The sequence below is a fragment of the Thunnus thynnus genome, chromosome 2 (genome assembly GCF_963924715.1).
Source record: "Thunnus thynnus chromosome 2, fThuThy2.1, whole genome shotgun sequence".
Classification (NCBI taxonomy): Eukaryota; Metazoa; Chordata; class Actinopteri; order Scombriformes; family Scombridae; genus Thunnus; species Thunnus thynnus.
This window is the reverse complement of record NC_089518.1, coordinates 24,285,326-24,357,414: the sequence shown is the minus strand read 5'-3', so window position 1 is coordinate 24,357,414 and position 72,089 is coordinate 24,285,326.

Sequence of the window (72,089 nt, the reverse complement as noted above, 5' to 3'; positions counted from 1 at the left end):
AACTTTTTACCTTATGATTCCTTTTCTTTTTCTGTTCCCTATCTGAATAAAGTTTTAAGCTTGTAATGGCTGACATACATTTAAGTCCTTGTGTTGTTTTTCTGAATATGACAGCAGAAAAACAAGTTTTCTGTTTTAGTTGTAGACATCAAGGCGGGAAGCTCAAGTTAATAAGACAGTCCTTGTCCAAAACATCATGAGCGGAAGAAATGCTCCAAGCACAATAACATAAGCGTGAGCTTAGTTAGATTATGAGGCACCAACTAAATTATTACCCACTAAAGAGACTGACTCAGTGATTCAGTTTGGGCAGGTCGACAGTCGCCTGGGGGCTGGTGTGTGTTTGTGTGTTTGATAAAGTGTCTCAATGTTTATAACAAGGAAGGTGAAATCACGGGAAGTCCAAATGTCAATGACAGACAAGCCAAACAGCAGGCAGAGAGGGAGGGAAGTAACACCCAACACATACAAGGGAAAACAAAAACTTGGTTCAAACACTTCCAAAGCTAGAAAGGCTATTAATTTCCTAAAACTGTTGTCACAGTCAACCTGAACATCACCTGCAAACCCAAGTTCAATGTCTTGTTGTCACAACTGCATCATACTGGTGATACTTCGTTTCACCTGTCTATAATCCACAACCCTGCAACCTCAAAACCAACAGAACGATTCATGATGAAGAAAGACACCCAGGCACACAAAAAGAAGATGATAAGCATTTCCAAAACCTAATGCAGGAGACACATGCTTTGATTCATACTGTCACTAACCTGACATACGAATCAAAGAATCAGGGAGTCAAAACAAGCTTCCAAAAGTACAGTAAAGAAGTTGAAACAGGATAAATTTCCTGCAGACAAAACTCACAGGATGGTTTGTGAGGTTCATGGTGCACTCTCTAATGCAAACTCTTGGGGCAGGATACATGAAGGTACGCCGCACCACTCACATGCTTGCTTGCTGTCATTGCTGCTGCTGCCGTTCATATGGCGTTTCAAAAGGCCCACCTCCATCCCAGCACCCACCTGTAGGCTCTGAGTCTAGGGGGGGCGACGTTATTATCATTTCTCCCCACTCCCTGCTATGTAAGATCAATGTTCCCTTGTGCGGAGTGACAAGGTCAGAGCCTAGATGCCAAACACCAATTCTACATATACTACATTTAAATAATAATGTGAGCTGGCTGACTGAAATGCAATTTAACTGATAAATCAAATGAATGTACTGTGCAGTGTTGTTTATTTCATGTGTGTGCACATTTCTCCCTCCCTGAGACTAATCTGTAATCTTATCTGGTTCTGACTTTATCACAAACACCTTTTTCATCAACTCCTTTTTCCCCAGATGTCTTGTTCAGACATTCAAAGCTTTTTAGCCATGTCAGAAAGTAATGGTTTTCACTTGTTTTGTCTTGTTGTTTTTTGTTGTTTTTTTTTTCTTTAATTGCAGAAAGATTACTTTAGCTTTTAAGGGCTTACATAAAAATACTGCTTTGTGTCACAGTATGTTTGAGTCACAAACAAAGACAGTAAGCTCAGAGGAACAACCCTTGTCGAAAAACAAACATTAGGCAGACAGCCATTAGGGAAATAACTAACTAAATAAATGAATATATAAATAAAAATCACATGGATGATTTCCTATTTGAATGCTCAAAAGTGATGATACTGCACAGAGCTTGCCTTTCGGGTTCGTGTGCACCTCTGCAGCATGACTAATGTGTGGAAATGATATAAAGTCACATGACATGTCTTAGTATGAGTATGTGAAGAGAGAGATAGAGACAGAGCAAGTGTAAAAAAAAAAAAAAAAAAGAGTGAGAGCTCTGGGTTTCCATGGCAATGGCTTTTTGATTGTAGGGCCTACAACAATCACAGCTGGGAACAAAGAATGTGGAAGTGAACTTCGGAGGGAAAAAGTAAAAGGCAAGTGAATAGAGAAAGTAATCAATTTCATAAAGTTTCTTTTGGGTTTATTTGTTAATGGAATTTATGATTTTAGCCTTGGTGCTGTTGTGGCCTAAATTCAGCCACAGAGAATATTTGCATTTACAATTTACTACTTTAAGTGGAAAAGTGAACTCTTTTAAATGTAAAGAGACAGAAAAATTATGATTGGAAGCAGAAGGAGGCAATGAATTGAGAATTGATATGCAAAAGCATACATAATCACCCAGAACCTTCTTTGAGCTTATAACTGAACCAAATTAACCAAAAAAAACCAAGTTGTCAAAAGACCACTTTGACAAAAGTTCAGTTGGTGTACGGTCAGTCAGTACAACACTGACTCTGGCCCATAATAACAGACGAATCAAGTGAAGGCCAATTCTGCCAATTTTTGTCTTCACAAAGTGCACGGGCCACTGCTCATCATCAGTGCAACCCTTTTAGAGGGGAAATAATTTTAGCCACACAGGTTGGTTCTTGGAAAGAATGTTTAGTTCTGAAGACCTTGGTCTGGGGAGGTGATTAATGTTCCCTGGAGGAATATAACTCAAAGCATATCGCTAACTCCATGTTGGAAAGGCTTCAAAAAAACAATGAGATGGTCTAAATACAGTAGTGGCCCAGCCAAAGTCTTGTGCAGAAACCCAGCTTGAACGCAGAAGGAAAAATGGCACAGCAGAAATTCAAATAAGACACTTGCACCTTCAGAACATTTACAAGTTTTTGAAACCCTGAGACTCCCTGCGACTTTAGGAAGTTAGAACATAGAAAATATTTCTCTCCATAGAAAAAGTGCCAGACAAAAAGGAAATAGCTTTTAGAGTTGAAAATTATCCTGAAGTACCCAAAGCACCATGAGGCTGCAAGCCTATTCACACTGTAGCACCAATATCTATCCATCTTCTGCTCTATACTTAAATTCTCCTTCTCTCACTTGTCTGAGTTTGTCACTCTTTCTCTCAGGAATTTGAACTTGTCATCCAGGTTGATGAGTTGTATTCCCTTGTGTAGCTGAACACAAATAAGAACCATCATTACAGCCTTTCGTAATTGCTCTTTGCTAAACACATTTTCCCATTTGCTCTAATTGGGAGCGGTGTGTAATTGAATTAACTTTTTTTTTCGAGTAATCAATCAGCTTGTGTCAGTCAATGCGTCCAAGTTCATTGAATGTATTCGCCCATGTTTATGTTGGTGTATCAGTGTGTGACAGCGTTCATGGTGATGCTTTTACAGAGTGTGGTTTTGCTGTGTGTGTTAACCGGTGGTTCGGACACAAGCGCGTAACTTGAAGCCTGACGAGATGGATTTTCGTGTGATCTTGTAATCTCGCAAATCCAGCTGCCTAGCAAGGTAATGTGTGAGTGGGAGGCATCTGAAAATGCACAAGTGGATCCAGTTTTGTATCTGGGTTGAGCACAACGGGATTAATTCGTTGTTAGGACAATATCACACTGAAATCGTACCACAACAAAAAATGATCATTCACTGTTGCTTATCAGACTATCAGCAAAAGAAATGGCTCTTAACGCAGACTAAACCTTTATTCTGTAGCTGCTGTCCAGCTGAAAGCACTGTTCTATATTATGTGTGTCTAACATATTATGCATGTGTTTGAGTGTGTCCATGTCTCATGTGATGGTTGCCAGTGGCATACAGGAAGCACTCTTTCTCTGACAAAACACAAGCGTACATACTGTAAGAATTCTCCTTTTGTGTTATGATATTCGTTGTGTAATGTATGCTGTTACATGGCTGTGGTCCTTGATTTAGGCGCTGTCATGATTTTCTTTTTTAATATGTTTGTGTGTTTTGAAAATTAATAAAATATATTAAAAAGATAAATAAAAAAATAATTCACCTGTGAACATCATAAGAGGCAGAAGATGACAAGAAGAGATGTTTGTGCCCCTTGCTTCTGCTATTGAACTACAGAGAAGTCTCTGTATCTCCCTGTCTTTCCTTCTCAGTCATATTTGCCTTTTTCCTCAGCCTTTCAACCTTTTTTTAAAAAAAAGAAATATTCATTTCCTTTCTTCGCCTTTCTCTCTCACAAACTTATTTCCTCCTTTGTCTCTTTTCAGAATGCTGTAATATGATTTATGCTTCTTCCACTCAGAAACAGACATTTGGAAACCACACTCTGTGCTGTGCTTTTCTGCCTCTTCTGGTGGAACAAGCCACAGATAATCCAGACTCCTTTTTCATAGCCTGCTGTGAAGTGAAAAAAAAAGAACAGTAACTGAGCACAGAGGAGAGGAGAAAATAGGAGAGGAGAGGAGAGGAGAAAAGAGGAGAGGAGAGGAGAGGAGAAGTGAAAGAGTGAAAGAGAACATCTGGCAGCAAGAATATAAAGCACGGCTGGTGTAAATGGAGAGGTACAATCTTTCCTTTCTCCTCTCTAGAGATGAAAGGCTTCGGTATCAGTCGACTGCTAAACAGGTGTATGAGATGCTGTGTGTTTGTGAGCATGTGTACAACTGTTCATGTGTGTGTTTCCTTCTGACCTTTCCTTGTTCGCGTATAATAGGTCAATGAGACCTTTCAACCAACCGTATCTAAGACAGCGGTCTCTTTAGCAATCCGAGCATACACACACACACATACATGCACACCCAATAGAAACAAACTCACGCCACCCAAAGATGAACAGGGAAACACATACATCCTGAGTAGTTTCATTAACCAGATGCTGCAATAATGTTTTGAATCACACTCAATAATGGGTGAATGGGCTTGTGAAGGCCACCGCAATTCCTCTTATTTAGTCTTTAATATCAGAGAGATAGCTAATGGTCAACATTTAACTTCAGGACACACTGCAATTGCCATTTGCCTGATTAGACAAGATTAGGTACTAAAAGATAGACGGCTGCAGGAGGATCAGGAGAGAAGTGCTGTTGAAGGAAGAAGCTGACAACAAATTCATAGTGAGCAGAAAAAGCTCATATCTGTATCAACACATTATACATGGAAGCCAAATTCTGTAAATTGAGTTTTTTTTATGTTTGTCTTCTCCAGACCTTAACAAATTGTGTTTGTGTTGCTCCCAAATTGCGTGCTCCCAAATTATGAACTGCTCGGACATATCTCTAACAAAAATTTGACATGATGAACCAAAAAAAAAAAAATCTTGTACCATCCTTTCATCCTTTGAATTCCTAATGATTTTCTGGTGTTCCCTTCTCTCCTATTCTCTCGTGTCCACCGCCATCCGGCTCTCCTTCCACTCCATATGTTTCTACATCCGCTTTCTTCACTCTTTGCGCTGAGTACATGAGCTGAATCTCAACAATGTGGGAACTCTTCACTTGATTGGATGTCTTATCAGTGAAAACACAAGAGCTTTAATTTAAAAACAAAAACTTGCCACGCATGACTGCACAGAGATGGGCAGGATGATTGGATGTAACCATACGTATGCGCGCATGTGTGTGTTCATGTGTGTGCATATATTTTTATGTATATGAGCAAATATGAATACATTTACTTGTGCGTGCATGTGTGTGTGTGTGTGTTGTTTACTTGTGTTTGGATGAATCCATGCATCACTTTCATCAGTAGTGTTTTAATTATGATAACACATAATTATAATTACTTTTATATCGCTGTGAGCATCATTATAACTCTATAAGTTGTCATGCATGCATTCTTCACATCACAGCATCCAAGCACGCAATGTGTGTGTGTGTGTGTGTGTGTGTAGAAATGTGATTTTACACACATTAGACAACGATTCAATAATGATCTTACACCCTTTTCTTAAAACTCTCCATGGGAGTATTCTCAAGGTATGCTTAACATGATTAAGAGAATTTCATGTTTTTTGATGCATAATGGTTTTGATTTCTTCAGATCCAGACCAGTACAGATCACAGAGGAGAGGGGAGGAGATAGAGAGTAATTAAGAAGAAAAAGCAGAAAAGAATGAGAGAACGACGAGGCCATTAAGGAGCAGAATAAGAAGATAGTGCCCAATAGAGCTGTCTCCTTCTTAATGAATTTAGCTTCCCTCATAATCATCTGAACAAACAAAAAAACACTGTCTACATCTTATTTCTCCTAGTACCTTTCATTTTCTTTTACTCAGGATTATTTCCTTGGGTCTTATTAAATGTATCCATCCTGCTGTCTATCTTCATTGATGCTTCAAATGGTATAAAGGAAGTCTTTTTCTCTGCAAAAAGGAAGCCGAGCCAAGAAAACAGGTAATGAGTAGGCCTATCTACCATGAACAGCCGCAGGGAGTCATTCAACGGAGAGACATGAAAACAGAAATGTGTTCTCTTTTTCTCTAATTCAAGCCCTCACATTATGATTACATGTTTAGGAGAAACCAGGTTATCGGGAGACATCGGGTTAGGACAGAGAACGCATTTATTGTATGTGCACAGCAACAACCTTGTTGGTGTAAAAGCCCGCATTTATGTGCAGATGGTCAGTAATCTTGTTTTTTTTTTTCTTCTCAGATAATTAGGACTGAAAATGCACGGAGAGAACAATGGTGAGAGATCTCATGGTTCATGTTCAGGTGGAGTCAGGTGTGTTTTGTCTTTTTTAAAATATTCATAATATTCAAGCGCCCTGACACACGAGGGTAAGCAATTTTTGGTGAACTAATTTCTGAGATTGAATGGAACATTTGCAGTCTCCCCAGTGACATTCACAAACACATAGCCAGAGAAGAAAAGAAAAGAAACAGAGCAGGGATTTCTGGCACAACTTCACCTACTTCAAAAAGGTGCATGGAGAATTGAAAAAAGTCTGGTCGAAACTCCAGCAACACTTGTAGTACATAAAGAACAACTTTATTGTTAGACCAAAGTGCTTTGGCTTGCTGCCTCTCTTCAGGGTCGTAATACAACACATTATAAAGAACGTTTAAATAGGGAATTTTGACCTCTTCAGAGAGCAAAAGAACAGCCTCCTCAACTCAAAAATATGTCAAATAAAATACCTATACACGAAAAATACCTATAACTATACACAAACTGATCAAATTATAACTTTCAATATTTCAGGTCCACACAAAGCACAGATGTAGTATAATCTACGTTGTTTTTGTGCCTGTTTGTGTGCTAAATTGTAAGTGATAATTTGCTGTCATGCCCCATTGAAGGTACCTTAAATGAGTCCCCAACACACCTCTGTCTACCTTTACAGGCCTTACTCTTTTCTCACATACTGTATATTTGGTAGGCTGGTCAGTACAGTAGTCTGGAGTAGTCTACATGGTAAGAGAATTATCAAAGAAAAGCACATTAATATACCTTTCCTTACACGATTGTGCAATTAAACACAATAATGCTGACTAGTAGAAATTAGTGCATTTTGAACTGTGTTTGCATGCATGCTCGGCGTTTAAAGTAAAGCTTTCCCTAGTTTTTAGTAGTCATCAGAACATTTTGCTGGTTCAACTGGACTCCATTCACCAGGGACTCATATTAGAAAAAGTTCTACTGCATAATTTTTTGGTGATTAGTGATCATTCTGTGGTTTGGGTCTGGTAAACACTACTATAATAATGAACTCATTCGTACATGAAAATCCAGACAAACATTCCAAAACATTATCTTTCGTGCGGAACAGAGGCAGAGTACACATCAGTATGATATTAGCTTTGGGACAGAGTTTTTCATGTTAACAATACTGATGAGAATAACATCTTCATTTTTGAAATGGGTGGAGCTTTTATCTCTGGTGACCAAGTAGCCTCGTTTTATTGCATGTGTATGTATTGTCTACATGTCCTTGGGACAATTATTCAGCCTCATAGACAACAGAAAATAGTCAACACATTGTGTTAACATCTCAACAGTGTTAACATCTCAAGGACTGACAGGGTTTCACCAGAGACTTCAATGTCTACACATACACATCCACCCACATATGCACACACTGACATGCAAGCATATTTATGTACAGCACAACACACAGCACACAGCACAAAGATGAATATGTAAACAAATAAGCATTTCACATGTACTGCATGTCCGACAGACATTATAACCCCTTATTATGGCAGTTACACTGCATGAGTGCAGCATAAATTTGAGGAATATTTCTTTATTCATGGTGGACAAGGGGTGTCAGTGTTCATTATAATGGAGAGGAAAGCATTCTGTGCCCAAATCGGATCCTTCTCAAACAAAAAAAAGCATAATTTGTAGTGCTTGCCCTGGAGAGTGTTGATGCCATATGGTCTAAATGCTGTTTAAGATGCCTTACAACACTGCCAAGAAACATTTCTTGGGGAAAACAGAGGTGCACACACACACACAGTTTGACTTTGCCTCCTTTCCCTCCCACTTGTACCACACCGACTGCCGTGTTGTCTTTTCCTCTCACTCATACCGCACTTTGCCCCGTTTCCTTCTCTAGCTCACTGAACTCTGCTCCTTCCTCCACTTGTTCTGCATCCCCCTCTCCTGCCTGTCCTTACCTCTCTTTGGCTTCCCCTAACTCCCTCCAGGCATACACATACTGGCAGCTCTTCCTCCCTCTCTCTCACTCTGATCTCACAAGGGAGCACTCTTGTCCTGCTGCTATTCCTCCTCACGGCTTATTTTGCTTCAGGCCTTTCCCCCTCTCCAGCTCAGCTACCACACTTCTTCCCTCCCTTCTTTATTTCCTTCCCTCACCTCTCTTTCAGGAAATGCTCTCTCTCTTCCACGTCTTGTCTTTCTCCAATAATGTTCCTCTTCCTAAACTCTGCTTCCATAACAGTGGGAGTAACCTGATAGAGAAGCCTTCCTTCCTGAGATGTCCTCCTTACTGGGGTTGAAAGGTTTGAGTGCTCCAGTGACCCTGGGATCTGTGTTGTCTGGAGCATTAGCTCCTGGTAGGATCTCCTACTGGAAATTGCTCCCAGAAGAGCAGCCAGGCAAAGAAGGATTTTTTTTAAGCCTATAGAAAAGCCTAGTGGGAGATGGGCCATCTTGGCTGGAATAGGCACACTAGGGCCCCGACTCTGGGAGGTAGGCTCACAGCACCAAGCAGTCGGGCTCTGACGCATGGAGCTCAGGCATGCTCTCCTAGAAGCAGCAACATGCGATGGGAAAAAAAAGACATTGAGCTTTGCTGCTTATTTTCTGCCATTACAATCCCTTCCCTTTTCCTTCGATTTACTCTAATTCCTACTCTTCTTGCATCGACCTCTTTCATTGCTTTTACCTTTTTACCTTGTGTCTCTCTGAGTCCATTGTCTTCAACCACCATGTGAATTCAAGTCAGTCATTCACATCTAAGCACGAATGGAGTGGCATCTCCTCCCTTCCTCCGCCCTGTCCTTCTAAAACCAGATGTGGTTGATCAACTCGAGTTCTTTCTCCCTGGGTTTCATCCTGTCTTTCCCTTATTTTCATTGCCCCTACTTCCCTCCCTTTGTCATTTCAGATACAAAACTGTCATTTCTCTCATCATTTTCACACTGAACTATTCACGCTCCATACCCTCCCACCTCCCTCTAAAGACAACAAAAGAAAGGTTGTCTTTCTCTTAGCTCAACATGCATTTCTGCCCTGCCTACTACCTCTCCTTTCTTCTCCATCCTTCACTTGTCTCCACACTCATCTTAGCTCTCCTCTCCAGCAATTTTCTATATCCTCTCTTGCTTCGAAGCTCATTCACACTGGGTTTGAGTTCAGCTGACTTTCTGTCTGTGCTTAGCATGATCCACCGCTTTCTCTACCTCCCTCTCTTGTCCTTTGTTCATGTTCACACTCAGCTGGCCTCTTCTCCTCCACTAGTTCCCACTTGCTGTGTCCTCTTCTGCACCTCCTGGTTATCACTCCTCCTTTACCGCCTCACCCCCTTACTTCCCCCTTTGCCTTCTTGCACGCTTCTCTCGCCAACCCCCCCCTCTTCCTTCACCAGTGAGCCTAACACTTCACACTGAGCTGTTTTCTGCCCTCCTTCATACTTTCCATCCTTCATTTCCTCCTTCTGTCCCTCCCTCCTTCCCTCCTTCAGAGAGCAGAATTACACTTCAAACAGTGCATTATAGGGGGTCAGAAAAGTAGCTAAATGCACCAGTGTTCTGTTTCTGAAAAATACTTTCACTCACTCACATACACTTTGACTCCATCCCTCCATATTACACCCTACATGTCCCTCCTCTCTCTTTTAGCTACACAACACACAGAAACACACACACAGGCACATACACTAACAGCAGACTTCACACTCATATCTCGTATTCTCCATCTCTCTTTTACATTCTCTCCATCTCTCTCTCGCTCTCTCTTATTCCCATCTCAATAGCGTGGTCTGCATGAATCGCCTGCCCCATTACAGTCATTACAACAGAGCCGCCATTTCTCTCTTTCCTCCCTTGCTCCTTTTATGTCATTACACAACTTTTTGTTCCATTTTTAAGAAGCACGGGGTGCCCACCATCCTTCCTCAAAAGACTGCCAATATACCCTTGAGCAAAGTCATTTTCCACAAATTGCTCCGATTGTGCTGCTAATGGTTATACGGGGTAGCCTCCAGGTGAGTGCGCGTGTACGTGTGTCTGTAGGCTAGTCCTGATTTGTCCTGTAATAATTAGAGTCTGTGTGTGTTTCTGATCTTCTAGGAGCCCGTCCTGTCCATAATGTGCAACAAATCAAATTCCCAATATCTTGGGAAAAACTGGTCGTTAATATTACTGTGTAAATTGGCATGTCCATATATTAATTAGGGACCGAGCCCAAAAGGCAGAGGACTACTACTGACCAAACAAACACTATCTCCTCCAAGGGCGTTAATGGTATCGGCTTCAAACTTTAATAGATGACTTATGACACTTAAAAACTTTGTAATAATTCGAACGGTTTGGATTTTATAAGCCCTCAAAGTGCAGTGCCACATCACCCTTACAATGTAAAACAATGGGGAGGCATGAACTTTGTGTCCAACAGAGGCTTCTGACGTCTAAACTATAAGTCTGACCACTTTCAAACCTGTATCAATGGATTTGCCACGAAATTTCCAACTAAAATATGATTTTTAATGTAAGATTTGGCCAAACTCATGGGATTTATGAGGAGATTTCACAAAAAGCGTTCTCTAAAATCCTGCTCTCCATCTGCTCCTGGTGATGTCACTCCCTCAGTGCTGTGAAACATTCCGCAATACACACTCATTATAAAATCACAGGAGGAGCAAGAAAAGACTTTAAAACTCAGACTCTAACATCTCAAAAACAGTAAAAGATAGAAAAAACATGTAAATTCAAGATTTGTAGGTCAAAGTCTTGTGACTCATTTAAAGTTCAAATGAAGTTTGTATCTAAAACTATGTGGAAGCAGTAAATGTTCAAAAAGGTGTGGGTTCACTCACACTCTCCATTTAAATATGAGTATTTTTCTGTGTCCAGCTGCAGTTACTTATTGTCTCTACACACCTGACAGTACACATGTCAATCAAACTTTCAAAATAAAAGTACACCATACTTGTAAGAAATATCCCTCATTTTTAAAAAGCAAAATTATCTGATCCCGACGGGCCAGAGTGCGAGGTCCCGACCAATGTTGCTTGCAGCTTTAACTTTAGGTTGTATTTTAATTTCTTGTTTTTTGTATGTTGTTTTGTTCTTCTTTTAGGCTGAAAATTTTAGAAGCTGTAGCGGTAATTGGAATATAAACCTTGATAGCATTTTTGGTGCAAACTCAGGAAGCTCATCGTCATCGTCACCCATTCAGAAAATCTAATCAGTAACTCTGTAAATTTGGCTTAACTGCAGACATCTATTGGCTAATATACCACATGAAACCCAGATATTAAGCAAAATTCCTAAATTACATGAACCCCTGCAGGTAATTTTAGTCCAGCGCGAATATGACTAATGTCTGTAAAGCAACTGCTATGACAGGACATCTGTAATGTTAATGACCAGTTTTAATAGGATCAAAGTTCTCTGGAATCTGTCTCCCAGTTTACAGAGAAGGGATTGCCCCCTGCATTTATGAGCTGTTACAGGAAAAGGTTGCACATGTCGCATGTAGCATCCTTCCCATAACAAACAGTAATAGGAATAAAATATTGATGGGCTACACATGTATATGTGTGATGTACACAAACTATACTGGACCTAAACCTGACATAATTGCTGAGCCGCAATACATGACTGCTATGATTTGTTGGTATCTTCTTATGTCCACATGATGGTGAAGTAGGCCAACAGTAATAATATAATAGTATCAATTAACATATAATGCTTACAGTAGGTTACTCCACCTCCACCTCACCTTCTCCCATACAAATAGTGTATAAGCCATCTTGGTTTTGGTAAATACCTTTAACTAAATCATTTTTTGTAAGCCTTCAGCAGGCATACAAACAAATTATTGGCTAAATCATTCAGCACCAGCTGTTGCAGTGACCCAGTGCTCTTTTTTAAAGAGAACAAAAGTAAGTAAAGTTTATTTAGTATAGCACCTTTTACAGAGAAAGGTCACAAAGTGCTCCACAATTAAAATTGTTAAAAATAAAACAGGCCTTCAGGGCATGGAGAATTACATTTAAGAATTGAGACAAGACAAAAAATGATTCATACAAAGAGGGTTGTAGTTAATTTGCGTGTGCAGCTTTGTGTGCAGACATGAGAGAGAGTATGCATGCCTGCTTCTCTCTAAGTGTGACTGTCCTACAGAGACGTTTAGTTGGTACCCTTGGACATAAAGTGAGTTGTAGCAGAACATTCACCTCATTCATAATTCACCCAAATGGCAGAAGCCAGAAGGAAAACATGCTAACACAAGAAATATTCATTTGAACTGCACAATTGAACAAGTGACATTTAGGAGCATCTTTGTGTCCACATGTGTAAGGAGAATGCATATGTACAGTATGTGGCCCTGTCGCCTTCCGCTGGAGTCAGCCATTGTAACCGTATTAATGGTTGACTGAGACAGAAGTCAATTTTCTCTCTAAAGAACAAGTGAGAGGAAACAAGTTTGATGGCCTGTGCAGTATTTCTCTGCCCTCATCCTTGAGGGATCATCTCTCCCAATCCCTGCTTTGGCTCTCTGGGGTCTACTCTTGCAGATTATTATTGCGGATCCATCTCTTTTTCTCCTTCCCTCCTTCTCGCTGCTTCACTCCACTGGGAGCTCACACAGAAAATAATCCCTTCTCCCACAAGCAGCGACAAGAATAAAATAGTTTAACAAAGCTAATTAAAAAGTGAAGATTGATGTATATGTTCATAGACGGAGTAAAGGATTGAGGTAGCAGAAAAAGAAGAGGATGATTTGTGGGGTAAGGTTTGTCTGACTACAATCACTACTTCCCTGCTTCCACACACAAACACACAACTGCACATACATTAACAGTACAACAGGAAAACAGTGTAATATACTGTGCGTCAACACTGCTGTGTGCAGACACACACACACACACACACACACACACACACACACACACACACATAGCATAAATGATGATATATCATGTAATGAAAGGGAAAGCACATGAGAGGCAACAGTGCCATCACTGCAACCATGAATGCTTTATGGCTATTTAAACAAGTCAATTTCATGCTAATGTGACCACTGCTTACCATGCTAGAAAATTATAAACAACCTTCTGGTGTGGGAGGAGGATTGTGAGCAGTAGGGTTCAAGGGGAGGGAAAAAAAGCAGACGGTGATGCAAAACAAAAAGACAGAATGCTCTCATTGGCCATTAGGGTGTGTGTGTGTGTGTGTGTGTGTATATATATGTGTGTGTGCATGCTAGTTTGGCAGCTGAACAATGATAATCCTCATGAACCATACAAAATGACTGATTAGCTTCCCCAAACACTGTTTTCAAAACTGTCTCTCTCTTCATTTTTATTTCCACTCCAAATATGTGTTTATCATATATCTTTTAGAAACAGAGTACACCGCACACACCACAGATCTAGCCTATTCTGTTCTAGCGATTTTCACTTTCTTCTATCATTCTCTCTCTCTTTCTCTCATCCAAACACACTACACCAAAGCAATTCCTTGATTGCACATGTATACTCATGGAAGACTACACGCATACAAACACGTTACTTGGACTTTGCTTCATCACTGCAGGAAAATGAAAGGAGGCTCTTAAGAATCCTGAAGCAGAAAAATTCAGCCACTGAATCAGAGAAGTAAGTGTGTGACTGGGGGAGAGAGCGGGCCATGGAGCCCTAATATGAAACCGCCAAGCTTCCCTCAAACCATTACACAGAAAGCCATGGACATTTCATTAAGCACAGAGCTGGAAAAGAAGACACAGAAAAAGGGCAGAATTGAGAGAAGCATTACATATTCCCAAATACAGTTATGCAGATATAAGATGTGAAACAATCAGGGATCGTTCTATTCTAGAGTGAATATTAGCAAGACAAATCAACCATAATATGCCTATCAAATCCCATTTGCTGATATTGTACTGCGTAAAACAGCTCTGTGAGTAGAATACCATAAGGATTACAGGAGTTCTTCTTGTTCTTCCTCTTATTTCTCTCTCCACCTCTCCAGCTTTCAGTCTCTCTCAGTCCTCTGGAGCCCTAACATTATACAGCGTAATGGAATATCGACAGAGTCGCTCCATTGTGCTTTAGACACACACAATTCAGCCAACAGATGAGCCCATATTCTATTCTAAAATGGGAACCAATGTACTTATAATGTGAAGGGGCGCAAAGAGTATAGCATGGAGTGTACTGTATCTGACGGATCGAATATTGCAATCTAAACCTTATCATTGTGTGAGGTGCAGAGCTGAATCCTTGATGAGCGAAGCGCACTCACTAAACACTGATTTGCTTCATCTCTCTCGTTCAGTCTCTGTCTGTTACTGTCTCAATGCAGAGCTCCCTCACACACACATAGTCTCTGTTTTTCTATCCCACCTTTTCACTCTATTTATCCCATTTCAGTCTGTCAGTCTGTTTCTCTCTATGTGTGCATCTCTTTTTTTGTCACTCCTCTCTCTCTCTCTCCCTGCAGATTGCCATGGTAACAGGTGATGGAGGCTCAGGTTGAGCCCAAAGGTCCACTGCCACAACTAGGGTGCTTTTAATTGGTCATTTAGTCCAGATTCTGGCAATGTGATGCGTGAAAATACCAGATGTATCTGTCTTTTAACAGTTACTTCATTATCACCCTTTTAGAATTAACCTTTTCATTTTCACTGACTTTGAAATATTAACCTTAAATATCGCCGGTCATACTGTATTATAATTCAGTCATTCAGTCTTCAGTCTTCATGTGGGTACATTTCAATTACATAAAATGCAAAAAAATATGAAAATGAAGCAAAGAAAATGTTGCAAGTGCAAATGATACATGAAATGACCGTCCAAAGAATCCATAAAAATCATTTGGTACACCACGGTTAACGTTTAAATATGGTGCAAATACATCTATATGTACTACATACATTTTCCTGTTCTATGTCTACTATTGTATGTTTGTTTACACAGGGAAATCATTAGTATTGACAGAACTCATGCGTATAATTCATTCAATATGTTTCTACAAATTGTAATGGGATTTAGCCAGAAAAAGCCAGGATAGATCAATTGAAAGAAACATATGTCTGAAAAGATGGTTTAAGCATGGGAAGCAGTGAAATCAACCTATTATCACAATGACACGTGTCAAAGTGTGGGTAAGTTGATGTGACCCTTTACATACAGGATAACTGATCCGTTGTGTCTTGGCTCTTTTAGCAATTTCACAACTCACTCGGCAACAGTATGATGGGCAAATTTGTGGAAGCAAGGCGGTCGATTTATATAATTGTGCTAGCTAAGTAAAGAAAGGCTAATGATGATTGGGTCAAATGGAGCAGAATGGAGCGAAAAATGTCTGTAGGTTTCTATGGGTCAGTGTCTCTCTTACAGAGAAAAGAAATAAAGAGGATAAAGACCGTCGGTGGGTTACTCTATAGCAGCTAATATAGAGAAGAAATAAAACAAAAGATTAAAAGACACAGGGAATTAAAATTTCAAGAAAAAGCAAAAAGGTCCATAGTGGTGAAAAATGCATCATAGTGACCAGCTTTAAGTTAGAAATGGCTGGAGAGGGTTCTCAGTTATTGCAACAACCAAAATGCAGAAAAAGAGGGGAAAATTAGACCACAAGAAAAAAAATATAACAGCGGAAACACCAGCAGTCTCATTAAATTTAACCAAAATTCATACATGCATCCATCCCTTCATATACTCATCAATATATCACTGCATGCTGTGCATTCATTAAATTCCTCACTCCATCCCTCCTTTTCTCCATTACTCCTCCAGTCATTCCTCAAACTGTTTTTTCATTCCCTCTGAAGGTACAAGCAGCTGTAATGACTTGTGAATCCTAAATATCCAAACCATCCATCCATTTATCTCTTAACTTATCTATTCATCTCCTCGTCTGACTGTCTATCCACCCCTTTACACATTAATCTATCCATCCATCCATCTCTTTGCCACTTTTTTCATTTGCTTCTCTCCCCGAGTTGGCTGAAGGATGGACTGTAGGACTGAAGGATTCATTGTCAGCCACGTTTACGATTTCCCTTTAACGTCACGGCCCCACCCATCTCTCCATCTGTCTGTTCCCCTGCTCTCAGCTTCCTTCCGTCGTGTCGCTGCAACCTCTTCAATCATTCATTTTCATATCCCTCAGTATGTATGCATGCAAGTGTCATTATGTGTGTGGAAAAAGAAGTAGAGAGGACAGCGTTGTCATAGGGATAAGAGAAGGCACGAGGGGATGAGCTCAATGATTTGGCATAAGGTGGAATATGAAGAGGGTTTATGGGATTTTTTTTTTTTTTTTTTTTTTTTTTGTATGTGTTCCAATCTAATTTCCTGTTATAAAAGTAACATATCCAAAGAAATTTGACAAGGATATCATAAATAAGCCAGGAGGATGAAAAGACAATCAATGAGTAGAAGAGGAAGGTGGAGAGGGGAAAGTGGAAAGAGGTGTGTTTAGTTTAGTAGCTGCAGGTATGGTGTTAAAGATGCTTGCTCTTGTGACCAATAAACTAGTTTTTCTTGTCTTAGTTTTACTCTTCTTTCCTTTGGTTATTGGTGCATTTTCTTGTAGCTTCTCCGCTCCATTTTTTTGAATTTACTTGTCCTGAAATTCCCCTTGCTTTGTCCTTGCTTTTTTTTTTTTTTCAGATGTTAAGATTTTGTCAAAGCTTTTAACCCCCCCCCCCCCTCCCGCCACCCTACAAAGGCACACACATGAACACACACACACGTCTTTAAAACATATTGATGACCGGAGCACCACATGTCATTCTAACGGGTGTGTGTGAGCATCGGTATGTACTATAAAGAAAACAAGTTGTTATGTTCACTCAATTTAATGCTTGACTACTCCATAATCTTCAGTATGTCAGGGATAGTGAGCGCTAAGAAAGTGACAGTTATTATCTGTGTGAGAGAGGCCACAACAGAGGCCATTCAATACCAGCAGCCAGGAAGATTAGGACCAAACATCTGTTATATGTCCTTATTTCTTCCACAAGTGTTAGATGAACTGTCATCTGAGCCATACCAAAAATGCATGGTTATCGCTAGCAGTGACTTGCTGGCTTTTACATATTTTCAAAAATGGTTATATTTTGGAGATACTAGATTTTAGTTATGATTATATAAGATAGAGACATTAAATAAGGTCATATGATGGGTCAAAGAGTACAAATGTGTGTTTTGCTGGTGACATCATTTAATATTTCATGGCATATTTGATTGCGACACGATTCTAAGTAAGCATGTACTGTATATGCAATAAACATGGTTTCATTGGGTTAGCGTGTAACATTGTCTTTTTTATAGCCCCTTTTTTTTTCATTGTTGCTTACTATTCCTATAATATTTATTGTTTAGCTATAATGTATTCAGTGCAAGCAGAGAAGTTAACAGCTACGGTATTGAAAACTGCACACATTTCTCAAATAGCATGGTCCTATGATGAATGCCAAGTTCACAGTGGGTGGTATTACGTATGGATTTTTCTATGCACACTGTTTGTGTGTTCAAAAAATTGTGCATGTGCATTTATGATTGTTTTCTTTGATTCAGTGGATTAGTTTTATATGTTGGTATTGCTGGTCCATTCCTGTTGATCAATTTTCTTCTTTAACATTGTTTGTCATTTATGTTGTCACCGCCACTTTCTAGACTGTGTACAAACCTGATTTTCCATTATAAGTAAACACCTGCCGTCCTCAGTATAGCCTTGCTCGAACGCCCAAAAGAGAAACTGAAGACAGTTAAACCAAAACGACCAACAATAAAGAATAAGGGCCACGGACACTGCAGTGGGTTCACAAAGATTAAGTGGTTGATGGTGTTCTACTCTGGAGAGTGAGCTGCAACCATCAGTGAGTTTGCTGTTGTACTCACCTGTCCTGTCTGCACTGTGAAGTCCTCCACAAGATGCTCTAGGTTATACTTCCCTGCTCATTCATTCTTAATGCATAATTTAAGCATGCCACTCAATCTCTCTTGTCCCACTGTGCATTTTGAGCTGAATGAGCGTTTGGCAGTCACTGCTGCGACAGGGAGTGTCGAAATCAGTAGTCTGACCTTGCACACCTCCCTGAGGATAGAAGTTCTAAAGTCTAAGTTCCTGTTTTTGCCAAACCTAATATGCACCTGTATGGTTCACTTAGCAAGCTTGTTGGGTGGTTTGTTAAATCAGTAATTAATTAAGGTAGATGCAACCTACCTATGCCAAGGGACAATAATGTTAAACTTAACCATAACCCATAATGCCATTTTTGCACTGTTCACAAACTGCTAGCTCAGGGCCAGGTGTAGCTGCACCCCATGCATCTCCCCAGAACTTCACCATTGAACGTATACATTTAGAAAATGTGTCTTTTACAGAATGTCAGCTGACTGCCGAGTGGCTCCTTGATGCAGTAACACCAGCAGCTTCCTCTCTGGTAAAGCTGCTTATTTGGCACATTTCTTTTGTTCCATTTTCACATGTTTATCATGACTTTTTCATGTGACTTGCTCTTACAATTGAATACTTGGAAAAAAATCACTGATCTTTAAAAATGAAAAAGAGCACATAAAAGTAAGTATACAAAAAAACAATGTTGGTATAGTAACAAAAGTAAATGTAATTTGTTACATCCACCCCTGATTTTTGTTAATGCACATATTAAATTTTTGTTCTGTGATTTATGGTTGATTAACTCAAGGTAGGGTTTTCTTTCTGTATAAAGTTCTTTTGAGTCATACTTGTGATAAATTGGTTCAGTATATGAATTATGAAATCAAATTTGTCTATTACCTCCTCCCCGTGGCTTTGAGATATTACTATCTGTCAGAAATTCAATAATTTGTGAAATACTTTTTATCTAATTACCCATAAATTGCATTCTCATCCCAGCATATTGCCCCGTATGCGCCTGCCAAGTTTCACTTCTCTGCAGCTTCTTTGCTAGCACACAGTTTGAGAACCGTTATCTGAGATGGCAAGGACTCCTACGTAATCTTATCCTAGCCAAATGCTGACGCAAGCTTACCCATCCAATCAAAGCACACATTACAAGGCTAAATTCCTTGGACTGCTCACACCAAAACTACTTGTTAACACTAACTTGTGGTTGCTATGGCACCAGCCTATCAGAGAGCCCAGGGCTATACCACTGAGTTGTATATAATCTTTCCTATGCTCCCAGTCTGTTTCTCTGGGCAACGAGCCTCCTGAGATGATTTATGTATCTGTCTCTGCCAGAGTCTGCAGAATCTTGCTGGAGGTAGAGAATGAGAGAGCAGGAAAGATTGAGAAAAGAAATTTAGTTTAATCACAAAATGTATGTTTTTTTTCATTTCCTTAAATCTTAACTGTCAGCCTAGAGGAGAGGAGCAAATATGTGAGACAAAAGAGGATTAATCTTAAAAGTATGTTCTCCTCTTCCTTATATCTCTGTTAAACAACCCATTGAGAAATAAGAGCATTTTTCTCCAAAAAAATAACATTTATGAAACCATATAGCAACTTTAAAATGATGTGACTGTTGTCTGACTTTGCTTCATTCATCAGTATTACTGTCTAAGTTGTACTGTCAAGGGTTGTCTTTTCTATTGTTTGCAAAGCTACATAACTATCATAATCAGACCACTTCAAGGACAACTCACATGGAGACACATTGTCATGCACAAGGACAATATCCAAATCCCTTTGTGTTCCGCTTCTCAGAAACTTTGCTATCCCTTGCATAGGGACTCTAAATCGGCTCTAATAGTCTTATGTTTGCTCCCAAAGGACGCCGATGTGCTATTTGAGTATCTAAAGCACCCTGCCTGGTGCTATGTTAGTACCTAAGCTTTTGAAAAACCACGGGAAAAGCCTGGTGATAAACACTATGACCTAGCCCTGGCTTTCAGAGGCTTCTCCTGGCTCGCTTGTGGAAAGTAGCTGTTGATGCACCATTGAGACACCTCATATCCTTAGACACACACAACAACACATACACCAATTGACTCTGAAACACAGGAGTGGCTAGTACTAGACTTTTTTAAGCCCAGCATTTTTATTGGAGGTGATCCACATTTACTGCTCATATTGATAAAATGAGGAGACAGATGCTGCTTTCACAGCGTTGCGGGAGGTTTGTGTGTAAGACAGTGAGAGAGAGAGAGCCCGCAGACAACGCGGTAAAGACGAGGAGAGGAGAGGGAAAACAAGGACAATGAGGCCCACAAGCAACACGTGCAAATGGGCTCACACACATCCGCACAGCTTTGCACACATATGTGGATCCATGCCCACAAAGCTCAATCATATTCCCTGAAGTAACACTTACACTCTCTTTTCAACACCATACATAATATACTACAGTCTACTTAGCTGTATCTTGGAGCCAGTAAGCAGACAAATTAAAATAAATGACTATTTTAGTATTTACTCCCACTCTCCCTCTTTATTCCTCCTCCTCCTTCCCACTGCTCCAAACCTAACTGATAGTAGAACATCCTTTACTGTAGATTAAAACACTGAAGGGGCTGCCAGATTTATGATCACAGTTGCCAGGTGTTTGGATTACGTGTATTGTCTGCTGAGAAAAAGTGGATCAGTACAGGGGAAGAGACAAAAAGAATATAGCTCATTACAACAGAGTTTCTCTTGACTTACAGTATAGTCAAGTGTTATAGAGAATCAGCAATGCAGGTAAACCACTGCAAGGGAAAGATGAGGTTGACAACAGACTAAATACAGCTGCTTGACATTCATACAGTATTGTAAGTGCATTATTTAAGGTACTTGTATTTAAGTGTTTTAGATCTGTCAGATTTCATAAACTGGACACTTTACCAAACATGACAACCAGCACCCATATCAACTCCAGATAGTTTCAACCAAAATGCTCTGCGTGGTGTGGACGCTATCTGTACTGGCCCCACTAGATGTCCATAACCAGTGTACCCAATCAACATATTAAATTTTAGTGTGCAATTGTAAAATACATAAAACAGAAACAGAGTTGGGCTTACTTATGTGGTCCAGTAAATATGTAGGACATAATATTTATTCCAAATCAATCTTTTCTCCATAGCAGGATACTATGGTTATGTCGGGTAAGTAATAATAGACATGAAATTGGGAATGTAATATGAAAATGCAGCACTGGCATAGGGGGTTCAAAGATGTCTATACATATTTGACCACTTATTGCTCTTGTATAGAATCTTGAGGCTGCTGGCAGCTACAATAGAAGAAACTGAGAATTTATCTAAGACATAGTCATCATTATTACCCCTTTGTTATAAACATATGCAAAAGTCGCAAAGTCAATTAATATTAATATTCAGATCAGTGGCGGCTGGTGACTCAAAAAATTGGGGAGGACAGGAGGAAAACCAACATGGAATCTTACAACAAACTGCATCAAACTATATCATTGTTCCCCACCTGATGAAATCGGAGGGTTGGGGGGCAATTTTATATGCCAATAAAACAATTTTCTTGAGTGGTGTAAAGGCTGCTTCTTTAAAGACATTTTGCATACACATATTGTCTCTAAACAAAGAGGAGCTCATTTTAGCCATGGAGTGGATCAAATGTGTCATTTTATCAACAAAGGAGCTATCTACTGCTCATTATCTACTGCTGCTACTCTGCCTTACAGTGGAGAGAATTGAAGATGAAATCTGGAAACTATCATTGGACCAACTCGATGTCAATATTGCATTCTGGTTGTTGATTGGTAAGGGAGGACAGCCTCCCTTGAAGCGTCATTTTACGTGTCATGGCCAATCACAGATTAGCATGAAAAAAAATGAAATACATTAAGTCCAATGTAAGAGATCCCGCCCTGCAGAGGACAGCAGGCACCCATCCTCCTCTGCACCAAAATAAAAATAAAAATAAAATTGATTCATGTTTTATAGATTTCAAAAAGGCCTTTGATTGTATTTGGTTTGAAGGGCTCTTTTATCAATTATTAGAGTGGCATAGGGGGTAAAACCTATGATATAATTAAATCAATGTATTTGAATAACAGATGCGCAATTACCATCGGAAACAAAAGAACCAGTTACTTCAAATGGTACCGTGGGGTGAAACAGGGCTGCAGTTTAAGCCCAAACCTTTTTAACATATACATAAATACATTTGCAGAACAACTGCAAACATCCACAGCTCCTGGTGTGACTTTGCAGGACACAGAGGTCAAATGTCTGATGTTTGCTGATGACCTGGTTCTCCTGTCTCCCTCCAGAGAGGGCTTACAGCAGAGCCTGGACATGTTCAGTCAGACACGGGCCCTAACTGTAAATATGAATAAGACCAAAATATTGACTTTCCAAAAAAGATCCAACTCCCAGAAAAATAAATTCGCATTAGGAAATATAGAAATGCCAAACATTATACATACAAAACATTATACATATTTAGGCTTGAATATCAGTTCCACTTGACATTTTGGCCTGGCTGTGAATAAGCTGAAGGAGAGGGCAAGAAGGGCTTTTTACACCACCAAAAGAAAAACACCAATTGACTTTCCAATTAGGACCTGGCTCAAAATTCTAAATTCAGTAATAGAGCCAATAATGTTATATGGTAGTGAAGTGTGGGGTCCACTTACCAGCCAAGACCTCCCAAAATAGGGAAGACACCCACTGGAAGCCCTGCATGCAGGACTGTGCAAAAACACACTGAGAGTCCACAGACACACTATCAATAATGCATACAGGGCAGAACTTGGTCAATACCCTTTAATAATTAAAATTCAGAGGCGAGCCATCAAATGTTATAAACACCTCCAATCTAGCGACCCCCAGTCCTACCAGTACAAAGCCCTTCAGTGCCACGAGTTGAACAAAGATCAGAGTCCCCTCTGCCAGCTGGTGCCGAAGCTCTGCCCACACACACCAAAAACAATCTGGCACAACCAAATCATCTCAAAACAAAAAGAAAATTATATCAAATATTGGAACAAAACCACAAAATCACAAAGTAAATTAGAATTGGAAGAAAAACCATGACAATGTACAGACTGAGTGGACACAGCCTGGCCATAGAAACAGGCCATCACAGGCGGAACAGTCTCCCCAGGGAGGCCAGGCTGTGTCCACTTTGTCATAAAGGAGAAGTTGAGACAGAATCTCACTTCCTATTATACTGTGACAAATATGAGGATTTGAGAGAAGTTTTCTTTGAAAAAATAAATCATATATTTCCTGAATTTATCCACCTCCCTGATCTTCAGAAACTGTCCTCTCTATGTGGGGAGAAAAGTCAATGTGCAGTAATAGCTGCAAAATATATTAAATCTTGTCATAATCCAAGAGAAATAAGCTCTGTGGTAAATGTTTCTGTGTGATTACATCTGTAAAAATGCCTTTTATTATATTATATTTAATATTATTGTTCATATTTACATATAATTGTATAATTATTAGTCATCCGTCCATTTTTATAATTTTCTGTACTGCTTTGGCAATGTAGATTTCTGATCTGTCATTCCAATAAAGCTTATTTGAATTTGACAAACTTAGAAGAGTCTAAACAATTTGAGCCTTCAAGCCTTTTCACAGCAGACATTTGACTTGTTTTAGCAAGAAAAGCACAGGTGTAACTAATAAAATAATAATGACTGTATGCATTTAGGTGCTCCAACTCCAGGACCCTGGTTACTCTGCATGCTGCTTACTGGCATGGCTTACATAACACTTAAATGGAAGAGGGCCATCATAGGTGTTATAAGTTACACTTGTGCTTTTCCTGTAATGATAATTCTGATAGGAATTGGGAAAGGCTGCTATAAACATTCAGCAGGTGTCATTAATTACCAAACTAAGTGCAGCCCAGAACACAGGCCCTTCGGTGCACAATGTACTTGTTGTTTTAAACTGTTAATACTTAAGAATCCTTGCTTGAATAAAAAACAACAAATTAACATTGTTTACTTTTTCTCAGAAGGTGATAGTATGAGAATATTTATTCTTGAACAAAAACCAAGGATTTGTGTATTCCTTCTACCACATAGACCTGTCACTGACAAAAAACTAGCACCTCGATGTCAATCTGAGAAATTAATATTTGATAAGTAAACATAGCTGCATCCTCTCAGTCAAGGCTGCAGGGTGAAATCAATGTGTTGTAGTTGCTTTGAATAGAGCTTTTCACTCTAACATGGATCTAATACCCAATTATAATGTTCATGTCCAAATAAAAAGTGTGTGTGCATTTGATTGATAAAAAAAAATACATAATTGCTCACAATTATATATTCTAGAAAAAAAACACTGCAACTTAGTAGATACCAATCTGATGGCAATTACTTTCTCAATGCACAGAGTCTGTGACTGAAAAGATGAGTAAACACGAAAATCTGTATAAGATGGGATCAAATTAAATGAGCCCTTATGCAATAAGATGAGTAAACGGCTTGCATTTGTTTTTGTTTTGCTTCATGACACCACATTAAGACGTCAAAGAAAATCATCGTCACAGTAAATAAACTCTCTGTTGCTTCCTCACTGCTGTCAGTTCAAAGACTATGTACTTTACATGTGCACATATCTGTGTTAGCATCCACATATTTAAATGTGGATGTTTTGTTGATGTTGCTCTGCCTGTATGGTTGGTTAATGGTTTACACGAAAAAACGCTCAACTAAAACCTTTACAAGATAAAAGGTTCTGTATTTTCATGACTAAACACTCTTTTCACTATCTTATATTCAGTCTCTTATGCACTATTTACTCTTTGGTCTGGAAAAAACAGATGTATGGCTTAGGAAGATTTTGAGAGATTTAAGTTTCTCACATGGTTTGTGAGTCTTGCTACATATGCTATTCATACATACACATACTCATGTATTCATGGACACAGACACAACCCAGTGTTGGGTATCAGCAGTGTTAAAAGCCGAATGTGGAATATGCTGTTTGGTAAGATTTGAGATCTGATTTTACAGAACTGAAATTAGCTTTTGTTTTCACATGACTGCAGTAACTGAAATCTGTTCAACTGTACACCCATGTTATTTTTTTTCCTTAACATATGTGTGCTTTCATGCCAACTTTCACTGATATTTCCCCACACCATGTTGAATTATCAACAGTGAAACAATCTCAACTCCACCAATGAATTTGAAGATTTCAGTTTTGTTGGGGATATTATCCAGACTTGCTTTTGCTGGGCCAGATATTCACTGTTGTGAGGCAGAAATCTTACTTATCTAGTCTCTTAAATAATTCATACATCTAGGGAGGTGGTAAGACCAACACACCACAGTAGCGCTTTTATGTAGTGTCAGGTGGACCGATTTGTTAAATGGAGCAAATATATGTGAGAGGTGGATACATTTCTGCCAAATACTTAATGTAAAAAGTTACTCACATACTCTGTTGGATGACAGCAATGAATATATACTCCACAGAATAATGGGATGATTGGTGCCTCTAAATCAAAGCCTGACTGTGCAGAGAATCATTGCAGAGTCACGGCAGCATTACACCCAGGATGCTAGAATGCATGCAAATTAATTGCATGCATGTATATTGCATTTCTAATTAATTGGTTACAGCTGTATAAGGATCAGACTAAATCTATTAAAAAATATGGTTACAACTGTAATAAATTTTGATATCATCCACACTTACAGGAATTTAATGTCTTAGTTCTAGTTGCCCAATTAGATATAGGTTTTTGAAGAACAAGGTGTTGTGACACTTGTGCAGCCGTCAAAGGCTGTAAGTTCACGAGGGTATCACAGGTTCATCACTGTTGGGAATACACCTCGATGTCTCATTTTAAAGGAAGCCTGTTCAAAAGTTCATTCTTAAGTCTTTGGCAACATGCAATCGCTCCCTTCAAAAGAGCAGAGAATTGCTGAGAGTGTAGGCGAGCTGATTCACAGGCAGAAAAGTAATGTAGAAAACATTTACTTCATTCCCTTAAGCTTAGTGCTAAAATCCACAGTTTAGACAGAAAAGAAGAAAGAAAAAGTTTGGCAAATAAGTGAAAATGTAGAGCTCAACAGTATTTAGAGAAAAGCAGGTCATGTTTTGAGGGGAAGCATAGGTATATCCTGTCGCAATCTGTTACCTATTAGGATATTTCCAAATAGGGGCAGATTCTCAGAGATGCACAACTGTTTCAAACTGGCTTGGACCTACAGTATAATGTTTTTTCGGTACTCTTTGAATTGTCCATTGTGTTACCATTAAGATAATCTTCATTTCAATTATAGTTTGTGTCATAACATTGTGATGTCTTTCATTCTCATCTTCTACTCCTCCCTGAAAGTGAACACATGTAGCTTCATAGCTACCTCTCAATTTTCAATGAGCACCTTTAGCCCTAGTTTAACTTCAAGTGCACTTCTGAGATCCTTAATGAGAACACCCTCGATCCCTGTCCTCTCATTGTATAAAATGTGTGAGTCGATGAGTGTGTGTCTATTTTCAGCCTGGAGTAATGCAGATGTGAGGCTAAATGAAACTAACAAGCACAAAGCAGCTTACGATCCTATATTTAGCTTGAACACAAGTGGAACCAAAGTCCTCCTTAAAGCACAGACAGGTTGACTCACCCTAATACCAGATCGTCTGAAAGCACAGTTCACAACCTGTATCTACCCACTCCAGTACCTGTCTCCCCCAATGTTTCCTGTTTGTTGCTCTCTGCAAGGCACTTGCACACTGCCAGCCAGTGAGTCATAAGCTTGAGCACAGCAACTTTTACCCACAGTCTTATGCACACACTGCCATGTACACACAGAAACTAAGGTGGAAAAAATTAAGATGAATAAGCCCAGACAGGCACACACATACACACACATACACACACACCCACACACCACAGCATGCAGGTTTTACACAAAAATCCAAGCACCTCCTGCGCCACCTTAACCCAGATTAATGCTTGTTTGGCTGCACAGCCAAGTCAGCCATGCCAGGATTTTCCAACAGCCGGCTCACAGGTGCACCAGGTTAGCACTTAATGCCATTTCAATGCTCTGTCATGATGTGCTGATGAAAAAACTCAACAATTCAGAACAGCTGGCTGGACAATCAGAGATTACATTTTACAAGCACGTGTATAATAATGTAAAGTGTAGGAACATTGGAGCTGCTTGAGATGACCCACCTACAGTAATGTCACTTAGCTTCAACTTCGTCTAAAGCTCCCTGACATGAGGGAACAGACAATTTAATTTTTTTTAAAGAATATTTATACTATTTAATGAAACACAGTATTCTAGTCAGGTGTGATAGATAAAAAAAAAAAAAAAAACACTTACCATACCATACCATACCATACAAAGTGAACACTTTTACACCAAGTACTTTATGGCAAGCCTTTGAGTACTTTATGGCAAGTCACATGTTAAGTCGCAAGTCTGCATAAGCAAACTGCAAATAAACATGTCAGTCTTTCAGGTCTCTAAATACTGATCATGCACTGTTTATCAGAAATGAGCCAAACTCTGGTTTTGTTGACAGTATGATCACACAAAAAGTCAGGCAGGGTGATGTCATGACCATAGGTGAAGATGCAGTTAAATCAGAAGTATATTCCAACTAAAATATATTAGTTGCTGTACTGAGACTGGAATGAATTATATCCATTTGATTCAGCTCCTTTTATGTTCTTTAAAAGCAGTGTGTGCCCCACCATGGTTCACTGAATATTTCATACTGTAATGTTTCAGTGAGGAGGGTGCTGTAACCTAATTTTTATAATTGCAGAAAGTGACATAATTATCCTGTTCAGTCACTGAAGTACATGTTTTGATTATCTAGGCCGGACTGTGATATTATTAGTCTAAATATGAACATTATTATAGACATGGCATATGGAATTGCTGCTTTTGGATCAAGATACCACATGGAGCATCCTGCTGAAAGATTTCAGTAATGGGCAGTGGACAGGAAATTTTCAAATGCCACAATCATTTTTCGCAATCCATGCTTTGAGGAGGTAGAAAATGTGATACTGAAACTGCAGAGCATCTGCTTATTTATATCAACACTCCTCCTCTGCTCTAATCTCCCTCAGCTCAGTGCAAGCAGAGACATGGCGAGTCACAAAATAATGGAACAGGTATTGGCAGGGAGAAACCTTGTCCCTTTTACCAGTCACTGCACTTGATCATTGCCAACATGAAACGCAGGCCCATTAAGAACAGGTGAAGAGACCAACATGGAGCTGACTATGTCTATCTGCTTCAAAACAGATGTACAGAAGATGACTGTTTAGGGACTTTAGTGGCAACCAGACTGTCATAAATAAAATACACTTTTTATACCTGAGTGATTCTGATTGGATTGTCTGCCTGAGTGATTGACTGACTGATTTGGTGGATGATAAGTTACTCTGGCTCTTTGACTCCATTGCAAGGCTAAATATTTGCTTGGCTTTACCATTTTGAATGTTTTTATAAACCATGAAGGACAATGCTATTAAATTAAATCTCAAAAATATCTGTTGAAAGCCATGCTACAGCAGCTCTGTAAGGCTATATTTTGGCTAAATTGCGCTTTAAGCTAAATGCTAACATAAGCATGCTAACATGCTCACATTGACAATGTTAACATGCATAAAGTTTAGAGAGTTTAATGTTTACTATGTTCACCATCATAGTTAATGTGTTAGCATGGTGACATTTCATAATTAGCACTAAAAGCACAACATAACTGGTATTTCAGGTATTTGTACCAGAAAACTTGAAATTTTGATGCTAGATGAAAAGTTATTAGAATCCTGTCTTGTACATGAATCTGTGTATCAAATTTCATGGCAACCCATCAAGTAGTTGTCAAGACATTTCACTCAAAACAATAAACCATCATGTTAGCACAAGAGGAAGAGTAGGATGATCAAAGCCATTAGGATACATCATCTGGGAACCATGAACATCTGAATGAATGAATGATCCATCAAGTAGTTGTTGAGATATTTCAGTCTGGACCAATGTGTTGGACCAACCGACTGACAGACAGATAGATAGACCAACATAGCCAAGTCATATCAATAAAAGAGTGAAAAGTAAAAGAGACTACATTATCAGTCAAAGCTCAATTTCACACCACTAGGGAGCAAGTGTGGTTGCCTGCAGTGACGAGAAACCGAAAGGTCACACATGTATTAAGATGCAGCTTTTGATACACTATACATTTTTTTTCCCAGGGTATTATTGTGCATGTCTCCCAGATGCCTCTATACTATAGAGTGTGGTTTTAAGCTGCTGCAACAAGTACCCATGTACATCTTATCAATGTCCATGCTAGAGCAGATGCTGCACAGTAATGATGTGGTCTACTCAGCTCTCCCCTGAGAAGCAATGACTCTATGCTAAACATTTGGACACTGATATGAACAGAAAAAAAAATCTCTGCTTAGCTAAAGTTAGTTTTGAGTCAAGAAAAATATAAGAGAGGAAAGGAAGGAGAGTGGAAGAGAGAGTATTAGTGGAAAGAAAGACAGCAAGAAAAAAGACAGAAAACAAGAAATAAAGAAAGGAATAACAATTCATTATTGAATTATTTATAGGGCACTGCATTGATTTGTATGCTCAGGGCTTTAACTCCATAGAAAGCAATAGTCTGTTTATGGCATTTTCTCCATAAAAATGAATATTTATTGAAAAAAGGTGTCACGTTTTCCTTGTGGCAAATAGAGGTCAGTCTCTGTCTTACAGTGTAAAAGTATAAACTTTAACCCTCTTATGAGCAAAACGGAAATTTGAATAATATGCTAGTCTGCACTTCGTGTGTGTGTATGTTGAGGTATGTTTTTGAATGAGGTGTGAGACCCTTAATCGTTAATTAATTCTTTCAGTTTCTCTATCTTACCCATAAATCAACAGACTGACATGGAACATAATGTTTCCTCATCTTCTTATGCCAATTATTTTCACTAAACAATCATATCCGTGTGTGCATGTGCAAAGTCCTGTGTGTTTGTGTCTGTCTGTATGTCCCTGCAGGGTCGTGTGTTTCTTCTACTTCCCTATCTATTATTTAAGGCATCATACAATATTTATCTGAGGTTTGTCTCTCCAGTGCCAACCCCAGTGTGCTCCCCTGGTGCCTCTTGACAACTCTGCCAACTCATCATCATTTCAACAGGTTTTCTCATACCACTGCTAGTCAAAAGTGAACAGACTTTGGAATAAATTTGGTCAAAATGTGTTTTCATTAAATCATCAAATTAATTTCAAACAAAATCAGCTTCAGACTTACATACAATCGAAGGCTGATACTTTCCTTAAAACAGGAAAATGAATCTGACAATGATAAAATCCTTCTGATTCAGATTCTGATTTTACTTATTGTCCAGCATTGAAATTAGAGTGAGGCAGGAAATAAATTAACTGTATTAGAACCCCATCAGTTGTTAGAAAATAATATTTCAGGGCTCAATAACAGAGAACAGGCTGGAAATGTTTTGTGGTGCAGTTGGTCTCTTGAGGCTTCTTCAAATGTCTCCAGTTTTTGTCTATTCTTTTTCCACTTTGATGCAGTCATATCAAACTGCGCTCCACTTTCTTTCATGCAATGTCTTCTTTTTTGGAATTTTGCCTTTATTGGACTGTTAAAAGTTGGAAAAAAGAGAAAAGATTTAGATGTAAATTCATCAGCCAGCCAGGCACAAATACAAGGCTTTGCTTGAGAAAATGAGACGTAATACGGAAGAGAGAAAACATTCAATATGCCAGATTTTACATTCACAGGATTTCTCGCAAATTTACTCAAATGTGTGAACGATCACAAACATATGCTTGCAGAACAAGTATTAAAAGAACACACAACTCCATAATAAGAGCATTGTTTAAGGCAGTGCCAGTTCACAGAGTTAACATGCTACCTTCAGGCTTAATTGTGCAATTAAATTAATGAGTTGGCTAGAGAACCCAGAGAAAAAGACATAAAACCACTGCCATCCATCCCTTCAGAAACTGTAATTATAGAGCAATCTATACGTCTCTCTATCCCTGCTCTCTCTCTTTGTCTGTCTCTGTATCTCCCGCTGTCTCTCACTGACACTTTTTGGAAGCTAGTCACTTTTTAGTTAATTTCTGGAAACCTACACTCAAAACATGTTTAGTTGAATTGTACCTCAGGGAACACAATCTTGGAAAACTCTCAAATCCTTTAATTGGAACTTTCGCCCAACATGCAACAGGGAATACAGGCTGGTTATTATAATGAAGAGTAATAAATGGAGCTGTTTCCTCATGTTGTCAGTGATTTGTTTTTGAATTCTCATTTATGCTGCTACCATGAACAGGTCTAAACTAATTCCAGTTTTTCCTTTAAATTTGAATGGAAGGTCTAAGGATGAAGGGTGTTATATGCTGTGTAGATTGTAAAGCCCCCTGAGGCAAATTTGTGATTTATGATATTGGGCTACAGAATATGAATAAAATCTGACTTGAAATTGACTACCCAGCAATAACCCTTGGGAGCTGTGTCACTGAGTTTATGGACTGACATGTTTAGCTTTTATAATGCATCCAAGTGTGCCTCCATTATTTCTAAGCTGTGTTTAAGAGCATTTATACTGTATTCATTAAGCAAACAGACAAATCCAGATGTTTAAATAAGTAATTGTTGCCTTTAGTTTTGTCTGAGATTTTTCCTTTTTTCCTTTCATCAAAAGCAAATACATATATGTTATTGGTATTCACTGAATACCAGCAATTAACAAGTGGAACAACTTCAGAAACGCAACACTACAGTTAATGCTGTGTTGGTTTGATTGTGCAGACTGTTACAAATTGTAAATCTCAGTCAAACTTTGTAGAAAAAGCATAATAATTAATTGTAAAACTCTGTGTCTTATCCCAACACCACCCTAACTCTACTGTCAGTCTCTCCTTTGAGGTAAAACTTAATAAGCATATCCATAAAAATATATGCAAACAAACAAATCACACAAAATCTGTTCACCAACTCCTTTGCAGACCATCCCTTGTAAAGTCTACATGCTGCAAAGAGGACAAACTTATTTCAAAATAAATCCGCTTGGGGGTGATCGAAAGTGCAGCAGTGGTTCAGTGAGCATATAGTGAAGAGTGGGATTTTTACCATGGGTACATCTGTACGGTCAACTCTCTAAAGAGGTGTGATACACAAGAGCCACTTCTGGGAGTGCTAAACTACATTCATTCTCTCCCTCTCTTTTTATTCTAACTAATTCTTTATAGGCTTAGCTCTTCCTTTCAACTTTGAAGTGTTTGTTGTGCTCTCTTTATAACAGCTACCATTACACTGTAGAAAGCATGTAATCTGGACCTAGGAGATAAATAACATGTAAAATGAAGAGAGTTTCAATGAAGAAAACTGAGATAACAGAGGTAGTCCTACCCTGCTTGATCTCTCTGTCAAATACATAGAAAGTTTAATCCTGCATGTATACATCTCAGTATGTGCTCATGCATGTCCCTTTTTCCTTCTTGCCCCTGGAGTTTACTGGATAAACATACTCTGGGCACATGTTAGTTTTCTCATTAGCCAGTGGGTTGGTCATGCCTTGTTCAAAGTGCCTGCAGTTTGCAGACTGCTCAGTATGGTAAACACATTCGTCAGAGCACATTATAACACGTGATTGTGTTTGAGTGCCTGCATGTGTGAGCAACTGCAAAAAAAACATTTAAAAGGATAATATAACGTTCTGACAAAAACTAAAATGGCAAGATAAGATGACTAAAAATGAGGGACTCTTCGTGTTCAACATAAAAGCCATGGATGCAGAAGTAATTTAGGTGGGTAGACAACGTCTAAATGATACATATATTTCATAACTGTAATTTTCCAGTTATAATCCTCTTCACATTCATTGCATTTTTGTTGTAACCACTTTTGTGACATCGCAAAAACACTAAACTGAACCTCATTATATGAATTTTTAAAACTGACCTGGTTCAGTCAGTGGTTACAACAAAAGGGCAATTTGAGTACTACTCCTTACCCCTAAGAATGCTTCAGAGCAACTTTACATGATGCACAATCCTAAATGACTTTGGAGGTCATTCAAAGTGCAAATCCCCTCAAATGCACACTGACAACAATGTTCTTCATTACATCCTCTTGCACAGTATACACAGTTCATATCATACTAAATATCACGGCATGCATTCGACCATTCAAGCATATCACATCACGTGTTTCTCCAATGAAAGAGGCAAATGACCTCTTTCTCCTTCTTTTTTGGGAGTGTTTATAATGCTGTTTGTTCATCTTCCATCACATTACATAGGACTTTTGACACATGGAAATCTGTGACATGGAATTGCTATGGCAGGATGTGGTGAAAAATATTGTTTTTGCACGTCTCAGTTTTTAATTACCATTTGGCTGTTTAATCCATAGCTTATTTCTCCATTCTTAGCACAGTCTGGGTGAGGGAAAGAGAGAGAATTTTAGCTTTATTGCTTTAATGTGGTCAGACCCCATTATGTATTCAAAGAAACTGCCTTCCACTTCTAATAATAATGTCATTATGCTGTTCTCTTCTTGGTTTCTTTTTCTTCCAGCAATTGAATTGTACTTCTTTTACAGAAACCTAAACAGCTTGACGTGAATATGCATGTCATCAGCTCTCACTTTATTTGGCTGATTATATATAACAAAACACGCACACACACACACAAATATGCATTCTCTGCAAATAATAATATGCAACATTTTCTTCCAGCAGCATGACCCAAATGGTCTGCATAGAATCTGCACACGCACACAAACAGAAAGGCTTATTTTCTTCTTTTCTTCTGACCAGAGTTTACTTCACTAATTACAGCCCATATGGCCACTCACAAATACACACACAAACACACACATACACACACACACACTACTATGAGGATACTATATTCCTCATTATGTAAAATATGTAAAGCATCTTAGTCATGTAACATCTGGCCTTACACCTAATAACAAGTCTATTGCCAGTGATCAAAGCGTATGTACACAAGTGTGTGTGACGTTATAATAATGACTTAAATCCCATGAGGAATATACTCTATGAGCAGCGCGATTACCTGTCAGAATGCTCAGATCTCTGGAGAGCTTTACACTGACAACAGGCCTCATTTGTATAACTGAATCATTTGTACATAGAGAATGGTCAATATATGTCACCGAAAACATTTTAAATGCAAATTAGACAGCAGGGAGTAATTACAGCCATTTGGCACCAATGTGCTCCATGTATTTCAAATGGGATTTTGGCTAGCATTTCAATGTCAGTATACCTGCTGAAATATTGATAAATGAGTCCCAGAGATGTTTGAACTATAACATCTCGAGTACCACATGGGATGAGGCATTTTGTCATACTGGGAAAATATGCTAAAAATGCAGAACAAAGGTTAACCATCTCCTTCCATTTACGAGTAATGTGGTTTCCGTGCATCTACACATCAGTCAGATTCAATATTCATGCCTGTGCTTGCATATCTATGCACGATATTATGTGTGTGTGTGTGTGTGTGTGCCCAGATGGTCCTATCCTTCTCCTGTCTTGAAGCAGCAGCCCAATGGCCTCATCCAGACTAATCCTAGCATAACCAAAAACCCTCTCTATTTTTAAAGGCAGACATGGCAGCATGGGAGAATAATTGGGAACAGTTGTAATCCTTAAATGAATAAATCCGGCAGATGTGTTATTCAAAGGAAAAGACAAGAGTTTCTGGAACATAGCATCTCAGACTTACTCACTGGTTATTTAAAGGAATCACCGGGGAAAGACGATTTAGAAGAAGCACAGTGGAAAGGTTGCAGGATAACATTAATGGATAAAGTGGTTACTTAAGTGTTGTTGGCACTTAAGTGCTGCCAGTAGGTTAAAGTGGGACAGAGAGAGTTGTGAGTTTATTAAGACATGAGCCACTGACAGGTCAGGCTCCCTTTCACACGTCTTTTAACACAAATCCAGGTAGAATTAAAGCAAAGACGCTATAATTAGGGGTTGTAGTAAAATGTTACTCAAGTATCAGCAAAATCTTAGCTTGGCAGTATCCGGATGTACTGTAGACATGGTATGAAAAGGACTTGAACCTTTCATTGTTTGCCAAGAAAATGTATACATATGCGAATTAACACAAACCACTTAAGGAGTATATTTGAAATGTTGGATCTAGAAAAAAAGAGGATGATATGTTGGGAAGTAATGCAGGAATAACTTTTGTATGGTGGATGGTTGACTCAGTAAAATGTAGATCATCATTCAGAATAACATAGTTTTACGATCTCTCTTTGTTTATTATTAGACAGTCTGGATGGAATATTTTAACATAGGTCATGCACAGTTATGGTTATTACTTTGGGAATGATTAAATGTTGATATTAAAACATTAAAATATATTGTAGCTGATCCTGGTGTCTCCAATCTGGGCCCTTTGATACATCACTGGGTGAAGCGAGATATTTAGACATTACAAGGATAAAGAGAGGTCTTTTACTGCAATTTAAGGATCATTCATCATTTCATATTCTCTAAAAAATAGTGAGTGTATCAGCTACAATTTATCTTTGATGCAATATTTTTTAATGTAAATGCATCATGTATATTTTGAGGAGTTAACTCATTCCAGTGGTTACTCTGGTGATGGTTCATCTCATCTGAGTGCCTTAATAAAGTGAGCACTCCACTGACTGTGGTGAGTCCTTAACAGGCTCTTAGACACTTACAAATACAGTCTATGCACACAAGCATCACATGTGCATGTACATGCTTGTGTATGTACACAAGCATGTACATGCAAATCAATACCAGCCAACTGTCGAACAGACACATGCACACTGTCATGGTCATGCACAAGTGAATGCACAGAAGGGAGTATTTGCATTAAAACTAGGCCTGTGCAAACACAACCCTATACACACACACAAAAATGCAAGCTCAGTCACTTACATCCTCCTATGTCTGTACATATGTGTACATAGAAAGATATGTTTACAAATCATTCATCACAAATGCTACACTGTTGAAGTGATGTGTCTGCAACTTGCCAGATGGCATCACTGTTTTTCCATTCCATCAGCCTTGCTCATGAGCAGTCAGCCAAATCTACCACAACTTTGACCATAGAGAAAACACACTGCTTCAATACACACACGCACACACACACACACACACATATACACAAAAAAATGTGCGTCAAACAATGTACATTTGAACATTACAAATAAATACACATATAAAACTGAGAAACCATGTTACTGCTATATTATTTAATGTAGAGCTTGTGAAATGTAATTTAACATTTAACATAAGAAAATATAAGAATATCATGTTTTTTTAATCAAAGTAGTGCTTGGGGAAAGACTGAATGGGTTCCTTTTCTTGGAAAAAGTCAGATGATATCTGTTTTTCTGTGTGACATGTTGGATAATGTTTTGTTTTTGGCTTCAGGGGCCACTAGATTTTAAAACAGGAGAGAGAAAAATACCCTAAGAGATGCACGTAGGCAAACACATGCATGGACAGACACGCAAACACACTTCAGCACACACTTATGCTCTGGCCTTACATTCCCTTACACCCTCCTGTGTCCTCTTCACAGTTTTGAAATAGCCTTGCAGTAGCAAGTAGATGTCGCTGCACATAAAATGACAGCAACATCTCCAAAGGCAAGAGCAGACTTTTTCATGCTGAGAGAGCTGTTTTAGTTTCTCTGATCTCAACACACACACACACACACACACATATATATACGAACAAACAGAAAAAGATGCATGATGCAAGTGGGTGCCTGGGTCATCAATAGGGCATGTCCCTTTGAGGGATTACAATAATATATCTGCTCTAGACACAGAGACCACATTTAAAAGCTTGAATATGGCCAAGAAAAAGAAGTGCATTTGCTTGCTGTCATGCCATGTGTTCTAACTATGATCTGTTTGCTCCTTCAGTCAGTGATGCAATGAGTTTAACTTGTGACAGGTGTTTGCAAATAAGATCAGAACTAGAAGGTTTTGTGTAGGTGATCAGCTCCTTCCTGATGACAGCTAATGACAGCAGACCTTATCCGTCAACTGGTTACCACTGAAATATAGGATTTATTTTAAGATTCTTTGATTTATTTTCAAAGCTCTGAATGCTTTGACACCACTACATCTCTGATCTCTTCAGTCCATATTCTACATCCAAACCCCTCAGATCCTCTGACTTACTTCTCTCTGTTCCACGTTCCCGGTCAAAATCAAAAGGTTACCAAGCTTTTTCCATCGCTGCTCCCAGACTGTGGAACAGCTTGCCCCTCACTGTCGGATCTTCCCTACCTATCACCGCTTTTAAATCCCAGCTGAAGACCGACATTTATAGAACTGCTTTTGAGACCCCTATTTTTTTTTTTATAGCATATTAAAATTGTTAATTTTGTCTACTACAATTACATATTTTTTATGTTCTTTTGTTTTAATTCTTCAACTGTATTTTTACTTTTTTTTCTGTAAAGCACTTTGGTCAACTTCTGTTGTTTCTAAATGTGCTCTATAAATAATTTTAATTTGATTATATAAGGAGAAGAGATGGCGCTGAGTCTGTATGGAGCAGAAGCTTGTCTCCGTCTCCTCTCAACCAGTCACGCTCACCATTGTCTGTACTGCTATTTGTAAGATCTTCACTTGCCATGCTGGTGGTATTATCTGTTTGGAGTTTGTAGGGATGGGCTGCCAGTTTTGAATAATCTTTTTTCTTGTTTATTTTAGTTAGGGAGGTAAATTATTGGAATTTGGTTTCTTCTTAATTTTGTTTTGTCACTTAAATTTGTTACCTCTCTGCTTAAATTTGTTTTGTTTCATGTGTTGGCCGTACCCACCCTAAGGTTATTCCCGACTCCATCTTTTTTCCTCTCTTGTAAATAAACACATCACTCGCTGCACTTCAGCAATCTGTCTCTGTGGCTGCTTGTTGCTTGGGGAAGACAGGCATGATACAGCACATTTCCACTGCATGCCATGTGATGATAAAGTGACCATTTAGTAAGCAATAATGCACAAAAAGGTGTCCTTATAACTGAAAGCCATAGACAACATAGACGTCAAACTGTGTTTTACCAAGATGGAGGCCAAGTCAGATATTTTCTATAACAGAACACCTTGGAGTGCATTATCATGTTTATACAGTGGCCACTTAAGGAAAAAAACTGAAGGAAGTTTCACTGTAGCCAATTTAACCCGGAATAAGGCTGGTTTCACCGATGACTAATAAACATTAGTACTGTTGCTGTGGTTACCTAAAGTTGAATCAACATTGTGTCCTGATTTTTAATGGTTTAAGTCTTAAAAATAACTATGATTGAGGTGTCCCATCACACATGTTTAACAGACATCCGTCAGTCAATCAGAAACCATTCTTTCCATGGCTATGGTATAATATGCAAATACGCAACTATCTAACAATGGTAATTATACAGTCTGCCCGAGTGTCCTGCAATCAAGATCACAGTTCTGTGCTAAACCTCTTTAGCCCTGTCAGCTGTAAAATTCATAATGAGGAAATTCAATCGCTCCAGGCTCAAAACATACTTTCACTCCTGACATACATAGAATGAGGACTGCAGCCCATTATTGGGTTTCTGACCGATAGTTTATTAATATTACTCTAAATTATGTAGATAATAACTGCTGTAAAAGTGCTGAAAAAGATCCAACCACAGAGTTCCTGCTGTTCATCCATCCATCAAACTAAGTGTGGGTGTATATGAATGTGTGTGGGCGGGTGGAGGACAATTTCACCAAAGAGTTCCTGCTGTCCCTTCATCCGTCAAACTAAGCAGCATTAGAGGAAGCTGTGTGTCCCATCAATTATTCCCCTCAGCACATCCATTATTGATGACTGCAACTTAAAATAAGACACCGAAAGACTGACAAGGCACTGAGCTAACTGAAGGCTCTGGGCTGAGTGTTTGCTTGTGAGTTGGTTTCTGTGAGTATGAATGTGTGTGTAGATGTTTGTGTACAGGGTGCATATGCCTGTGCATATAGCTAATGTGTGCCTGGACATCCAGTCTATTGCTTGCCGTGTGTGAGTGACAGATAGCTAAGTTAAGTTTGACAGGGGGATCTGAGAGAGGGAAAACAGACTTCTTGATAAGGTCATTTCCTGTCCCAAGGCCAGAACGTATTCTGACATTCAGAAGAGAGAGGCAAATACAAGAAATTATTTTCTGCTCTGGCACTGTACTAATTCCGAAAATAAATAAATAAATAAGTGACTCTAAACTTACCATTTTTGGATCTAATTTCTATGTGAACATTCTCAGGTCATGGTACATATATATATAAATATATATATGAATTCCCATACTGCTATGCCTGTTGGATGCAGATGGTGGTGTATGGCAAGCAACAAAGAAACAAAGATCACTGGTCCCTGTGCCTCCAAATGACTATTTTTGGTACATTAAGAAAACATACAGTTGGTAACATACAACTGATGAGGAGATTCATACAAGCTGTCTAAAGCAACTATTGACAGCCTAAAGGGCTACATGTATTTCTGTGATTTATCCTTAAAGTTAGAAGGCTTGCAAGTAACGGATCAAAAAATATTAAAATTTAAAGCAGCAGATGTTGAAATATCTTCACTTTTAGCCTTTGACAATGAGTCACACTCGCAAAACACTGGATCCTACATTTCCCATAATGCAACTTGATAGTGTCTATCAGACCCTGTGAGACCCTGCGTAAGCACAACTGAAAAATGAGCAGATATGTGGCCTGTGTGGTCTGCTGTATTGACTGACATAGGAGTGTATCTGCTCCGCCAAGACGTGTGTGAGACTGAAAGATGCAGCTGAAAAGCTTTCTGTCTAGACACCATGTAACACTTGGCAAATATCATTTTACATGACATGCAGAGTGAATCATACTTAAAGCTGGACACTTATATCTGTCCTCCATACAGTATGCCATGTTTCATCTGTCCGTAGTCCATTTATCTCAATACACCTACACTACAATGCTCAACAGTCCTCCATCTCCTTTTCCTTCCTCTCTTCCTCTTCATTCATGCACACATCCCACATTCCTCTGTCTCTCTCCCTGTCTGTTAATGCCTTGTCTCTGAGTTTGCTACAGCCAGAAACTGAGCAGTCATCAGTATGTTTATGTACTTTAAAAAGCGGATTCACAGTGAAAAGCTGTCTGAATCATTCATTTAAATGCATCTAGACTCCCTCTACATTAATTATGGTTATAGTAACAGTCCAAATTTAATACAAATTCAAACAATTAACTTGACTTCATTTTTAAAACATGGTGTTCCTACTGCAATAAAAACAGAGGAGCTTCTGTACTTTCTTCCAAATCTGCTCTGTTTACTGAAAATCCAAATATTCCCCAGATATGGGTCGTTGCTGTTTTCTTCCACTGTTTTAGAACTGTGTATGGTACAACACACACACACACACACACACACACACATATACACACACGCAAACACACACACACACACACACACACACACACACGAACACTGTGCACACTCTCCTCTTCCTGCTCTCCTTTCTTTCCTCTCTCCCTCTCTTCCTTCCTTTCTGTGTCTGGTCCTGTCTTGTCTCAAAGCATGCCAGTGGCCATGTCTCTCCCCGTGTGGCCAGCTGTGTCACAGGTGATCCATCACCACAGGTGGAGGCTTATTATTGGACGAACCCCATGGGCCAGCCGATCTGACAAATCAGCTGTAAATGCCAGTCCTCAGCCGAATGCTCTTATTGGTTCTGACAGGCACAGCGGGCCTTATGCCAGCTTCATGCCCCCTAGACCCCAAAAAACCAGGTGTAGGCAGGTATGTGTGTTTGTGTGCGTGTGTGCCTTTCTCTACTACATTATTCAGCACCTGCTGTTGGGGGTTTATGTCTCTGGTTTCTTTTCTCTTGTTCCTTTGACTCTACAGTACACAGTACAGCGGTCAGCTGGGTGTGTGTGTGTGTACATGCTTCTGTGTGTCCGTGTGCTCATGTGTGAGTGTCACCCCACACTGTAGTCTTTGTGTCCACATGCACATTCAGCACTTTTCTGATAAAAAACTAAACCCAAAACCAACTTTCTTGTGTGACCTGGGTTTCTTCCAGAAAACTTTTCTGCTTACCAAAAGCTTTGGGAGTTATTTTTTGCACATGCGCTGGTCAAAGTTTGGCAAATTATTCTGGTCATTACTATGCACACACTGTCAAACTTGCATGGGCTCTCAACTATTTCCATCACGGTGCTCAACACGGTCTGTTATTTCCCATATTACTCCACTGAGATATTATGATATACCGACATGCGTAGTTGCATAAATGTATAGACATTTGTTTGGGTAGTGGGAAGTCTCTATAGACAAAATGTGGAAAAATGTTTTAAATTTGACATTTAAAATTAATTTTCTTCCACTGCAGGCTAACCTGTATGGAGTTCCTTTACCCCACAGCTAACGATTTCCCAATATCATGAAATGAAGCAATTTCAGGCCAACCCTGTCTCCTGAAAATTATACTTATAGCACCAATCTGTTTTTCCCAAATGTGTTGCGGTACAGTAGCAAATGTAATCACTGCCTGGATTAATGTTAAAGATTTACTTTTTTTTTTTTTTTCGAATGAAAGAAGCTCAACATTTATGTACAAAGCTTTGTGAGTAGTCACAAGTCCAGGCGGGTCATGTAGGACCCACCCTTACATTTCTTTCTGAGTAACCATTCATCGCAAGTCAGATATGAAATACAAAATGACACACAATAAGAAATCTCTTCATTCTTTGACCAACAGTGTTCAATGCTTCTTTGTTTTCCACATGTCTACCATGCCTTTCCACATTTTCCATACATTTTCCCTGCATTATGCACAAAGTGCTCTCATGTCAGTATTATGTATGGATAAAAGTGGATCAAAGGCATTTCAAAATCATTTTAAAAGGCTTTCATCTACTGCCTTATCATTATATGAAGTTAAACCAGCCCTGTTTAGTGCTTTCCCCTCATGATAGCTTCATAGAAAAAAGGCTTTAAAGCTGATTTTTGGGGGCCTATGATTCATCCATTTATGCTGACTAAAAATAAGCTTCTCTTATGCCGAGTAAGCTTCCAGATAATCCAGCCCTCGACATTACAGGTTAAAAATTGTTTAACCAGTCCAAGGAGGACTGCAGTCTTGAGAGAAGTCATGTGAAACATTCAAATGATTTTTTTTTCTTTTTTCTTTTTACATGATATATATAACAAGATATGTCTAGCATGAGTTAGAGGGATGGAGAAAGATGGGGAGGCACTGGAGGTGCCCTCACAAGTCCATATGCTTGCTACAAAGATGATTCATGTATGCGTGATCTGATCTGCCACTTATATGGCTTTGATTTGGGTAGGTTTAGGCAACTGAAACAACTTGTCATAGGTTAAGGGCAAACATGACTGTTGATAATAGACAGAGACCATAGTCTCTGAAGTCCACCCAACCTTATTACTAAGAGGTTTTGAGGTACTATAATATCATCAGACTAGTTCCGTCTTTGTCTCTAGAAAAGTAATTATTAGAATGACCGCAAGAAGTTGCTGTCAGGAAAATGTAAGTGGTTGAACAATTGCCCAATGCAATCATTCTTTTGGTAAGAACATTATCAGAGGAAAAGATTTTAAATTTAAATCAGCATGCTGAATATTCCCTGGAACCAAACCCAACCGATCAAGGCAGATGGCCACCCACCTAGAGCCCTGTTCTGCTTGAGGCTTCTTCCCGTTAAAGGGGAGTTTTACCTTGCTGCTGTCGCCAAGTGCTTGCTCATGGGGGAATGTTGGGACTCTGTAAATGAAAGAGTATGGTCTAGACCTGCTCTATGTAAAAGTGCCCTGAGATAACTTCTGTTGTGATTTGGTGCTATATAAATAAAATTGATTTGACTTTCCTTGCCGTACACCCTTTGACATTGCTCTACCAAGTGCTCATGTAATTTCAATTAAGTCTAACTTGGGAATGTCACACGAGCACACTCACACTAGGGATGGGAATCGAGAACCTGTTCCAGTTGAGAATCGGTTCTAAATTGTCTGATCAATTGGAATGGTATGCCCCCCGAGCTTATCAATTCCTCTTTTCAATACCCAGGCGAAGTGGAACTCAACGGTGAGGGCAGTGAGGGCAGTGCGGCCTCTGCACTGTCTACAGCGCGCGCACGCCAAAGTTATCTTCAGCTGTCTTGCAATTCATCTTCAAAAAAGGCAGTGGATGCAAACATTTTGATTTAATGAATAAATAATGACCTTTGCAAGATGAACATGACGTATACTGTGAACTTTCTACGCCGTCACTCAGAGACTAACATTAGCGGAGCGGAGCAGCGATCAGCAGTAACAAACAAGATCGGCTGACCAACACACACTGCAGCATTAAACAACTTAAACCAACTCTGAGGCAAGGAAATAACTCGGTGCTCAGTCTATTCCACCTCAAAAACCCTGCGCCCGCTCAGGGTGTTGGACAACGATGTCTGATCCCAGAGCTAATAGTGCAGCAGAGAGGCTGCTCTCCACTGCTAGAGACATGACGTTAATAACAATGCAGTGGAGCACTCTGCCTCCCCCTCATTTTGTTATTCTCATGCAGACAGGAGACTGTAAGATGCTTTCAAATGAATGAATTAATTAATGCAGTTAACTTTTGGCTGCAGACAATTATCTTATCATCCAGTTATGTTTCATATATTCATATGCAGAGTGCAAGAACATTGATAAACAATGGAGATAATAAAATAGTTGCCTTGACACTGAAAACGTGTGTAGGTCTACTTTTTTTCCACACAAAAAATTAATCAGTAATCTATAAGGGAATCGATAAAGAATCAGACCAATAAGCAGAATAGATAATGGCATTGGTATCAATTAAATCTTATCAGTTCCCATCCCTAACTCACACATCCTTCATATGCCATGTTTGCGTGTGTGGGACCGTGTATGTGAGTCAGATTTCATCCCACTCTAGCAGCAGGGGCTCCCACTTATATGTGGTGTTAAACAGTTAGACTTCTAACAGTGATTAGCTGCTTCCAGCAATGATTTCACCATTTTTTCATTAATTTTCACCACTTCTTTTCAAAACAAAAGAATGTGGGATGCAAAACTAAGGATCGAAACCACCCACCCAAGGGCTTTAGTTGAGATAACAACTTCTAAATGAACAAAATTCACAAGTTGTCAAATGAGGGAAGTGGAGCTTGCCTAATGCCTATTGCCAAAATGGAGGAGGGTGTGCTAAAAGAAGAGCCAGACAGAGAGAACAGAAGTATGGGTAATGTGTTCAATGCTAAACAAGAGGTGAGATGTATAGTACAAACAAAGTCTCTGGCAGGAAGTTGGTGTGGACAACTGACATCAAAAGTGTGAGATTTTGATCAGGTGCCACTCGCTACCAAGAGTCAGTAGCCCCTTTTAAACAGAGATCCCACAATATTGCCATAAAAAAACCCTCTCATTATGTCGGCTCTGCTTTTTTACACTGAACCAAACAAAGCCGACATAATGCCAACCCTGTGTGTGATTTTAGATAGCATGGTGGCGTTCCGGAATCAGAGACATGACGTTAACACAACTGTGACGGCATGTAGTGTTGACTGTCCTGGCATGCTGGCTCTCCCTTTTATACAGACATCGATTTGGCTCTATGACTACCTCCACTGCCGGCTTAATGGCGGAACAACAATGCTCCCCCATTCCATGTTTGTACATTTTATACAGAACAGCGAGGCGGAATAAGGGCGCAACATTCCTACCTTGAACGGGCAGTGTAAAAGGGGCTGTTTGAAATGTTTATTTTCTTCAACCACGGTGGTAATCCTTTCCTAACGCATAGTTTTATTCTCCTAAGCGGAACCAAAACCATTGGGACAGTAGCTGTGAAAATGGTCATGAGACATTTTTGGACTACTCTTACAGGTTATCAGGTTATTGCAAGGGATATTATCAAATTAACAAACCAATAGCTCAAAAAAGGAACACAATTATATATATTCAATTTTCAATCTTTAAATTAATAAAATGAGAAGTCGTCCTTGGAAACTGTTTGGAAAAGGGCAGGCACTTTCAAAAAATACTTTTGCATGATCTTGTGCTGTTGTGATCTTGCGAATCCAGCTGACTCGCAAAGTAAGTAATTCAATTCATAAACTGCTGAGTGGTTAGAAATACTTAAAGGCTATATGCAGCTTGGCCACAACTATTTGACTTGCTGTTGCATATTTTAATTGTTAAGATGTAAATTTTATTTGGTTCCATCTATATAGACATGACCTCTATCACACTTACAGAATAGAAGGCATGACTAAAATTTAACAAAGGCCTAGAAATCAAGAGCAGTCAGGGTGAGCAGTGTCAAAGTAAAAAGCTTTAATTGGTAATTGTTTTATGGATTCAGTAGATGTCACTGATTTATCCAGCAGGTGTCTAATGTCTTCAGACCTTGATTAGAGTGGAGTGGAGAAAATCACACAGAGGCAGAGCTACTTAAAATAACATGAGGAGGAAAAATTTGGCTCTGCCTATTCTCATAATGAATATGATTATTTGTTTTGATTAATTAGGAAAAGAAAACATATACATTAATATTTTAAATGGGGTTTGGCTGGGATAATTGTGTAGCATTGTAGCACAAGCTACCATAAAGCTGCCATTTACCATTTAAAAGAAAGTGGTACAAAAAGGAAATCCCTTAGCCCCCAGTGAACTGACCTGCATTTTCAGCCACATTGTTCCTCTATTCTCACTTCAAACGGGCACACACTTACCCGTAACCCCAAAGAACAAAGGGAAAGAGACAGAGGACGAGTGTGAGCGACAGAGACTACAGATTAAAGATATAAACAACAGATGAAGACAATGAGAGGGGCGGCATGAGGAAATAAAAAGGCAAAGGAGAGAAGGAGTCGATCAAAAAAATAACAGTCACACAGAGAGAAGAGGGTGAGGCCATGGTGGAATCAAAATTGCTGTCTTTGCATGGACAGTGATGTCAGAGAGAGTCACTGGCATGATGAGAACGACAGCTGCAAGATGGAGCGGTGTGTGTGTGTGTGTTTGTGTTATTAGTGAGCAGAGCAGAAAAACATCTCCCGCAACAAAAAGATTCTCTGACAACAAATCTAAAACTACATTTTGCATGTTTTAACCAATCATCCATAAAGCGTCATGAATACCAAATGTTTTTATATTGCTTTCTTATGATTAAGGCGGCCATTGTTTGCCAAGATTGGGAAATTGAGAAATAACCAGCAAATATTTAGTTGTTACTTTTATGATGTTACATTATTGCTGTGCTGCAATGCAGTTGCAAGTCGCTACGAGTAAGCTTTGACATCCGACATTTGACAGTCTGCTGCCAAAATTCATTTAACTCACGAGCTATGATATCCAAAAATATTAAATTTGGATGACCTTTACTGTAACATTCAAATACAGATATCATAAAATGTATAATGAGAAATTGTTAACTATCATAGCTTTGTGATAAAATGTTCATTGTGGTGGCATACATGTCTCAAATATATTTTCAACTCTCTGCTGGTTAATTTTTTTATCATGTGGTGAGATGAAAGAAACTCAATGACTACCTAAGAGATAGAAAAGCAATCAAAGGATTTAAATGATCAGCAGTAATTCTTGTAAAACTGCCAGTGAGTTCCTTAAAAAAGACGAAAAGGATGTGAGAAATTATGACAGAAAGAACACTTGAGAATGTTAGAAAATAGTGTGTGGGTAAAATATTTGCATCAGGTTCTAATTGGGAAAAACATCAATAGCTTTAATCTGCTTTTAGTGGAGTATTCTCTTGTTAAACTCCTCCTAATGCTTTTAGGTTAGTCATTCACAGCAGCCTTATCTGCTTTGTGCAGTCTATCTAAGATTGCCAGAAAATGGTTTTGTCACTATAATGTAGCCAGTAGATGAAGGCTTTAAGTTCTTCATTTCAGAATAAATCAGGATTTTGAAATTCCCGACTTAGAGAGATTTATACAAGCCTCCACTCTCAACTGCAACCCATATCCACCATGACTAACAGCTATCAAACAAAGACAGTAGACCATGGTTACTCATGTCATCCGAATGAAAACTGAAAGTTTGCTTGTGTGCAAACATGCATATTCATGTGTCTTATACCTGTGATTAAAGTAGTCGCTTCACATCCTAATAACATTTTCTCTATTGTTTATACTGTGCAGAATTAAAGTTTAGAGATGTGTGCATTTTGTTTATCAGAAGTGTACTTCTAATTTTGTTGACGGTTCCCAAGCTAAAAGCCACTACCTGTCAGTGGAGATTAACTGAAGGCCTAATGAGATTATTTGTGAGTTAATTGACTAAAGGTCGCTGTCTGCACTGGTCTCGTCAAACAAAGACACTTAAAGTAACAATAAACAGGAGAACTTTTCTCCTTTTTATCATGAGGTCATGCCAAACAATGCTATATGTATTGTGCTGCATGCTTTTCACTGATTATGAAAATAGAGCTGTAAAATATGTATAGGATGAGTACCTGTTCTTATTTTAAGAAGTCTGTTGTGCATTTCTAATAACACGCAATTATACTGTACGGTGCTTCATTCAGTTTGTTCATCAGTGATAATTATGCCAGATGATTCAGTTAGGTAATCAGAGCTTGTCTCCAGCCAGGAAAAGAGAAGTGTGTGTGTGTGTGCTTGAGTATTTTGGAAGCTTTGAAAATCCCTTTCATGTGCACAGCCCAAAATCCCTCACAACAGGAAGCAAAAATACAGCAGAGGCATAGTTCTTAGTAACAAGTGCAAACTTTGGTGACGCTGGCCTTCAGTCACTTCCTTCCAAGCTAATCAGAGGAAAAGAAAAAAGTGTCAGAACATCATCAGATGTAGCACAGCAGATGGATGACCTATTGTGTTGGAAGATCTGTGTGTGTGTGTGTGATCTCATAGGACATCAGTTACATAAAGGGAATGTATTAAATGTTTTGTCCCTGTAATGGATGAAGGAGAAAAGAATCAAAGCCTTGGGCCAAAACCTGGAGCTGATTATGGGGATACCTGGTTCCAGTACATTGCTCAACAACTGATACTTAAATGCTCTCAAAATGACTGTACAACAAACCACACTTTACACTTAAATGTAATCATATGTATGGTCAGACGTTTAACAAATCTATACCTTTCAATTCATAGAAGTCAGTGAAGAATATACACACAACAAAACCATTTGCTGAATGTTTGGTCAGTTTTAGGAAAAACATATTCTGAGTAAACAAGTAAAAGAGGATTGGTTTATATTGATTTTTTCTAATCAAAAGTAACAACAAACAAATTAAGTAACAAGCAGCAAACAGGTAGGGCAATAACGGGCACAAATAAAGACAACTAAATACAATAAATACAATAAAAAAGCAGGTGGAATATAAGTGAGTCTTGAGTCTTTTCTTTTTCCTCAAATGCCCACTGAATTGGATAATCTAATGGTAAGTCAGCCTCATTATGCTCATCACGCTGTTCACAATTTTTGAGGGCATGTGAGTAATATGTGTGAAAATACTTTTTAATAGAGTTTAGTGACACTCACTGTCTCAGTGGTTAAATGCAACCACCCTATGACTAGAGGGAAGAATCAGGATGACATTCACACTTCAGGAGACCAACACCCTGTAGTCTATTGCAGTCAACCTTTTTCCTTAAGGACCCCTAAATTAACATTGTGTACACTGACGACCCCCACCACCACCAACCACACACACACAATTACAAAAAAGGAAAAAAGTAGCTTTGAAATATTTAAAAAACAGTATATAACAATTAACTATACAACACACCTAAATAGTAAACTTAATACCTGCAGGACATTTGTGCAAAACTATAAAAATTTGTACAGATCATTTCCTGTGAATATTGCAATGTATTAGACAATTTTTCCTTTTAGGAACACAATTATGTGTCTGTTATGATTTTCTTCTAATTTCACTGTCATTTAATGAGAGGTCTGAGCCTGTGATGGGATGTCAGCTGTGATTTTGGTGATAGCCAAACAGAAGTCATTGTGTACATCAAGATTGTTGCATGCCTTTGTTTTGATGGTGACCAGACATGAGAATGAGGGGTAATTTCTCCCTTTCTGTTCAGAATTCGGGGCGATTTATTTTCAAATTTTGGAATCCCCCCCTAATATTTCTGTAGTTTTGACACTCTGTTAGAAAGTGTAATTCTGTATCTACAGTTCCCTCATCACAGTGACAGCACAGCTTGTCCTCTGTGGGCAGCCAGGTCTACCGGTATCCGCCCTTCCCTATTGCCAAACTATGGTCACTCGGTCCATACATGTCTTTCTCAGGTTCTTATCAGATACTGTGGTTAGGTAGTCCGCCACAGTATACTGTCTGTTTAGGGCCAAATATGTTTTCAGTTTGTGTTGTGAGCTTTTCTTTCTGAGTGACAGTGTAACTGCTCTGAGGCTGGCTGGGGTTTGTGATGTCAGGTGAAAGGTCAGCCAGCCACAGAACCAGTTGGCTGAGGGGACTCTTTTCTTGTTCAATTCTTGGCAGGCAAGGGCTTTATAATGGTAAAAGGCAGGGTCTCTCTTTTTATGGCTCTAGAATTTGATAGATCTTTATTGAATACTTACGTAAAGGACATTGGCCTAATTCAGCCCTGCATGCAGAGTTTGGTGTTTTTCTTTATATTAGAGAGAATACTTTAGAGAACCAATCATTTTCTAGTAAGGGGCCTCATATTTCACTGCCATACCATGCAATCGATTCTATAACTGATTTAGACACTTTGAGGCACGTCCTAATTGGAATTTGGATTTGAACTTGATGGCATAGAAAGACCTTTTTGCCTTCTCTCTGAGTTCCTTCACAGCAGAGCAGAAGTTTCCTGTGGAACTCATTCGTAAACCTAGGTAAGTATAGGTATTTGTTTCCCCTATTTGGGTCTGTCAGGGCCCACGTCTAACAGTGCTGATGGAGAAGGTCCAGGCTCTGCTGAAGGCATTCTTTATTAGGAGACAGTATGACCAGGTCATCTGCATAAAACAGATGCTCCTTTCTGTGTCTTGAGGAGTGAGAACAGGTGCTGATTACTGTTCTAATAACAATGTCATTTCATTAATATAAATATTAATGGGTGGGACTAAGGTTGCAGCCTTGTAATCCCTCATGCCAGACTGAATCAAAAGCTTTTTGGAAACCAACAAAGCATGCATGAATTGTTTCTTTATTTTGATTTACATATTTTTCAATTAGTGTGTGTAGGGTGAAAATGTGGTCAGCTGTTCTATAATTTGGAAGGAATCCAATCTGACTTTTGCTTAAGACACCGTGCTCGATGAGGAAGTCTATAATTCTTGAATTTAGAATACTGCCAAATAACTTCCCCAGGTTACTACTTACACAGATGCCTCTGTAGTTGTTGGGATCGAATTTGTCTCCATTCTTGAAGATAATCAGCCCTTCACTCTGGCTTTCAGGGAAATGACCTACACTTGTTGAAAGTGAAATATCTTTAGAGCGCCAATTTGCATTGTATGTTGGTATATTTTAACATCTCATATAAGATGCCATCAGGCCTGCATGCTTTTTTGGGCTGCAGAACATTCAGTTTGTCCTCCGGTTCTAATTCTGTGACAGTGGGGTCTGATAATTCTTAATAGCTCTTTCAAGATATTTTAGTTTTTCTGAAATCTGCTCCTGAGGTTGAATCTTTGGAGATTTTCTATAGAGATCTTCAAAATGATTTTTTCATGTATCTCCATTATGAATGGACTGTTTGTTGTAAGGTTTCTTGGTAAATAAGTTCCAATTTTCCCAGAATTTATTTGACCCCAGAGACTCTTGAATTAATTTTAATTGTGTTTTTATGTTGCTTTAGAGTCTCATATTAACTAAGGCAGAGCTCCTGACTGTCTGGATTTCTGTGTTTTTGGTTTAAGACAGGGGTGTCCAAACTTTTTTTCCTGAGAGCCACATACAGAAAAATATACAAAGGACCGGGCCACTCACTAGACATGAGGTATACTGCCTCACTTCTAATGCACTAATATTGGCAAAATCAATCAAATGCAGGTAAATTATGTTTGATAACTGAACATGTTTGAAGAAAAAAAACGCCTCCATCACAGCTCTCCATTAGTAGATTTTAATTTTATTTTTTACAAAAAGGTTGGCAGGTCATTCTCTCAGTGACAGCCTCAGATTGTTTCTTAGGGTGCTGATCCCCCTTCATTGTCCTATATGAAGGGAGAGACAAGAAGAGAAATAGGGGATGTGGATATTTCAAGCTTATTACACAAAAAAATTATTGGGCTTGTTAACACATCAACTAACGTTTGTTAAAAAATTATCATCAACTTTAATTGACTGAATTTATTAAGTAATTGGGCTTATTAATACACGAAAACTGTGTGTATATTTTCAACTCACCTGTAATGGGAAGAATGTTGCGCTCATGGTTGAGATGCAAAGGACGTCACGGAGATGGCTGTCGGTCATTCTGGTTCTCAATCTGCTTTTGTTCAGCGTTAACAGCGAGAATGTCTGCTCACAGATGTATGTTGAGCCGAACAGACTCATCATTCGTTTTGTGTGGTGTCTTTGGAAACTTTTCCAAGCTCCGGTAGAAGTCAGGTAGGGAGAGAAGCTGATGTTGATTCTTCAGACAATCCTCAAACTGCATTTCGATCGATTTTAATTGATCGAAGACTCTCCTCCACTTCTTTTGCATCCACTGAAAACGGAGCCGCAAACAGTGTGACTTCCTTCTCAAGAAGAAAAATCTTGAAAGTGCTGACTGAATTCTGTAATGAGTTATGTGATCACAGACATATATTCTCCCATTTTAGCAGAGAGCCTTAGCATTTGGAAATGCGCATTTGATTTCGGTCAGTGTGGGGAAGTGCGCTACAGTCCATTATATTTTTAGACTTTGATACGGGCCAATTAAAAATGGATGGTGGGCCGCAATTGGCCTGCGGGCCGTAGTTTGGACACCCCTGGTTTAAGACTTAATGTCTTCCTAATGGTTTTGCGGTCTGAATCAAACCACCTTTCCTTGTCCATTTTCTTTGGTTGTTTTGTTTTGCATTTTAAGTTTGATAAAGAGGCCAAATGATCAAATATGTGGTTAATGTTTACCAGACAGCTCTACACCTTCTGTATTCTGAGGGTAGATCTGGACCAGAAAGGAGTCTAGAAGAGACGGGATTTCTTCACTGATCATTGCTTTATACTGAGACCAAAACTCTATATAAATGACATATGTAACATATGAATTATTAAAGTTTGTATTATTTGCAGATGATACCCATATATTTTGCTCTGGGAAAACAACCTTTAATGAAATGAAAACTTTAAATAAAGTTTGACATTAGTAAATCATTATTAAATTTAAATAAAACTGAATTTCTTATTGTAAAATTAATTTTACTATTAAAATCACGATCAATAATGTTGAAATCGAAAGAGTGTTTGAGAACAAATTCTCGGGAGTGATAATAGATCATAAACTCTGTTATAAACCACACATAAATCATGTTAAATCAAATATGTCTAAATCCATTGCATCATTATATAAAACTAAAGATATCTTGAACCAGAACTCACTATATATACTATGTTGTTCTCTTATAGTTCAATACTTACTGTGTGGCGGTATGGGGAAACACAGCCAATACAAATCCAATTTTCTACAGAAGAGAGATATAAGGGGTGTGTTCACACCAAATGCGAGGCAAATTTTTTGCACAGTGCGATTACATACAAAGTCAATGCAAAGACATATCGCTGCTGCTCGCCAACAGACAGCTGCTGAGCACCAGGGAGCTCTGGAGGAGAGAGCCGGGAGCAGAGCTGGAGCTTCTGGAGGAATAACATCCAGAGTCACACCAGATTCTACTCTGACCTAGAGCCATTTACTAGTGGGAGGAAAGCTCAGAGTTTATTTTTTAACCTTCTGGGATTAAAAAGTATATTTATCTTCACTCTCGCTTCTCAACCTCTCTGCAGCAGTGAGCAGTGGAGGTGCCGACCTCCACTGTCAGGTGTTACAGTGTAATTAGTCTCTCTTCGTCCATGTTGACTGCTGACTGGAAGGGGAAATGTACTTGAATGTACTTCACAGACATACAAAGAGGAGAAGGGAAAAAGAAGAGCTACTGGAGGGAAATAACACAAAGAACTGGAGTTCCTGGTGAGTTTCAGTCTGAGGCTAGACTGAACAAAAACACACACACACACACACACACACACTGAGACACAGTTGGTGCCTGCTGTTGCTCGCTAGCTTACGGCTAATGTAAAGTATGTATTCTGTATTCTAGTATGTATTCTGGCTGTTTGGGGTGAATAAACACAAATGATCTTGCAGTCAAAGTCACATGAGCAACACGAATAAACACAAATGTAATAATAATAATAATATCTCTAAGAAGCTGATAAATACTTCACACATTAATATCACCTCTACCTGCTCAAATGAAAAAGATAAGCATCCACTAGGACAAGATTCTCACCATAAATTGCTTCCCTGACTCTACTTGAAAATAAAAATAAAAACATCAGACACAGACAGCTAAAATTAGACCCAACCAGTGTAGACATGGTATCAGTATATTTAAAATGGTTGCCACATGATACAAAATGTCCTCCCTCCAAGGGAATGAAGAAATTAAGAGGCTCAAATCCCAGCAGAAGCAGGAATAGCCTGGCGATTACCTCAAACAGAGACTATAAATGTTTGCTAAGCCCCACAAAACGGGGGACATGTGAAAGCATAAGTGCTCTCATTTCTTATCTGTTTGTTCAGTCTTAATGAAAGGTACCTATTGTTAAAAGTGACAATGCTCTTGTGTGTGGTCGGCAGGTAAATACCATGGTCATATTATAAATCTGACAAGGTGCTGACAATGTGATGACACTGTACTAACTGGTGTAGGAGACATTTGGACACACAGCTCTTACCTTGTTGGAGGCAAAACAGGAAGCGATGGGAAGAGTTGGGAGGAGGGTGGCAAAAGGAGGTAAAAGGGAAAGGAGACAAAAAAAATGTTGAATAATGTTAGATTTTTCTTTTCAAGTTTAACACCCAAAAAGTCAATGAATCAATCACACGTATGTCAATATTCATTCATTGAACAAAATAAGTAACAAATTGACAGCATTCACAATACATTGACAAAAGCTCCATGCCATACACATCCACACAGGTACATGAGTAACTGCAAATGATGTTCGTGGCCACCTGTCACAATGATCCTCAGATATGAAACATTTATTTGACTTATTCATCCCTTGCATACTAGAAAAGTTATGCTTGACTTAAAGGTTCAATAAACCCAGGGCATTCTGGTCACCTTCTGGTTAAGACGCAAGACATGCCTGTCTCCGTACACTTTTTAACTGTAAAATAAAGGCAAAAATGCCAAAAAATAAAAAATAAAAATTACCCAATGATCCCTATGGAAGTATTTTTCTCGCACCCTGATACTGTGAAGCTGCTGGCATATGGAATGGTTCAAACATACAGTAATCTATAGCCTGTGATTTGTCAGGCTGTGTGAAATACATACGTTAGTAAGTAAATAACTTTATTTCTATATAACTTTTCAAAACTATTTAAAAGGAGCAAAAAAAAGAAAATACCGGTCACACAAAGAAAGTAATAAAGCCAAAAGTCACAGTGACTTTGTGCAAGAATTATAATATATTCCTTCATAATTTGAATGCAAATAGAGACAGATGGCATGTGATTAGCCCGAATGGCCCTGAACATGTTGATGTTATTCTACTCATTTGCGAGTCACTTATTGCTGCATGGTCAAGATTTTCTCTGGGGTATTATATGGATTGCCTGCAGACGAAAGGTATAATTAACACAAATGAATCAGATTGACGTCTTTATGGCTAGTGTCCACTAAACTTATGCTAGAAACTGGTAAATAAACAGATAACGGATAACAGATAATACAGGAATAAAAGTTTCTCATGGTGGGAAAAGCAGTTGATTGTGTAACGGTGTTGCACACACAGTCAGTACAACCAAATTTTCCGAGTGTGTGTCACTAAACGGCTGGTGCTCTTGGGGAATGGCACTCAAGAGTCTTGCTCGAAGGGGACATCAACAGTAGCAGATGAGGTACAAGCAAGCGTTACTCATTCATTCTCCAGGCCTAGATACTTTTCAATAGAAGGCTGATGGTTCCTGCTGGTTTCGTTTCATTCGGGCTAGCTTCTCTTTGCCAACAAAGAAGAGTGCAAGATAACAACTGTACATAATCTCACTCTCCTCTGATTCACTGAATCACCCCTCTGTCCCTACAATCTGATACCTTCGAAAATATTTCCCTGCCTTCACTTAATGTGTTTCATATTAAAAGGGAAAATATGGACTGGGAATATGTTTCCACTCTCCTTGCAGTTACTTTCTCTTTGCCTGTCTCTAGTGAGAGCACCTTGAGGGGAGAGATGATGCAATGAGTTATTCATCTTTCTTCTTCTTCTGTCCCAGTACACAAAGAATTGGGGATCGGGGACAAATAGTCAATGTTCCCATCAATAACACAAGTACAAGAGACTTCTATAATTTAGTCACTCAGACACTTACTGTGGCACATAGCCATGGTTAACATATGTTTATCCAGGAGGACACATTCTTTGAAAGAAATACTGCTTTGATGCAAGATAGGAGAAAAAAAACATCGAACAATTAGGCATGCTCCTTGATGTGTGTGTGTGTGTGTGTGTCCAGGAGTGCTTGCGTATTCACTAAATCACTGCGTCCTTTCATGTAGTCGATCAGATTACCATTACTTGAACCCCCTGTCTCGTCATCAACTGTGGGTTTCGTATCGAGCCTGTATGTTGAGGATGAAAGGTGTGGATCAATGGTTTTTTTATGTGATTCACGTTCAGCACAGATCACAAGTGATGGCACAAACATGCTTCAAAAGTGGATGTGAAGATAAACAGATCGTGTGGGACATGACTGGGTGTAGATGTACAGTGCCAGTCAAAAGTTTGGAGACACCGTCACATTCCCTTGAATGAGTAAGTGACTGGTAAGTATGTGTGCTTGTTTAAGGTGTAGGCGGGCATATTATGGTATGTATGTGAGGTAAAGATGTATAACTAGTGTGCTTAATGTGTGAGAGAATGCAGTATGTAATCAGCCTTTGAGGAAAACGTAGAATTAACACCAATTCTTATAGCATTTCTATAATTACAGCTATGCAATTATAGTGAGCTGATCTGTAAAGGCCCCATTTCAGTAGTTATTACTGCAAAAAATCTGACAAACAGTACATATGTACATGTATAATACATGAAAGGTGTGTTCATGTACATACAACTGTAATGTGTGTGTAAATATGTCAAGTCAGCACCGGTTTTATTATAATAATAATAATAATAATAATTATATATATATATAAAATTAAACAACTTTTTTTCTGAGCTAGTATGTCAATGAAAAAATACTTATGCATATTAATTTACCTGCCCTCTGTTACCTGCCCCTATTCAGCAAATCTATTTTTCTTGCTCATTGAAGTCATCAGTACATTTAATTTTTTTAAATTTCTTAAGCAATAAATTGAAGAAATATTCCACTCCACTGGTTTCCTCATTTGTAAACTCACACACAATTTTTTCCTCATAATTGTCAATCTCCAAAAGAAGGGTCCATGAAATTAATTTGTGGGTGATTGTGATAAATATAGGCCCTATCACATAGATAGGTATTGCTATGGAAACCGAATGACAATGATGCAAGAACACTGGCTCGTCCACGAACACCTGAGCACGCAAAATAGCACTGCCATTTACTGCTGTTCATTTTTGTAAAATGACTGTATTAAAATGCATTACAATCAAGCAGCATACAGGCCAATAAAGTGCATGGTTAGAAGGAGCTGCTCCAACTATGATTTGTGTTAGGAAACATGAACATGCAAGTTCCTTACACTTCGACACACAAATAAAACTTGCACACAACTGTGTTTGGGACGGGGGTATTCATTCAGTATCTGTATATGTTATCATACTTGTTATAATGTATTCTGTGTGCTTAGTGTGTTGTTCTCTTAGGTGGTGCATTGATAGACACATTTCCATACTGGTGTGCTGTGTATTTCCTTTTCTTCCTGTTTACATTGGAATGCAACCCTAAATTTGCATCTGTTACATGGCAGGCAGACAGGAACAGCTACATCAAATACATTGAGAAAGGCAATCCAAGCCAATGAAAAGTCATCAAGAGAGGGAGCAAAACAGGAAATAAGATAGCAAAGTTATTGAAAAGTTAAATCTAGCGTGTTGATCCCATCCCACCTTCAGCCTCCATCAAAACAATAAAATGACTTTAAATTAAGGGGTGTAACAGTACACAAAATTCACGGTTCAGTATGTACTTCAGTTTTAGGGTCATGGTTTGGTACGATTTTCGTACAGCAGAAAAAAAAGAAAGGTAGAAAATAACATTTTGGTATATTTTGAAAAATGAAACATCCAACAATGGCTCATTGAAAACTATTACTGAAACAGTTTAATTGTGTTGCAGTGGAAAAGGAAAACAACCTTTCTCTTTCCTACAACGAGACAAGACAGCTGCTGACAGCTGTTTTATGTTGATTTATGGTTTAACTGTATATAAAATAGTTGAAACTAGCTCCACCTCCTACAATAGTAACATGCTGCTTACACACTGATGCTTCAGTATTAATAATCTAATGATGTCATACATAATAATATATATAATATGTGGAAAAAAATTAATGTAACTGAGAATTGCAATGGCTGTATTTGAGCTGGATTTATTCTCTTCCTTGAATGTTTGATGTTTGTATACCCTATCTGTTGTATTTTATTTCTACTTAAACTGTAACTGGTGTGCTGTCTTGGCCAGGTCTCCCTTAGAAAAGAGATTTCAATCTCAAGGGACTTCCCGTTTAAATAAAGGTTAAATAAAAAAATTTAAAAATCAGTTAGAGGGACTAAACCACTACTTTCACTTTCATACTTTTTAACTACATTTTTCTTTCTCAGAACAGGTTCTTACGACGTGCAGTCTGACCACATCAGAAATCAGATGTTTTTATTGTTGTTCTGAATGGCTTCACTCGAAGGCGGAGTGAAAATCCGAGAGAGGAGGGAGATGCGATATTGTTTCACTATGGAGATAACGGAGCATATTTTAACAATAGTGTTGCACTCGGTCAATGTTATGGGTCTCTTGTGTGTCATTCTGATGGCAGCGACACTACAGGGTAACCAGGCTACCTTAGCTAAGCTGGCTAGCATATGCCCATGAGCACAAGTATATCTAGCTACAGCCTACAAGTGGTGTGCTGCCAAAATGTTCCGGGTGGAACTTGTGCTCTATTATTGTTCAGCACATCAGAGTAAGTGGATTATTAAACTATTTTAATAGTTATTGTTTGGGTCACGCAGCATATTCTTCATACGACTGCATGCACCAAACCGTAACATCCGTGACGGATGTCAGAACAAATACGCATACTGTTACAACCCTACTTTAAATCTGTGCATGTGTATGTTGGAGGGTGTTATCTTTGCAAAAAGGCCTGTAGAGATAACACACACACAAACCTCAAAAAATACTAAAAGTTGCTAAATCTTAAATGTTTTAATTAAAAATTGCTCTAGCCTCTGAGTAAGCATGGCCTCTTGATGAGTTTTCTGTTTGTTGCCACTCAAAGCGATATGCTGGTGACTTGAAGAACTGGGAGTGGCGGAGGGAGAAAAAGAAAAAGGAAGAAAGACGAAAAGATGAAGGACAAGAAAGAGAGAGACAGCTGATATGTTGCTCAACCTTTTCCCAGTCCACCAACAACAAAGGGTGACAATGAGTGAAAGAGAGAAAAAATAAAAGGGATATTAGTCCTGAGCAGAGTGATAAGAGAGGGATGTAAGCGGCTTCCTCTTATCAGTCCAGACAGAAACAAACCCAGTCCATTCCAGCTCACAGCCAAATGACAGAAAAAGCCCAAAGACACACAAAGATATACTATATGCATTCACACACACATTTCCCTCCTAATCGTAAAAGCATCCTCAATATATCAGCTGCAGAATAAAGGAGTATTTGTTTGAGCTGAGTAAGGAATATTTTTTTTCTATTCTTAAAAATGAGCTGTTGATGTCTGACTAGGGGCTCCCTAAAAAGAAACATGAAAACAACTAAAATATGTTTACATCTCGTACTATTTTGGAGCGATTGAAATACTTTGTTTGATGCCAGTTTCAGCGTGATATGAATAATGTGTGCAGTGCAGAGTGTGGTTGTGCTATATTTGGATGTGGCTTCAGAGAAGCAGTGCCTCATTTGTGCTGGAATTTTCACTGCTCTGAGCGCAAGTCAGACCCTGCCAAACTATCCGTCACACACACTGTATGTTTGCACACAGAGGGAGAAAAAGGGTGTAATGTTAGATCTGAAGGATTCATTATTGATCATTTTAGTCTAGCAGTGCCTCAGGTGTACAGTTAAGATAAGCAGGATCAATGCGATGTAGAATTGACATAACCAGGGATTCAAACTTTTTTTTTTCACACACACACACTAGCTGTCTGAGTTGAATGCTCAATACGCAGGAGCCAAAACTACATGTAGCCTAAGGGAAATAGGCCCATGTTAATCTCTTAAGCATCAAAGTGTTTTTTACTTCTGAATCATGTTCAAGTACTAATTTCATAAATTGCTCTTTTCTCCACAGATAATATTTCACAATGAATCATTGTGTCTAAATTTTACATATAAGAATTGGATGATAAATGATGACTTCCATGGCATAAATAAGATTAATGTTGTTTTTTTTCAACCCAAGAACTGAACTAAATTAAATGGACCCACAAAATATAAGATCAAGACATTAGTGAACATTATTTCTACCTGTCTATCTGCATTTTAAAGTTTTTTTTAAGAGAGCCTTCTGGTATGTCAATAGTTACAATCATGTAAATGAATAACTGTATAAGGCATTTAAAAGCATCAATCCATGTGTTTAATTAATTTGTCTATGCTGCAAGGACTCACCTGTGCCAATTATTGTTAAAACTATTTCACTTTTAACAACAGGTTGGGAACTGGTTTTCATTTTTCTGTGACCAACCTCCAAGGCTTTTTACACAGTAAGGCTGTTACTGAAAGTTATTTAGCCTCTGCACACTGATGTGCACTTGGTTATTACAAAGTCTTTGGTAAATAACATCAATGTACCACTTCTGTCCAACCTCCACAGTCTGGATGTGGAAAATGTTGTGCAGTGTAAACCCAGAAAGAATTACTAGTTGGCTTATGATTGAACTCATCACACCCCCAAACACATGACATTGTAAAAGTGGACTTTTGGCTAAGAAATTTTGTACCAAGCCAGCAAGAGATCAGCAGGGTGGCGACTCAGCATCAGACCAGTGAAGGTAGGTGTTTAGCGGTCTGGTGCCTGTTTGGTATGCCACTCAGAACGAAATTAATACACGAGGACTTAATGGAAGTAAAATTTCTGAAAGTAAAATTTATTTCATGGCACAGAGGTTTGTGGGTTTTATTATCTGTGTTTTTCCAAAGATTAGGTTTACTGTTGGAGAAGCCAAGAAAAGACGTAGCTGTAATGGACTACATTTCATTGAATAGTTTAAGTTTTGTGGATTATAACCTTTATGTCAATGGCATTTGATGACTATATTTATAACCAGCTCTACAGTATCTCCTTGACAGTTTTCTTGGCAAAGGTGCTTAAAAGGTGAGATCCTTCACATACATCACAGTGTTACATGCTAGTTAAGAAGTGAGGTGTTACTGCAGTAATGGCAGCCTGGTTGCTTCTACCTACAACACAGATTTGTCTGTGTGTCAGGGACAGTCAGAGTGGGTTTGTTTTGATTATCGTCACAGAAGCCACTGGCTATCAGAGTCTGAGTTTTAATTGCAGTGGATGGAAGGTTTTCAAGACATGAATGCACTTAAAAATAAATAGAGCTATAAAGGCTACAATCTGGTATTGATTGCCATGGGCAAAAGTGTGTTTTCTATCCTCGCACAATTCACAACTCTCTTGTCAACAAATTCACAGTAATAATGTGTATCAAAGAGAAAATCCTTGATCTGCTACAGTTTTCAAAACTTGAATGAGCACACAGACAACAACTCAACCATGTTACGTACTAAGTCTTTTTTTTTTTTTCTCTGGGACTGTAAATATTGTTCATATCAGTGAAAAAAACAAGGCTATTTCCAAATGTGATTACCCATGAAACCCAGGAATACTAATTTCTCATCAAACTAATCTATCACTAAGCTATCATCAATAGCCAATAATGGACCAACAAAACAGGAATACGTATTTGTGTATGATGTGGTATGTTTGAAAAAAAAAGGTAGTGTGATTCCGTTAGTTTTGAAAAGAGGTGAATTTGAAAGAAGCACCAATAATAACACTTACTTACATGTGCGACTTTGTTTGCTCTCTAAAATGAAGATGTATAGGTGTCTAGAATATTATATGTATGCATGTGTTTGAATGTGCATGCGTGTGCATATTTTGACATGGCGCCATTGGCAGCAGAGGCTAGTTGTGATTCTGTGTGTTAATCTCTTTTGAGTGGGGGTTAAAAGCACAGAAGGCTGAATGATAGACCCTTCCAATATTCAATGGTTGTTTGGCTGCAGAAGTGTATCTCTTGCCCAAATAAGCGTTTCACCAGCCAAATCATGCAATGACAACTTGCTTTATCATTGCATCAATTCTCAAAGAGCCAACTGCATCATATAGGAAGAGGGTCTGGCATGGAGATTCAAAGCTGCTGCAACAGTTGGGATTTGAACGAGCCAAATTAACGGTTGAGCAGTGTTGCTTCTGCTGTATGTTTGTACAGTAGTTGTAGAAATAAACACTGGTGTTGTGCAGGGATTGTAATAATGGCATCATAAGCTGATGGGAATTTTATGCAGACCACCTACCACCACCAGCTGTGTTCATGAGAGGTTAGTACTTAAAAAAATGTCATTCTTTCCTGTGTTTGGCAATTCTGATACTTACAATTTTACATTTGCATTTTGTCATTTGGCAGATGCTTTTATCCAAAGTGACTTACAAGCAAAGGAAGACAATAAAGTATTAGAGGACAGTGACTCAAAAGAGCTGTGGTACAAAATCTCAAGTAGATGACTTGGTACAAGTACAATGAGAAAGAATGTTACACCGATGTTTGTGGGTGTTTTTTGTTCTTTCAAATTAAAGTAAGAAACAAGTGGAAGTGGACAAGCGCATAAGAAATACCATAAAAAATCAACAAAGTGCTAGATAAGACAACAAAGTCTCATCTTATCTTAAAAGGTTAAAAGGCCCCAAGCCTTGAGGTGTTCATGGAAGAGCTGAGTTTCCAGGTGTTTCTTGACTGCACCAAGGGAGTCAGCAGACCACGTGGAGCTGGGTAACTCATTCCACCATTGCAGATCCACAAACAGGAAGGGTCTGGCTCGTGAGGTCTGATGAGTGACTCAGAGTAGGAGGGTGCAATTGAATTGGTCGCCTTGAAGGCAGGCAGCAAAGCTTTGAACTTGATGCGAGCCGCCAGTGGGAGCCAGTGAGAGGATTCTCGTTTGGGTTGGTTAAATGCTACTGCATATATAACCTTGCTCAAATCTATTTATATATATATTTATACACTTACTAAAGCCATATATAGTCTATAATGGACAGACATATGAGAACAGATATTACAAAATGGGGAAGTACTACACATTTTCCTGGCTACCCTCTGCCAATGTAATGTGGAACAGAAATTAGAACAGAATGCCCTGAGTAAGCCCCTGTCCAAATGTAACTGTTTGGTTGTCATAACCTTGCTATTACATTGTGACAATATAGTAATTCATCCAATAATAATTTGAGCAGTCTGTCAGCCAGGTTTGCAGTGTCGGCCTTAGCTCTGCCAAGACAGGCAACTCACTGAGAAAATCCGACTGGAAAATAAACACATCCACCGAATAATTCCTACTCCGACACGAGCGAGCAATTTATCACAAGTTGGCTAATGACACAGACTTAACAATGCGATCTGATTGCCCACGCTAAGGCTGGCTATATATCCACCACTGTCTCTGAGCCTTGCAAGTAAATTTCCTGGAGGTTGGTTTCGAACTGTACGGGTAACTTGAGGGTTTGTGATTGGATTATTGGAAGATTGTGGGTGTTAACTGTCGAAAACATGAATGAACTCTTGACAGATGGGCGGTGACGTAATTCTGATTTTTGCTGAGCAGTGATTAGGAACATTCAATTAATGTGGGTTAAAGCAGCAAGGAGAGTAGGAGAAATGTTTTCATCTCTCACTAAAAGGTCCTGCAAATGAGCTCTATCGAGAGATCAGAAGACAGATGAAGGGAACAAGTGGGCATGTATACCAGTGTCAGCCACTGTCCAGCTTTTATTAACCAGCTGTGGTAGACATCCCAATCGCTATCTGTAAGACAATGTTAAGTCACACTAGCCCATCAAGCCAACTGGCCTTGTGCCTATTACTCTCAACCCCCACTGTCAGGCTGGTGTTAAGTGCTCATTAATCCCAAAGAAAAATGCTATTATAGAAAATGAAAACGGTCCCCTGTAATTTCTCCTATTTACAATTTCAAAAAAGCAGTGAGTGAGTAGTAGTAGGCTGCTGTAGCAACTCAATTAGTGTCTCAATGTGTATGTGTGTGTTGGTGTGTGCTCGGTGCATTCATGTTTTGAGCCTGAACAGATTGCCATGGAGGTCATACTGGATTGCTACTCAATACATTATCAGTCTTTGATACATGCTGTGCAACATCTTTTTTTTTTACATTAATCAGTGTTTAATCACAGTTCTTGTGTCTCCCTTTAAAATACAATGTGTTAATCACTCAAGCTGAATTTATAGTCGACACAAGGGGTTAAGAGGAGTCTTGCTGTAGACACCCACAGTGTAGGTTTTGATTACATTTTGAGTTGAGTGTCGGATGTCACTCTTTGATACCACCACTGCAAAACTGTATGCATGTATGTTACATGACCAGGGTGTGTTGTGCTTGAATTTTATTCCCCATGGTAAATGTGTTTACATCCTTTCATTTACTTAGTGATACATGGCGGGCTACACACATACATTTAGAACAGGAGTTACATCCAGATTACTTTTATATTATTATTGAATGAGAGACTACTCCTTGCAATTGCAGTGTTCATCCATTTACACAGAGCAGCAAGTGTGGCAAACAGTCTGCAGTGTAATGGCCTTGCTAGAAGTGTATTACTGAAAAGAAGGTGGAGACTAATGGAGCTTTAGTGAAGTCTATCTTTTGCATGCTCAGGTTTGTAGTTTTATTTCTCAAACCATCTACCATTTCCATCCTCACGCATGCTCACTCATAATTTCCTTGCTGTCATTGCCCGGGGTATCGAGTGAGATGTCAGCTGTTCACATAAGCTGGTCACATTTATCCAATAGCATGGTAACACACCTTCATTGTCATATTGTGACCGTCTTTGTAAATGTTTTCTCCCTCTCTGCCTTAGTGCTTTCATGGTGCCGTTTTGCGTGCACCACAACCTCCCCATCACTGCCCAGTCTTCAAAGATTCATCAGTGCTTCATCAACCTCATCAGCCTTATCAGGCTCAGCAGAAGTCATCAGCCACCACCAGTATCTGGACTCCATGGGGAGGATTAATCTTGCAGCTGACTTTTGACAAGACTTAATCATCGATATTATCTGTATAATAAACAATTCTTTGTGCTTCATTCACTTGTCTCTCCTGATTGGAATGACTTTGTGTCTTTCTTCAACTTCCCTAATGTTATCTTCACTCTCAACAATCTCCACCAGCACTAGAAACTTGTAGGAGAAAATACAAGCTGACCAATCACAATTCTTAAGTTATGACTGCCGCTGCCATAGCCCCAACGTGTAATAACATTTTTTAGACATCAGCAACTGCATAGCCTACTCCAAAGCCTCAGAGCGTATACACTACCCCATAGGTACATCGTAACCCGCTTAACGCAGAAGGATAAATCCAGCTTCACTCTAGAGCCAGAAGTGCTGGGACAGCTGTACTCTGAAACTCAGTAAGTCTAGTTTTTATAATACCTTAATATCCAGATTGATTAAAACCATGTAGCTAATATTTGTTTAACAAATTAATATGACACTACAAATGTTGATTAAATCCTAGTTCCTAACTGGTCTTGGAAGAGGACAATGTTTTGATCTTGAGTCTATCTGGACCTGACTGTATTTTTATAATCTATATTATTAAATCTGAAAGTATTTGATATGACTGTGACAAAAACAATGTGAACTGGAAACTTATTTGACTTTAGCAGATATGATCAGCCACTACTTTTTGGCATTTGAAATATTTTATGAGTTAATCTAGGCCTTCTTTGTGAACAATAACAGATAACTTTTGGGTTTACCCAGTAACAAAAAGAAAAAAGCCCTGTGCTTATCTCTCAACAAACACCATTAAAGAAAGGCTGAGAAAAAAAACATTCACATATACAAAGGTGTGCATTCAAAGAGAAGCACAGCCCTACTTACATATATATTCACACACAGTCACGTGTGTGTGTGTGTGTGTGTGTGTGTGTGTGTGTGTGTGTGTGTGCAAGCACACTGTTTTCTATAGTGAGCTGACAGAACTGGGACAACCAATTGTGAAGTTAAAGACCCCATAAGGCACAGTGTCTACCACCCCATGTTTAGCACTGGCGGCTGAACCAGGCCATGCTCTAAGTAGTGATGGCAGCATGTGGCTCACAAGGGGTGCTTTTAGTAGCTAGAATGTCTGCAGTGCAGTGGTTTGCCTTACACACATTTAGATGTATACACACATACAGTATAGAAATCAGTGTTAACCTGATGCGGCAGATGGTTGTTACACAGAACCATCTGAGAAGTCGATCTTGGAAACTGTTTGGAAAGGGGCAGGCACTTTCAAAAAATACTTGGCAGGTGATTGGATGAACCATTTGTCTCATGATTCTTGTGAGATCACGAGATTATGCAAGAATCCTCATAGGATGCGAACCACCAGTGGTTTAGACACAACCGCATAACTTGAGGCCTAAGAAGATAGATACTTAGAGCGTCCTGCATACAACACATGAAAAGGGGATAGAGCTTCAGAGCTTCAGAGAAAAATGTTTCCTAATTCTAATGCCTTGTATGTGTTTTTGTGTGTGTGTGTGTGAGAGAGAGAGAGACAGGGAGAGAGAGGAAGAGTATAATTGTATTTTTCCATATTGAACTCCATGTTCAATGTTTCTCTGCCTATAATTGTATTAAACATGTTCAGTTTCCTTTTCCTCTATGGCTCAAAGTAGCAATTAGCTGCACTTCAGAGAAGATCACAAAAATTCAAGAGCTCCTACATTAGGCAGTTTGTGGGCCTGAGGCACATTAGGTAACTGTGAAAGAGTGAAAATTAAATTTAAGGTGATGTAGCCTCACAATATGAGCAAGACAAAGACTTTTGAGTCTGAAGATCGAAATAATCATTTCTGCCATTGCAAATAGAACTCATGCATTCTATGAAATACATGAGAATATCTACAGTAATATAGTATACAATACCTCATTTTCCATGTACTTTATGTCACTACACCAAAAGACTTCCTGCAGAGGCAGACCTGTGATTTTATGTTCATAAAAAAGTTTGCATCTCAAGTTTTTTATGAATCAGAAATGTACATCATAGACACACAAGGCATAGCATTACATTCTTATTGTATATGGCTAATCGTGTGTTCAGAAGCTCTGGTACATTTATATTCTATGCCAAAATTTTAGACAGAGGATGAGATTATGGTGGGAATATATTAATAACGTGTGGTCGCAGCTGGTATCAGTCCCTCACAAAGTTGCACTGCACTGCTTGACCACTGCTGACACACCACCTCCTGTATTGCTCTTCTGCAGGCAATCAAGTTCACAGCATGTCACCAAAATAGCAAATAGGTACAGATTAGAAAAGAAAAAAGTGCACTTTGACAATAATACACCTTCTCAGGCACAAAGCCCTGTCATGTGCTGTGTGCTGTTACGAAGATCGCAATGTACTCACTTTGTAGTTAAAGGTCCCATGAAATAGCTTTGAGATTGTAATTTCCCTCTGTGGTTTGATGTGTTTCTGCATGAAACAGAGTGTTGGTGGGTGGGAAAAGTGTCAGAAAGGACAAATTCTGCAAAATGGACACTGTTAACTCTCACTCTACTAGCGGATGACTAGCTTTCTTTGTTACACCCACTTAAGAGGTAGGTAGAGGGTCATCTTAAACAATATCCATGTTCACTGCGCTGTACTGTCAGTTTAGAGATGACTTCTTTCCTTTTAAATGTATAATGTTTTTCTTCTTCTGTGAAGCATTTTTTGGGTCCACAGACTCACTGCAGGGCCTAATGATCAGTCAAGACATAATTTAACAAGAATAATGGGCTTCCAAGGTCATGCTCACCCAACTTGGCACATTTCACTGTGTATTGATAACTGTGTTTATGTAGGTATCAGACTTTCCTTCATTTGTTTAACAGCAGTGGCCATAATTACTCTTTTTAAGTATAGTGCTGAAATAGTCAGTTCCTTCTCCTTTATAGGCCATTTACATCACTAACCTTGATAAGCTGATGAGGGCAGGGAGGCAATGTTTTCAGTTGTACTTAAAACCCCTCAATGGCTCATCTGAAGTAATGAAAAGTTCAGATGCAGTGCATCGGTCAATAGCACTTAATTGTCGAGAAGCGTTGGTGTGTTTAGTTTACGCCATTTAAGTTCATGTCATTCAGCAAAATATAGTTGTAGAAAAATGAAACTGCTAAGAGTCAAGAGTAATGTAACATGGTTGATAATGCTGTATGAGTGAAGAGGGTTAATTGCTGTGACTTTTATTCAAAGCACATTTAGAGAAACTGCACAAACAGATGGTGAGGATAAAATAAACTATTTCTGTATTTTCACACTAAAAGGAACACCAGGCAATTTGGGCATCTACGTGTCTTTCTTCAGAAAAGTAAAACAAAGCTTTGCATGACACAAACACAACCTTGTGCATATGCATGTTGTCTATACTGATAGACACAGAAACACAGAAACATACAGAGAAACCAAGTTATGGTTTTTGCAACATATTGTAAATACCGCCTCATGCACAGAATTCTCTAGAATGACCCCTCCACCATCTCCATCTGTTCAGAGTTAACCTTTATCTGAGAGTGGTTGCTGGACAGTCTTTGATGATAACACCCAGGTGGCAAGATAAGGAGAGGAGAGGGAGAGAATAGAGGATACAGTGTGTCCTGTGCTGTCACACACACACACACACACACACACACACACACACACACAGGTGTCGAAATCTGACATTGGAGTGTGGAGTAAATAACAGCATTGCATTCACCTGCTATGCTGTCAGAAAAACAAACCTATAAAACAAACAGCAAGCAAACATGGTTGTCATCAAAAGAACATTGTGAACTTGGTCGAGTAAGTTGGAGGCTCTCACAGCACACACGCACACCTCAGAAAAAACAAGTGTCAGCTACACACAGAGCAGACAGCTGTCAACGTTTTAAACCAAGTGGGCTAAAACCTGTAAAAACAGCAGTGTCATGCTTGAATGTCGTCATAAAAGTTATAAAAGAGTGAAGCAGAGAATCCTTTTGAGAGCTCAGCAACACTGAAGGAAAGGAGTCATGGAGCAGATGAAGGCAAACGTTTAGGTAATACATGTGCTTCTGCTCTTGCTTTTGTGAAAGGTGTTTCTCTGATATTGGTCCATAATATTTTAGTCTATTGAGAGAACTTACATACGTATTTCTTTAAGAAATTATATTAAAATGTCTACAGACTGCACAGGTAAAAGCTAAAGGAAGCACTTTGGTGTGCGTGCATCTCCTTCTAAGAATGCTGGTGGGCATAGAGGTGGACCCCATTATTTAAACAAAGTGATGGGTCAGTGAATGTCACACAACTGCCAAAGGATTCTGTACATGTAATTATGTGGCTATATTACTATAGTCATTAGTTCTTACATCAGTTTATGTTCATTAACAACCTCATGAACTAGGGCCTTCTCTGCCAATGTAGAGACACATCAATATTCCAATGGAGTGCTTTGCATCCTCTCTTTCTCTGTCCACTCTTTCTTTCTCTGCATTTCCCTCTCTCTCTTTCTCTTACACCTCTCCTAATCTGTTTCCAGCTCCTAACATCATGCAGTGAATATCGCTTCAGACAACTGAGTCAGTACAATTTGCATATAGCCTATCAAAGAGGTCTTACTATTGCATGGCTCATTCATATGCATGAGGTCATGACCAGATGGGTGCCCTCATTGGCCCTGTCAAGGCTCAAACCCGCCTCTATGATCAGAGCTAACAGGTATTGGATGGCTCTTCATTAGCAACCACGTCCCTGTTGAACCAGTTGCCAACGGTTACAGATTCTTCTTCTGATTGCACGTGCTGTGTGATTCAGGGCCCAAAACTGAAAGTGGTTTTAAACCGAGGTGCTCTTGATCTAAACTGCAAAGTACTTCAGCAGTGTTATCAGTGAGCTCATGTCGTACAATATACATGAGGTGTTCCTTGTTTCTGAAGCTCATTACTTTCATAGAGCCTATTAATTTTAATACACTCTGTCCGCTTTCTTATGAAATAACTTGAGTGGTTAGATGAACTGTTTTAATAATTCTGTCAAAGTCATTAGAACAGTCGCCTCGACTATCTTCAACAGCCAAAAACATACAGAAGTGATTGAATGCACTCAAATGACTTCAAATCCACAATCAGAATCATAAAGCCCACATAAAAATCTGCACTTCAGTAAATGTCCTCGGCTAATCCTACAGTAGAAATGAAAAACATTTAAAGTTGAAGTCAGAAGTTTACATACACTTAGGTTGAAGTCATTAAAACTCATTTTTTAATACCACTCCACAGACTTCATGTTAACAAACTATAGTTTTGGCAAGTTGGTTAGGACATCTACTTTGTGCATGACACAAGTAATTTTTCCAACAGTTGTATACAGACAGATTATTTCACTTATAATTCACTATATCACAATTCCAGTGGGTCAGACGTCTACATACACTAAGTTGACTCTGCCTTTCAACAGCTTGGAAAATTCCAGAAAATGATGTCATGGCTTAAGAAGCTTCTGATAAGCTAATTGACATCATGTGAGTAAATTGGAGGTGTACCTGTGGATGTATTTTAAGGCCTACCTTCAAACTCAGTACCTCTTTGTTTGACATCATGGGAAAATCAAAAGAAATCAGCCAAATTCATCTCCTAGAGATGAACGTACTTTGGCGTGAAAAGTGCAAATTGATCCCAGAACAACAGCAAAGGCCCTTGTGAAGATGCTGGAGGAAACAGGTACAAAAGTATCTATATCCACCGTAAATTGAGTTCTATATCGACATAACCTGAAAGACTGCTCAGCAAGGAAGAAGCCACTGCTCCAAATCCACCATAAAAAAGCTAGACTACAGTTTGCAACTGCATATGAATGCAAAGATCTTACTTTTTGGAACAATGATTTTTGGTCTGATGAAACAAAAGCTGAAGTTTGGCCATAATGACCATCGTTATGTTTGGAGGAAAAAGAGCATGAAGCACAGAGGTGGCAGCATCATGTTAGGGGGGGGTGCTTTGCTGCTGGAGGGACTGGTGTAGTTCACAAAATAGATGGCATCATGAGGAAGAACAATTACGTGGACATATTTAAGCAACATCTCAAGACATCAGCCAGGAAGTTAAAGCTTGGTTGTAAATGGGTCTTTAAAATGGACAATGACCCCAAGCATACTTCCAAAGCTGTGGCAAAATGGCTTAAGGACAACAAAATCAAGGTATCAGAGTGGTCATCGCAAAGCCCTGACCTCAATCCAATAGAAAATCTGTTGGCAGAGCTGAAAAAGTGAATGCAAGCAAGGAGGCTTACAAACCTGGCTCAGTTACACCAGTTCTGTTAGGAGGAAGGGGCCAAAATTCCAGCAACTTATTGTGAGAAGCTTGTGGAAGGCTATCTGAAACGTTTGACACAAGTTGAACAATTTAAAGGCAATGCTACCAAATACTAACTAAGTGTATGTAAACTTCTGACCCACTGTGAATGTGATGAAAGAAATAAAAACTGAAATAAATCATTCTCTCTCCTTTTATTCTGACATTTTTAAAATAAATTAGTGATCCTAACTGACCTAAGACAGAATGTTTACTATGATTAAATGTCAGGAATTGTGAGTAACTGTTTCAATGTGTTTGGCTAAATAAAGTGTAAAGTGTTAAGTATGTAAAGTGCTGACTTCAACTGTACAACCGAATTGTCATTTAACACAGTCTAAAAGGGGCAACCTCAGCTGATTTACAAAGTGCTCATATGCCTCAGGTTTTTGTGAACAGTCATTTGGCATTTGAGTTTGTCTGTTGTTGTGAGAGAACGACATTAATACTGACCTCACATGCTTTCCCTCTTGATAAATATATTCCCTCCAAGTGAAGTGCTTAGTGTAGAGCATTGCCTTTGAGTTGCCCTTAGACCACAAAAGTGACGAGAGCAACATCAGCAGAAAGGCAACAAATTCACTGAAATGTGTAGATATGTCTTTTATCTGTATGAGTTACTGGTATCACAAATTGGAAAACACAGATTTTTAATTATTACATTGGCAACTACAAA